This window comes from Pristis pectinata, chromosome 2 (genome assembly GCF_009764475.1).
Source record: "Pristis pectinata isolate sPriPec2 chromosome 2, sPriPec2.1.pri, whole genome shotgun sequence".
NCBI lineage: Eukaryota > Metazoa > Chordata > Chondrichthyes > Rhinopristiformes > Pristidae > Pristis > Pristis pectinata.
Genome location: NC_067406.1, coordinates 118,321,082 through 118,393,170, shown reverse-complemented (window position 1 = coordinate 118,393,170; position 72,089 = coordinate 118,321,082).

Here is a 72,089-nt window from a genome sequence, read left to right as displayed (position 1 = left end):
GGGAGAAGAGAGAATGACCAGGATGGGAGAGTTCCTTTACTATCTTAGCTGCTTTCACGAGGCAGCAGAAAGTGTAGACAGAGTCAATGGAGGGGAGGCTAGTTTGGTGATAAACTTGGCTGCATTCACATCTCTCAGCAATTTCTTGTGGTCTTGGGCAGAGCAGTTGCCATACTAAGCTGTGATGGCAACAAAGATAGGATGCTTTTGTGAGGATCATTAGGGACCTGCCAAATTTCATTAGCTTTCTGAAGATGTAGAGGCATTGGTGTGTTTTCTTGGCCATGGCATCTACGTGACTGGACCAGGACAAGTTATTGGTGTTATTTACACCTAGGAACTTGAAGCTCTCAACCATCTCCACTTCAGCGCCATAGATTACAGACGGAGGTTATTAGTCTGGAAGTGGAAGGATGAAAGTCAAGTCTGCTGGGACAAGCTCAAACATAACAACACAAGAAATGGGAATGGGAATAGCTATGTGAACCAAAAAGCCTTTACCACCTTCCAAAAAGTTCATGGTTGAATATGTATATCAGCTCCAGCTTCCCTCTCAATCCTCATGTCCCCTGATTTGTGTAGTGCACAAGAAAATCTAATGGTCATTGATTTGACAAAAATCAGCAGCTGAGCATCCAGAGCCTTCTGGGATTGTAAACTCCAAAAATTCACAACATCCCCAGTGAAAATATCTCTCCTCATATCAGAACTGAGACCATGACTTCTTGTTCTGGACACTCCAGCCAGGAGAAACAGTTTCTTATCAGGATCTCTAAGAATTAGGTGTACTTCATTGGGATTATCTTCATTCTCCCACACTTCATAAAATAAAGATTCATTCAATTCAATCTCTCCTTAAAGTACAACCATCTCAATCCCAAAACTCAATCTAGTGAATCTTTGTTACACCCAATCTAAGATAAGGAGACTCAAACTTTACATTGGTAGATACAGATGTGGCCTTACCAAAGACCTTACAGTAGCTAAATATGCTCACACTTACATATCAATTCCTTATTATATAAGATTATCATTCCCTTTACCTTTCTAATTGATTGCTAATATCTATCATTTGAGTACTCCCAAATCCCCCTGTATACAAACATTTATGAGACTCTTACCTTTAATAATACCATAGTGGGCTGAATCTCAAATAACCATAAGTTGGAGTGTAGGAAGGAGATATAGAGCCTGGTGGCATGGTGTCATGACAACAACCTTTCCCTCAATGTCAGCAAAACAAAAGAGCTGGTCATTGACTATGGGAAGGGGGGTGGTGCACATGCTCCTGTTTTCATCAATAGTGCTGAGGTTGAGATGGTTGAGAGTTTCAAGTTCCGAGGAGTAAATATCACCAATAACCTGTCCTGGTCCAACACATAGATGCCATGGCCGAGAAAGTGCACCAATGCCTCTACTTCCTCAGGAGGCTAAAGAAATTTGGCATGTCCCCTTTGACCCTCATCAATTTTTATCGATGCAGCATAGAAAGCATCCATCCACAGCTTGGTATGGCAACTGCTCTGCCCGTGACCACAAGAAACTGCAGAGAGTTGTGGACACAGCTCAGCACATCACGCCAACAAGCCTGCCCTCCATGGACTTTGTCTATATTTCTTGTTGCCTCAGTAAGGCAGTGAACATAATCAAAGACCCTACCGACCCCAAACATTCTCCCTTCTCCCCTCTCCCATTGGGCAGAAGATACAAAAGCCTGAAGGTGTGTACCACCAGGTTCAAGGACAGCTTCCATACCTCTGTTATAAGACTATTGAATGATCCCCTAGTACGATCAGGATGGACTCCTGACCTCACAATCTGCCATGTTATGGCCTCGCACCTTATTGTCAGGCTCCACTGGAGTTTCTCTGTAACTGTAACACTTTATTCTGCATTCTGTTATTGTTTTCCCCTGTATTACCTCAATGCACTGATGTGATTAAATGATCTATATGGATGGCATGCAAAACAAAGTTTTTCACTGCATGCTTGGTACATGTGACAATAATAAACCAATTTACCAATTTACTCTTTATTTCTTAACAATGTGGATAATTTAACTCACTCCCATTTTGTCCTGCATCTACCACATTCTTGTCCGATTAATAGTCACAAATTATCTCTTTGCAGCCTCTTTCCATCCTCCTCACAGCTTGGCGTGAGTTAGGACACAGGCAGCAGCACCTTGGATAATATCCAGCTCATTAAGGATAGAATGAAGAATATCGGACAGATCTGTGTTAGAATAGTCAAACCTAGTGGTTCCAAAAACATGGATGAGAAGTTAGCTAATTAAGATCCAGTAACTGGCATATAGAGTTGAAAGGATAAAAATCGTTGCCCATTGTGAGATTCCAAGATCAGATGTGCATTATCTTAAAATTGGATCCAGGCCACTTAAGGATGAAATCACGAAGCGTATGCTAATTTTTAAAAGATGTGTTAGAAATCTCTCTTTTGAATGGTCAACTTAAATATTTAAGCTGGAGATCAATATGTATATTTAGTTATATAAAACATGGACAGAAGCTGAATTGCATATTAGTCATGATCACAATTAATGATGGAACAGATCTAAGGGACTGCAAATCCTACTTTATTTCCTGTCTTGGTAACTTCTACAGCAATAAAAAAATCCTTATATAGTACTTGGTCACAGCTGGTAAACTTCCATCTATTAATAAAACAATTTGATTATGCTTGTAGTCAGCAGACGACCAACTTCTGTCTGAGATATGAATACCTGAGATTCCCACTGTTACAATAATGGAAAACAAAAATTCCAAAAGTTGCAGAGCTGTAATGTACAAAGGAGTAATTGAAGAAAATGAGAAAATGTTGTAATGTGCCCTTCTTTGGTGAATACATCGTGTTGTTGGTAACAAATAAATTTTTCACTGTTGCCAAGCAATTCAAGTACTGCAGACAAGAGTCTTTAACCAGTCTGGTAGATTCAGTGCATGGGGAATACTAAAAGTCCAATGGACTCAAGATTAGTGCATTCTTTCAAGCAGAAACAAATACTAAAATGCAGACTATTATTATTTTAATAGCTAAAGAAAGATCTATATTCCATTAAAAATTATCTGCACTGTTTTACAACCTCCACAGATGCAAAGATTTTTTTCAGATTTAAACTGTTACATTTTACTTGGGAATTATTAACTGTAAGTTGCTGCTTATGGTATTGGTATCTGAATGTATAACATTTGTATATACATTTTTATGTATAAACATAAAACCTACTCCCATTTTGATATGCGTCTGATATGTTATTTCAATGGAGGAGATAATTCTTTATTTTAAACAGATTAATGGGAGTAATTTTAACATTTAAGTCAAGTAGGAAATACAAATTCAAATAAATTTTGTCCAAAGCTAATATCTTATGAATTGGTACACTTCCAATTTTAACTGAGGCAGGACTGGGGAAGTGGAGATGGATCCAGAAGTCAATCCATCCTTCAATACACATTTTAATACTAAATGAGGCTATTTTTCCATCTTTAATATCACTGACCTTCAGGAAAACTGACAACTTAAGGGAAATGAGGACAAAAGGATGGAATGGTGTGGGGCCATTAGCGGGGCTTCGAAGCTAAAATCAAACTGCTGGATGATCTTAGCGGGTCAGGCTGTCCTTAGCCCTTTACTCCCTATACACTCATGGCTGTGTGGCCAAATTCTGCTCTAACTCCATTTACAAGTTTGCAGATGACACCACCATAGTGGGCTGGATCTCAAAGAATGAATAGATGGAGTACAGGAAGGAGATAGAGAGCCTAGTTGTATGGTGTCAAGACAACAACCTCTCCCTCAATGTCAACAAAACCAAAGAGCTGGTCATCGACTTCAGGAAGTGAGGCAGAGTACATGCCCTTTTCTGTATCAATGGTGCTGAGGTGGAGACGGTTGAGAGCCTCAAGTTCCTAGTTCTAAATATCACCAATAGTTTGTCCTGCTGCATGAGGCCGCATTTGGAATATTGTGTTCAGTTTTGGTCACACTGCTATAGGAAAGATGCCATTAAGCTGGAAAGGAGATTTATATGGCCGGGACTTGAGAGACTGAATTATGGAGAGAGGTTGAGCAGGTTGGGACTTTATTCATTAGGGCGTAGGAGAATCTTATAGAGGTGTACAAAATCATAAGGCCCATAGATAGGGTGAATGCACACAGTCTGTTTCCAGGGTTAGGGAAGCAAGAACTTGAGGACATAAGTTTTAAGGCGAGAGGGGAGAGATTTAATAGGAATCTGAAAGGCAACTTTTTCACCCAGAGGGTGGCCAGTGTATGGAATGAACTCTCAGAGGAAGTGGTTGAGGCAGGTATATTAACAACATTTAAAAGGCACTTGGATAGAAAAGATTTCGAGACATATGGGGCAAACGAGTGCAGATGGGAATAGATTAGATGGGAATCTTGGTTGACATGGACCAGTTGGACTGAAGAGCCTGTTTCTGTGCTGTATCACTCTATGACTCTTTGGTCCAACCACATGGACACCATGGCCAAGAAAATACACCAGCACCTCTACTTCCTCAGAAGGCTAATGAAACTCAGCATGCCCCCAAGGATTCGCACCAATTTTTACAGATGCACTATAGGAAGGATCCTATCTGGATGCATCACATCTTGGTATGGCAACTAGTCTGCCCAAGACTGCAAGAAGTTTTACAGAGAGTGAAAGCAGCCCAGTCCGTCATGAAAACCAGCCTCCCCTCCATTGACTCTATACTTCCCGCTGCCTCGGGAAAGCAGCCAATATAATCAAGGACCAGTCATTCTCTCTTTTCCCCCTCCCATTGGGCAGAAGATACAAAAGCTTGAGAACATGTACCACCGCGTTCAAAATAGCTTCTATGCTGCTGATATAAGACTCTTGAATGGATATTTTAAATGCTAAAGATGAACTCTTGATCTCTCAATCTACCTCATCATCTTCCTTGTACTTTGTTTCCCTGCACTGCACTTTCTCTGTAAGCAACACTATATTCTGCATTCAGTTTTTCTCTTTGGTACTCCCTCTATGTACCTATGTAAGGAATGATCTGTCTGGATGGCACACAACAAAAGCTTTTCACGGTATCTCGGTACCTATAACAATAATAAAGCAATTACCAATCTGCAGAGGGAAATGAACAGTTGATAATTCGGATCAAGCTCCTTCATCTGGACTGAAAGAGTCAATGGGAGATAGCCAGTATAAAATCATGAGAGGGAGGGTTGAGGTAAAAGCTGACAAGCAATAGGTGGATCCAGGTGAGGAGGGGTTGATTGGCAGATGGAGTCAGGTTGAGGAGGAAAGGATGGAAATAGCAACAGAGGGTAGGAGGTGATGTGGAGGCAACAAAGGTCTGCAGGTTATGGAATCTGATAGGAAAGGAAGCTGGACCATGGAACCAAATAGAGGAGGTGGGGTGGGCAAATGGGAACAGAAGGGAGAGGGGGCCCAGTGGGGCTAGTGTGCAGATGATGAGCACATGAAGTAAATGCAGAAGGGGAAACTGGGTGATCGTGGGCAGAGGGGTCGGGTGTGTGTAGGAGGACCTGGGTAGATTAGGAGAGAGAAAGGGGCAGAGGGGGAGCAGGTTACCTGAAAGTGGAGAATTCAATGTTCAATGTTCATGCTGTCAGGTTGTAGACTATCCAGGTGCTGTTCTTCTAGTTTGCATTTGTCCTTCACCCTGGCAGTGGAGGAGGTTGAGGACAGACAGATCGGTGTGGGAATGGGGAGGAGAATATCTTGGGCTACCAAAGTACATTGCTAACCTTCTCAGCCATCAAAACCACCTCCTCCAACAACCCCATTCCCACACCAATGATCCAATGACCTCTCTGTCCTCCATGGCCCCTAATCTGTTTTCAACATTATATTTCAAAAATAAGGGATAGTTTTCTTAGTACTCTGCCACACCTCTCCTTCTGATGTTCTTGCTGTTACCAATAATTGATGTGCACCTACAATTGCTATGGATATTTCTTAGTGCTTTTAGGTAAAACTCAGCAACACTTGACCTTTGTATACAGCAGCAAAGAAATCTTTTCAGGGTACCAATTTAAAGTGGGTCAGTAAATTTCCATCTAAATATAGGGCATTCCTTGAGATACAAGATTTCTGGCAACTCTTCTTTCACCCCACTAACATCCTCTGCCGATCCCCTGCCACAAACAGGAAACATGATAGTGATACCATATGGGCAGCAAACTTTGCTTGTTGTGCTGAGCCTGTTTTGCATCTGTTGCCAGTCTCATGGGGAGATTCTCCACCCAAGAAACTAATAAGTACTATTTATACAAATTATTTTTACAGAGTTTAACTGAGCGCAGAATTCTGTTTCTATGTGGGAAAGGTATGCAGTGCATAGTACTTCTTCAGAATGGAAATGCATCAAGAATTACAACAGCTTCCAGTGGCCAAAGTTTTCTCTGATGGAAAGAGCAGTACCAAAAAGGGAAGGCTTAATAGTGGGATGGTGTAAGCCTTTCTGTTTATGCCAGCTTCATCCTTAAGCTCTCTGGTGGTTGCCCTTCACTGTTAGTTTTCAGAGAAAGAACATTTATTGGAGCTACTTCTTGTAAAGCTGCCTTGCCTTAAGTTGTCAGGCATAATTCCCCACTCACTCTTGTATGCTTCCTTTACAGGAACCAGAATTGACAAGGTTTATTAATCTAAAATAATCAAAATGAAACATAGAAAGAAATTAGGAGACAACTCTTTAGGAGAAGATTCTTTAAATCCATCCACTAGCGTAGCTAAGAAACATTTGGAAAAGAAGATGGTGCACAATTGTTGTAGTAATAGATTTTTTATTTACGTCAGTTGTTAGAAGGTCATTAGAGATAGTGTAGGCCCCCTAAAAAACAGATTCAAATTGCTTGTCAGATTAACAGAACTGCTAAATGATATTTCACATCAGTTCAGCTCATGTCACAGCTGTAGGATGTGTTGCACTAAGTAACATAATGTCATCCTGAATGAACAGTGAATCTTAAAATAGGTAGGGCTCCAGCTTTAGTGATAGTGCAAGAAGTGCTTAAGAGAAGGGAGCTGTTGAAATTACTGAAATTATGAGCAAGTTATTGCTCATAACAGCTCAATTTAGGGAAAGCTCAGTTAATTCCCATTGGACAAAATGGAATCAGGAAACCACAAGTCTATCACTCTAACATCATCATTGGAGAAGTTTCTGAAGGGATCCAAAGAAATTCAAATTAGCCAGGTCACAGGAGTGAAAAAAGACACTCAGCTTCCTTGGAAAAGTGCCATGGAATCTTTTGTGTTGATCTGAAAGGATCAGTTGTGGCTTCAGTTTAATGTCACATCTGAAAAATTGGACATGCAATAGTGCAGCCCTCCCCCTGTTCTGCACTAAAGAGCCAGTCTGGGTTGTACATTCATGTCTGTAACACCTGAATCCATTAACTCAAGGATAACATATTACTGACGTTGAGTCTCATTGAATAATCCATCTTTACTCCTCAGACTGTACACATTTCCTCCTATTTTGGTATTGTCTGCAAATGATTATCCAAGTACTGACAAACACAGAGAACAAAAGTGTTTTACAGTCTATTGGGCACCGCTGTATACACCATACAATTCTGAGACCAATCTTAACTATTCTGTTTCCATTCTAATGACCAGTTTTTAACTTTCATTCTCTTCAAAATTCTACATGCTAAATCAAACAGTCTATTGTCTGGCACTATATCAAAGGTGTTTCAAAAGCCCATGTGTGTTAACACCACTGCATTCCCCTGTTCTATCATGCATGTCATCTTCTTAAAGAATTCAGCTTTATCGAACACAACCTTTTTACGTTTTTTAGGATTTGGGTTTCACTTGCAAGATCAACATTTGTTGCCCATTCCTAATGACCTTGGAGAAGGTGGTGGTGAGCTACTGCCTTGAACTGCTGTAGTTTCTATATCAGTTCCTTGTTCTTTGCCTTTCTTTAGTTTAGCTTCTCTCCTATAAAACAATACATCGACTCCAAAATCCCTTCTTTGTAACTTCAATAACTACAAATTAAATCATCTTTCCACTTTCCACATCACAAACTAAACAATCCTCTCCCCTCAGCAGTCCAAAATGACATTAAACAATTTATTAAAATAAATGTAGATATTTAAAATAATTCTTTCTTCATACTTCCTCCTTATTTCTTACATTCCCATTTATTGTCATTATACTTAAAATGTGAAAACTGCATCACTCAGTGCCATGATTATGTGTGCTGTACAGTACAATTTCATTAAAAATGTAGGAAATTCAGGGATTCACTGCAAGTTCCTCGAAGTCTGTGCTTTTCCTTCTGATGTACATCTGATGTGCCAACTCACAGAACATGCAGAGGGCGGAGAGTCTGGTTCTGGGAATCCACCTAAACTGAAGAACTTACCCCTTGCAATAGCTGTCCCTCAGGCTTGCCAATCAACTCCACATAATAAACCCCACCATCCTCGTTCTCAAGCGAGATTCTCCCCACACCCTCCATCCAGCCACCTGTTATCCAGACCACCCTTCCCTTTGATCCCCAGTCTGACCACCTCTAATGCACCTCCACAAGCAATCTCTAATCCAATTATCTCCAAACAGAATCTCCCAACTCTTTAAACCAACCACACCCCTCCCTGATCGCTGGCTGATCATTCCTTGTCCCCAAACATGAGCCCGATATTCGTTTTTATCAAAATTGACGTTAACATAGAAAAAACCAGCATTTATTGCTGTGGTGGGAGTTAAGCTTGTGTCTGTGGATGTGGGACCAGATACTAGTCTGGTAACTCAATTGGAGCACCACTGCTATACCTTACCTGCCCCTTGGGGTCCTGATCCTTCATGACTGATGTTCTTCTCACACCCACCTAACCAGGCCTCTTCTTCACCATTTAAACTGCGTTTTCATCCCCATCCTGAGTTATTCAAACCAACATCCCTGCACACTCACCCATCCCAACCTCTGCCTCGAGCTTAAACCCTGACTGCACAAAGGGAAGGCCTTTCAAATTCAAAGTATGCAAGCCCTATTCTATGGCACAGTGTGCCTCATCCACTGTTGAAGTTTGCAGTATTGGGCCCTCAGGCAAAACATTCTGCATATCACCAATTAGTGTGAGTTTTCAGTGTGCCTTACAACTTCCAGCCCTTCTTCTGTGATTTTAGTTTTGTTCTAACCTCTTTGATTATTCATTGCAAAACATAGTGCAGAAAGTGGAGATTTGGAGCTCAAGGTTGGAGATGCTGCTCCAATGGTTGGATGGGAAGGCAATAAAGTTGAGACTGGAAATAGCAAAGCAAGGTTAGAGGTTAGGCATCAGCAGGGAAGGAGAACAATATTTCAGAGGTGAAAATGTGTGGTGATGCTAATGACAAGAATTTACCTCACATTCATCTAGGTTACCAAGTGTGTGTGCCACCCGATTCTGCCTGAACGAACTGCGGGAGGTTGCGGGGATGTGGCCATCTTTTAATGGGAGTCACGTAAGATTATTGTGGGCTCTCAAGTTTTAAATGTCAATGTTCCAAGTTAACCGAAACTTGGTCTCAGATAGTTTATGTTACAAACAGAAATTATTGTGGTGTCAATGGCAATGATCAAGAGATAGAACAGAACCACTCGACACACAGATAGGACATATGCCATGCATTTACACAATGTTGGCAAGGTGAAATGTGCAGATAAGGTAAAGGATAAGGGCAAAGATAAAACTCATTGAAGCGAATTAGGAGAAACGCTAAGATGCTGGAAAAGTTGATGACATAATTATGTAACTGCGTGAGGTAAACAAACAATAGTGGAACATGGAGGAGCAATAGTTAAAGAGTGAACAATGCAGTAACTGAGAACAGAAAGGATTGATTTTCCATTGGCATTTGCAGTGTTGTCTCCGTGCTCTGGAAACTGGCTAGTGATGGTTCAGCTTATGTATTGTAGCAGAACTGAGCATCGAGTTGAATGCTATTGACTCAGGACTTGTTAGAAGGAAGAAAGGTTAAAAATTAAGCACACATTGAAAAGGACAGATGCTCTTTTCCCGAGGGATTACAAAAAAAGTTTTGAAGCAATTGGGAATGATTTCTGTGAAAAGGGATAAAGAAAGATCGTTGAGTGCTGAGCAGTTCATTGAGGACAACATCAAAGAACGGGTACAGGATAAACCTGGAAGGAAGAGAGCTAAGGGGTAAAGCTGTCAAATAATAAGGATGGGGTAAAACTGTGAATAAACCTGGAACTAGTGTGATGGTGAGGAGGTGATTTAGATAAGTGGCATGAATAATCAATGCATTAAAAGGTTGAAGAACTGCACAGACTCCTTAAGCATGATATGGGTGGCAGTGACACAGCTAGTAGGACCACTGCCTCACTGCAACAGAGACCAGGGTTCAATCCTGACCTTGGGTCCTGTCAGTGTGGAGTTTGCACGTTCTCCTGGTGACTACGTGGGCTTCCCTTGAGCGCTCCGGTTTCCTCCAACATCCCAAAGACATGCGTATCAGTGGGTTAATTGGCCACTGTAAACTGCCCTTAGTTTATAGATGAATGGTAGAATCTGGGGGAGACAATAGAATGTAGGGAGAATGGGCTAAATGTAGGATTAGTGTTGCTGGGTGAAGGTCAGCATGGACCTGATGGGCCAAAGGGTCTGTTTCCCTGCAGCATCTCTCTATGAATTTTCAGATATTCAATGGCCTATAAGAACAAGGAAGAGCGGAGCAGACAATCTGCTACTGAGAATACAGTATTTGTGAATCGTCTTTGTAGGGTTATCTTCTAGCAATGAGAAGATTTTGATGTTTGAATTCATATTTTAGATGTGGCAGTGAATGCCCAAGGCTGTCATATATCAAGTTCCCTTAGGCTTTCACACTTCAAATTTGAGGATGCAGAAATGGAAGCTCTACCTGGGGCATTTTGGGCATGGAATGCCAGGGATGACATTCCATGCAGAGGGGCAAAACAAAAGAACTCTTAAGTGATGTAGCTGCAGTATACTTCAACCTCAGAAACAACAGTAGAGGAACAAGTGAGGACATTCGGAGGTGAGTGGTGAGAGTGGATGAGGAAACATCACTTCCTGAGATTTCAGAAATGCAGCTTTGTGTGACATGAAGGATGGGGGGGGGGGGGGTTGTGTCAGTGGGTGCAGGGGTTGATACGGGAAGTAATACTGAATGAAGAAGATAAGGCAGATGCATACAGGCATGGGGTTCAGGGTTAATGTTGCAAAAAAGGGGGAAAATAAAGAGAAATTCTTGGCTAACAACCTGGACAGTCAGCTGGAAATAGGAAGATAAACTAAAAGGACAGCCGAGGAAAGAAGTAATTGTGCAAGAGGGTGAAATACTTGGATGAGGAAAAGATGCCAGAGCAGTAAAAAGAGATATCAAGATAGGACATGGTGAATACCAGCTTCCACTATGGCTGAGGTAGTCTGAGTTCAGGAACACAGCAGAATATGCAGCAACTGAGGGAAAAGCACCACCACCCATGGGCCAGGTGACAAATATGGCTGTTTATAGATTTTTCAGCCAAGGCCTGGCTGTGGAAAGGTAACAATCTGATTAAATGTAAATGGTGGGTCTTTAATCTGTTCTTACATCATAAATTTATCCTCGTAATCCAGTTGTTCGATCATACAAGTGAGATATTGTGGTTGTTATTAGCCACTGATATTGTTTTGCAAAGATGGACAAGGATATTATATTAATCAGACCTTCAATGCTTCACATACATTTTTATAAAGCATAGCCTTGGCACTATTTAATATATATATATAAAGACAAATGAAGTGCCTAATTAAGTAACCCCACTGTGTCAGCTGGAGTTTACAATGCTTCGAGGAAAACTCACGCAATGCAGCTGGAGCCAATATTCAGGTTCTGGCTTTTGTTTCATTTAATTCACTGAAAATTGCACTTCATGTTTCCTAAGTGCTTTTCTACAAACATAATCCACAAAAGTAGATGCAATTTGTTAAAAAATAATCAAGAACAATAAATATTGTTATAAATTGAGAGGTAGCAAGTTACATTCATGCCACAAAAATGCCAGACCATGACCATGTCCAAAAGGCGGTCTAACCACTGACACCTGACATTCAATGTCATTATCATTGCCAAGTCCCTGACTATCAACACTGACCAACAACTCAACTGAATGAGCCACATAAATACTGCGACTGTAAGAGTGGGTCAAAAGTTGCAAATCTTGTGGTGAATGACTCATCTCCTGATACCACAGAGCCTTTCCACCATTTACAAGGCAGAAGTCAGAAATGTGATGGTATACACTTCACTTTCCTGGATGAATACAACTCCAACAACACTCAGTAAGCTCCATACCATCCAGGAAAACACAGCATACTTGATTGGTACCTAAATCCCAACCTAAAGATTAATTCGCCCCCCAACCACCAGTCCACAGTGTGCACTATCTACAAATTGAGTTGCAGCTATTCACCTAGATTACTCTAACAGCAACTCCCAAACATGCAGCCTTCACCACCATGAAGGAAAAGGGCAGTAGGCACAATGGAACACCACCTCCTGAAAGTTCCCCAAGTCAGGGCACCATCTCACTTGGAAGTACATTGGCATTCTTTCATTGATACTGGGTTCACATCCTGAAACACCCTAGTGTACAACATTGTAGAAGTGCCTTCAACAGACACACAAGAGCAATTCACAATAGTAATGCACCACTACCTTCTCGAGAGCAAATAGGAATGAGCAATAAGGCTGGCCTTGCCAGTGATGCTTACATCCTAAAAATGAATAAATAAAATATTAGGAAAGTGCAGAGTAAAGCTGCATAAAAGATGACAGCATCATTGATATTAATTGTTAAATTGTTACCATACATAATTAATAATCATCAAATAAAAATGGGTCCCACAGTTATCTGAACCATAATTTTTAAACATTTATTGAAAATACTATAACAATTATTCCCTTTTGAATATACATTCATAAAGAAAGGGAATTAAATGTGGAAGAAAATTATCAATAAAAAATTATGAACCAACAGAGGAAGGTTCCTTCCAGCAAAGGTAATATGCTGATGAGGAGCTTAATTTATTACTGATCAAAAGTTGTGGTTCTGTTGGATTATTATCCACCTGCTTTGAATAACGATCCAACAGAACGAGAACTTTCAATCATCTAAAACAAAAGCTTAACAATAGAGCAAATTCTGAAAATCTTTCTTTACAATACTTAATTTGGAAAGAAAAGTAATTGAATTTTCCTAAGTGGATGAGGGAAAGGAAGAGTGTAATTTCACATTGTTGCTGTTTAGGAATTACCACTGGATACAATAATTGCACCATCATTATGGAACAGTCCCAAAGGATTCAATGTGGGAGAGATTCATCTTTGATCACTCATGCTAAACATATGTTGGAGCACCAATCACTGGGTTCTTCACCTGCTTACATTCTGACCAAATGTGTGGAGGCGAGTACAGCTGAAGGTTGATATCCTCTCATGCATTTAGTTCAAATGACCAAAGATGAATTTCTCTGCCTGTGTTTTTAAAAACTAGCCTGTTGTTTTGCCAGTATCATAAGGCAGGTGCTCATTTATATTATTGGACCAGAATTATACACTGTGATTTATGACTTTACGTGTAAATTCAGGTTGTAGAATGCAACACAAACAAAATGTTTGTTATTTATGTGAACATAATAAAAGACAAAAAACAACTAGCTATTGCAGCAATAACTAAAGGGAAAATTATCTAACATGTCAAACTAAAGAAATAATATTGCATTTTTGTTACACATTTCATGATCCTGTGCTTGTCTTGAACATATTTTCTCACGAAGAGGATGAGATAGTTGAAGTTACCCTATCAGGTCTACGATTAATACACCATTACAATAAACATGCACACTGTACTTCTTGTACAGGATGAACTTTATCCTCCTGAGTTTGCTGAATGTGAATCTTATGCTTTCAATTTAACACACTTCTGTGGCAAAGGATTGACTTCTAGCACATAATTTATATGTTACTATATTCCATTTATTGTATTTAATTGGAAAGATTATCCTTTTATTGAGAGAAATTGCCATATCTTCTGAGTAAATTGCCTTTATTTGCTGCACTGCAGAAAAGCTATTGTGAGTCATACTCCCCATCTTATTTCCAAGTTATTAGTTGATACAATGTTGTGAATAAATAGTCTATTAATAGTTTTGGATCAATAAGATAATGTAAACCACTTAGCTTTGTAAGAGTTACTCCAATTGTGAATTATTTTGATGAAAGTAGAAACAGGCACAAATGAGTGTTTTCCTGGTAAGACTCACCTGCTTGAGGAGCTTGTTTAAATGCATAAATTTGGTTCGAATTGTGGATTACCATTATAAATTTGTCTGGAAGTCAATAAGCCACATGCAACTTAATTGGCTACTGTAAATTATTACTCAGTGTAGATAAATGGCAAGAGAATCAAGGGAAGTTAATTGGCATGTTAGGAAAGAATAAATTGTAGAAATGGGGGAAAATATGGAGAATAGGAATGGGACTGCTGGGAGCCAGCACAGATCCAATGGGCCAAATGGCCTCCTTTTTTGTGATAATAAGAAAACATATAAGTTAAGCATCCAAACACTGCTTAGGCACAATTTTCATGGAACTGTGCATGTAGGTTCCACTTCCACTCCAAGGTGGGATTCTGCTGGCTGATACAGTGGCACATTTCAGGATGGCACTGGGGCTGAATGAGAGGGCACCTGGTTTCTTAGATATGGCAACAGAGGCCCTTGTGTAGGACGAGGATTGTTCTACAGTTTATGCACATGTGAAAGAATTCCATTTCGCCCTCCTGCTGCTAATTGTCTTCATGCCTCCTTCTCTTGCACACTGAGGAAACTGGCAAAATGTCCATGTTTAAGTGTTCCTTTTTTTCTCAAGGGAGCCACTAAGGTACAGCATTTACTCCTTTTAGAAGAAGCCCTCAGATAATTTCCAGGATAAATGTCAATATAATATTAATTAAGTTTTGATGACGTGCTGCAAAATGAGCTTCAAAAGTCCTCTTTCAGACTTGGACAAGAGTTAACTGATATACTGGTAGGCAGTGCTCAAAATCTTCTGTAACAACTTGTTTACTGTGGTCATGAATAGGAGATGGTGTTAGTTCAAACGGTACACCAAAATGTTCTGGAGCTTCCTTAATAATTGGTAGCCGGCAACATGACTGATGATCAGTCCTTTAATGACTATTTGGGCATTCAGCGCACAAGCTCAATTTACCTCAATGGCTTTGTACACTAGATGTGGACTAAATCAGCTTAAAGCCATATTTTCTCCATCTTGAAGACACTTCAGTATCTAAAATATCTGGGGAAATATCTGTTGCTAAATGTATTTGTAATGTTGGGTTTGACACTGCTCCCATAACTCATCCTTCCCCTATCCCACTCCTTAGAAACAGAGAGAGAAAGAGTAAAATACTGGCAATTTCACAATGGCTGCTTTCAGAATGACAGTAATAGGATCCTGAGAACAAACCACCTGCAGACAAGACTCAGGATGCAAATCAAACAGAAAAATCTGCAGTAATCAGAGGGATAATGACAAATAATCAATGGATCTCCCACAGTGTGGCATGTTGGTCATAGCTTTATACAGACGAGCATTTTATAGTATATTGTTCTGTTATTAAAAGTGCAGGTGTGTGTAATGAAAGGAAAAGTATGAATCCCTTTAAGACCATAATAATGTAAAGCATCTGTTGATTAGAGCAAATTAGATATTGTTTGTTGCAGGAAAATTTCTGTCAATTACAAGTGATTAGTTTTTATTCTATTTTCTTGAAAACTTTACATTGAAGTGCGAAACCAATTTTAATATGGAAGTGGATTAATCCTAAGTATGCTGGATAAAATGTGCCAAGCACAAGATCTTTATATCACATTAGTCCATCTGTTGTGGTATTGTACATGGTGAGTCTGAGGATTAAGTAGAACAACTTGGGTTGAGACAAAAGTGAAGCATATAAATCTTAGATAGTTTATCATTTTCTTTCCATCATGGAACAAATGGGTTTAAAAGCCAGCTTCATTGGTACATAATAGCACCACAATACAATTTTAATTTTAACCATGCTACTCAGGGGAACAGCTTGGGTGTGCTGGCACACTCCTCCAGATTTTTAACAACCCGTAGCAATTGGAAGTGCTGCAATACTTATATTAAATTGCTCAACTGAGTTGGTAGCACAGATCCTGATAATGACATCAGAACTCCAATTATAACTCAATAGTTAGGTGGTAGCTGCAATAACCTTTCCAATAGGTAAAGATATTGGAAAAGAGGATCCATTGATGAAAGAGATCCAAATATTTTTCACCCAGGGAAGTTACACTGCTCCTGTTAGCTGCACAAAATTTATGGCTCTCCTGTTGTGAACTCATCCTGACCCTGATCACAAGATCCCTGGATTGGCCCCAGAAGCCAATCCCACCATCTGTTGTCTGTACAAGACCTCCAAGTTGTGTAATTTTCTGTACCTACCCGCTGAATTATCACCCAGCTCACAAGATTATTTTAAAATTATAGAACATAGAACAGTACTGCACAGTACGGGCCCTTCGGCCCACAATGTTGTGCACACCTACATAAACACCTATGCCCTGATCAATCTAACCCTTCCCTCTTACACATCCCATAACCTTCCATTTTTCTCACATCCATGTGCCTATCTAAGGGTCTTTTAAATTTCCCTATTGTATCAGCCTCTACCACCACCCCCAGCAGTGCGTTCCCAGCACCCACCACTCACTGTGTAAAAAACCTACCTCTGACATCGCCCCTAAACTTTCCTCCTCTGACCTTAAACTGACATCTCTGGTATTGGCCATTGTTACCCTGGGGAAAAGGTGCTGGCTGTCCACTCTGTCTATGCCCCTCATGATCTTATATCTCTATCAAGTTGCCTCTCATCCTGCGTCGCTCAAAAGAGAAAAGCCCTAGCTCGCTCAACCTTTCCTCATAAGACATGTTCTCTAATCCAGGCAGCATCCCAGTAAATCTCCTCTGCACCCTCTCTAAAGCTTCCACATCCTTCCTCTAATGAGGCGACCAGAACTGAATAGAATACTCTAAGTGTGGTCTAACCAGAGTTTTAAAGAACTGCAACATTACCTCATGGCTCTTGAACTCAAGCCCCGACTAATGAAGGTCAGCACACCATATGCCTTCTTAGCCACCCTATCAACATGCACAGGAACTTTGAGGGATCTATGGAGTTGGACCCCAAGATCCCTCTGCTCCTCTACACTGTCATTAGCGTTGTACTCTACCTTCAAGTTCATTCTTCCAAAGTTCTTCATTTCACAGTTTTCCAGATTAAACTCCATTTGCCACTTCTCCGCCCAACTCTGCATCCTGTTTATAACCCATTGTAACCTGCGACAACCTTCTACACAATCCACAACACCTCCAACCTTCGTGTCATCTGCAAACTTACTAACCCATCCCTCCACTTCCTCATCCAAGTCATTTATAAAAATCACAAACAGCAGGGGTCCCAGAACAGATCTCTGTGGAACACCACTAGTCACAGACCTCCAGGCGAAATGCTCTCCATCTACCACCCTCTGCCTTCTGTGGGCAAGCGAATTCCAAATCCACGCAACCATGTCTCCATGGATCCCATATCTCATGACTTTCTGTATGGAGCCTACAGATGGAACCGTGTCAAACGCCTTACTAAAATCCAAATACACCACATCCATCGCTCCACCTTCATCAATTTGTTTTGTCACTTCCTCAGATGACCCAATTAGGCATGTGAGGCATGACCTGCCCCTGACAAAGCCATGCTGTTATCCCTAATAAGACTATCTTCTCTTCTTTTACTCTTTATATTGATATCTCCATTTATTGGTTACCAACTGCTACCTTTAATTGCAGGCTGCCATTAAAAAATAGCATACTCCATCCTGTTCTGCTCCTTCACAGTTTTAGTGAAAGTCCTCTTGGGCCTCTTCAGGCATTTAAAGCCTACAGCCAGATGCTTCCACAAGTTCCATCCAGTTTTCTGCTGATCAGCTAATCCCTCAGTCATAAGAGCAAATTTAAATCCAGCATCAGCAACATATGTTGATAATCATCTTGTGCTTGTGTCTTTCCCACCTGGCTGTCTATCTGTCCTTCACTGTTTTCTGCCTGTCTTTCTCCCAAGAATAAACACAGAGGTTTTGCTTAAAGGAAATACACATCAAAAACATTCAAATGTTTTAATGACATCAGAAAGTAGAAAAACAATCTGATACTATCTTTGTCTTAGAGTACAAAATATATTTCTTTAAAACTTCAAATACAATAGTCATTTCACCTTTGTTCTGTCAATCTATTAAGACATTTCTGAAATTAATTTGGGGGCTGATGGAAAATTACAAACTGTAAATTCTGACACAGTTTAAATGGCTAAGTCAGAAAAGTTTCATTTGTGTTGTATAAAAGGCCAATACTTATGTTTTACGTTGCTTTCAGGTTTATAAAGGCAAAATATTCACTTGCTCAATTTGCTTCCAAGATTTTTCTTTGTCAGAGGTCTCAGTTTAAGATAAATAAGTTGTTGCCAATATTGATTTGACTCCAATAAGAAAAGGCATTTGGAGCCAAACAAAAGCAGTAGTGAGGGGATGGAAAATGGAGCTTATCTGATTGGCTGCTGTTTGTGTCAATCTGGAACACACACACGAATTTACAGCGAAGTGGTTAGCAAAGCTCAACCATTAATTCAAACCATAGCCAAACATTCCAGGCACCTCAAAAAAAAAATTACAGTAAAGGGTATTGGATTTGCTGAATTTTCTCTTAGGGAATGAGGCAGAGCAGGTAACTGAAGTGGCGGTCAGGGAGCACTTTGGCTCTAGTGACCATAATTCTATTAGTTTTAAGATAGTGATGGAAAAGGACAGGGCAGGTCCACAGGTCAGGGTCCTAATTTGGAGCAGGGCTAATTTTGGGGGAATTGGGCAGGATCTAGCAGAGGTCAATTGGGTGAGCCTGTTTAAAGGGAAAGGAATAAATAGCAAGTGGGATGCTTTTAAGAGTGTGGTATCATGAATCCAGGAGCAGCATGTTCCTGTTAGGGTGATGGGTAAACTTAGCAAATTTCAGGAACCTTGGCTGGTGAAAGATATTGAGCCTCTGGTCAAGAAAAAGAAGGAAGCATACATTGGAGTTTGGAGGTCAGGATGAGTGAATCCCTTGATGTCTACAGAAAGATTAAGAATACTCTTAAGAGGGAAATCAGAAGGGCAAAGAGAGGGTATGAAATGGATCTGGCAGGTAAGAAAATCTCAAGAGGTTCTATAGCTAGATTAAGAGTAAAATGGTGGCTCGGGAGAGAGTAGCTCCCCTTAGAAATCAGCAGGGCCCCCTGTGTCTCAAGACATAGGAGATGGGTGGGATTTTTAGCAAATATTTCTCCTCGGTGTTTACTGAGGAGAAAATCATGGTTGCAGAAGAGATAAGGGAAACAAGTGGAGATGTTTTGGAGAACATTCATATTACCAGGGAGGAGGTATTTGCAGCCTTACAGTGCATTAAGGTGGATAAATCCTCAGGGTTTGACCAAGTGCATCCTTGGACTTTGTGGGAGGCTAGAGGAGAAATTGCAGAGGCCCTTGCGGAAATATTTGCTTCATCATTAGCCACTGGTGAAGTTCCTGAAGACTGGAAAGCAGCTAATGTTGTTCCGTTGTTTAAGAAGGGTAGCAAGGACAAGCCAGGGAACTACAGGCCGGTCAGCCTGGTATCAGTAGTGGGGAATTTACTGGAGGGAATTGTGAGGGACAGGATCTACCAGCATTTGAATGGACAGAGTCTGATTAGGAGGAGTCAGCATGGCTTTGTGCGCGGGAAGTCATGCTTGATGAACCTTTTAGAGTTTTTTGAAGAGGTAACCAAAAAGGTAGATGAGGGTAGGGTAGTAGATGTTGTCTATTTGGACCTTAGTAAGACCTTCAACAAGGTCCTGCCTGGTAGGCTGGTCTGGAAGGTTAGGTCCCATGAAATCCAGGGACAGCTAGTCAGGTGGATTCAAAATTGACTCGGAGGTAGGAAGCAAAGGGTAGTGGTTGAAGGTTGTTTTTCGGGATGGAGGCAGGTGACTAGCACTGTGCCACAGGGGTTGGTGTTGGGATCCTTGTTATTTATATAAATGATTTGGATGCAAATGCACAAGGCTTGATCAGTAAGTTTGTGGATGATATGAAATTAGGATACGATAGTGAAGAAGGTCATTGTAGATTACGGGGGGATCTTGATCAGTTAGGGAAGTGGGCTGAGGAGTGGCAAATAGATTTCAATACAGATAAGCGTGAGTTGACGCATTTTGGAAAGTCAAACCAGCGTAGGAATTATACTTTGAATAGTAGGGCACTATGGTGTGCAATGGAACTGAGGGACCTAGGAATACAAGTGCACAGCTAACTGAAAACAGCTTCACAGGTGGACAGGTGGTGAAAAATGTGTTTAGCATGCTGGTCTTCATCAGTCAGGGCATTAAGCATAGGAGCTGGGACATTATGTTGCAGTTGTATAAGTCGTTGGTGAGGCCACACTTGGAGTACTGTGTACAGTTTTGGTCACCCTGTTAAAAGATTTACAAGGATGTTGCCAGGACTAGAGGGTCTGAGGTAAAGGGAGCGGTTGGCCAAGCTAGGTCTTTATTCCTTGGAGCACAGGAGAATGAGGGATGACCTTATAGAGGTTTATAAGGCATAGATAAGGTGGATGATAGCAGTCTTTTCCCCAGGGTAGGGGAGCCTAACACATCATTCTCTGACACTTCTGCCATCTCCAGCGGGACCCCACCACCAAGCATATCTTCCCCTCCCCACCCTTTTCTGTCTTTCGCAGGGACCGCTCTCTCCATGACTCCCTAGTTCACTCCTCCCTCCCCACCCATCCCGCTCCCACCCCAGGCACTTCTGCTGCCCCTGCCATAGGTGCAACACCTGCCCCTACACCACCTCCATCACCTCCATCCAGTGACCCAAACAGTCCTTTCAGATGAGACAGAGATTTGCCTGCCCCTCCCTTAATCTCATCTACTGCATTCGGTGCCCTAAGTGTGACCTCCTCTACGTTGGTGAGACCAAACGCTGACTAGGTGACCGTTTCGCAGAACACCTGCACTCTGCCCGTAACCGCGATCTGCATTTCCCTGTTGCCAGTCACTTTAACTCCCCCTCCCACTCCATCACAGATATGTCAGTCGTTGGCCTCCTCAACTGCCAGGAGAAGTCCAAGTGCAAACTGGAGGAACAGCACCTCATTCTCCGTCTTGGAACCTTGCAGCCTGAAGGCATGAACATTGAATTCTCCCACTTTAAGTAATCCCCACAACGACCATCCCCCCAACAACCACCCCTCCCCCCCACCAACCATGTCTCTTCCCTTTCCTAGCTTATCTCTTCTTTCTATCCTTTTTTTCCTCCTTAACTTTGACCCATCCCCCAGTGGATTTGATCTCCCCTCCTCCCCTGCATCTATCACTATATCTTACCTGCATCCACCTATCACCACCTTGTGCCCACCCCACCTCCTCTCTTTTGTCCACCTATCACTGCTCTGCTTTTCCCTCCTATATATTGGGCTTCCCCTTTTCCTATCTTCAGTCCTGAAGAAGGGTCCCGACCCCAAACGTTGACCGTCTGCTTTTCCTCACAGATGCTGCCTGGCTGCTGAGTTCCTCCAGCATCATTGTGTTTTTCATCTAGATATTCCAGCATCTGTAGTCCTTTGTTTCTCTAGAGGGCATAGTTTTAGAATGAGAGGGGTGTGGCGACTCACTGTTTAGTCGGGCGAACCGGCTCGGCAGTCGGGTCGCGCGGCGTCGGAGCGACGAGGCCCAAGATGGAGGCGGGCCTCGTCTTTCCGAGCGACGGGGAGAACCAGCGCGCGGGAAAGTCTTGATGACGTAATACTTACGTCATTGCCGGTTTATTGGGCGGGAACAGTCTCCCTTAAAGGGCCCGCGCAAGGCGGGAAAATAAACCAGTTCTTGTTCGGCAATCCTCTGACTAGCATCTAGTTTTATTCCATGATAGCAACCGCTACATTGGTGACCCCGACAGTCCAAACGGCTTTTCGACCCGCGCAATGGACGACAGCGCAGCAGCCAACGCAGTGGCCCTCAAGCTGCCCACCTTTTGGACACTTCGGCCCAGCGTCTGGTTTGACCAGGCCGAAGCGCAATTCCACCTTCGGCAGATCACCTCCAACTCCACGAAGTACTACCATGTGGTTAGCTCTCTGGACTAAGAGACAGCTGCCCAGGTTGGAGACTTCATCCAGTCACCTCCGGAGGAAGATAAGTACCCGGCTTTCAAAGACCTTTTGATCAGGACCTTCGGCCTCTCCCGTCGTGAGCGCGCCGCCCGCCTGCTTCATCTGGATGGCCTGGGGGACAGATCCCCATCCGCCCTAATGAATGAGATGCTGGCATTGGCCGAGGGACACAAGCCATGCCTGATGTTCGAACAGGCCTTCCTCGAACAACTCCCCGATGACATCTACTTGTTGTTAGCTGACGCCGACTTCAGCAACCCCCGTGAGGTGGCCGCCCGGGCAGATGTCCTGTGGAGGGCCAAGCGCGAGAGCGGTTCGTCCGTCAGTCAAATCACCAGGCCGCAAGCCCAATGCCCACCTTGCCCGGCCCCAACAACCGAGCAGCCACGCTCCAGGAACGCAGACGACGACACGGGTGACCAGCTGTGCTTCTACCATCAGAGGTGGGGTGCGGAGGCCCGTCAATGCCGCCCACCCTGCAAGTTTCAGGGAAACGCCAGGGCCAGCCGCCGCTGATGGCTACGGCGGCTGGCCACCGACGGAGCCTCCTCTTCGTTCAGGACAAGAAATCTGGACGGCGTTTCCTCGTTGATACTGGAGCGGAGGTCAGTATTTTGCCCCCGACCGGCCGCGACACTCATGCCAGGCCACCAGGTCCTCTACTCAATTCCGCCAACGGTACAACGATACGGTCTTTCGGCACCCATACACTTCAATTACAATTTGGTGGCAGCCGTTTTACCTGGACCTTTACCCTTGCCACCGTCGCCCGACCACTCCTAGGAGCCGATTTCCTTCGGGCCCACAACCTGTTAGTCGACCTGCGAAGGAAGCGGTTAGTCCACTCTAGCACTCTCCAGACCTATCCCCTGGGAGAAATCACCCCACCAGCCCCGTGCCTGGACTCCATTTCCCTTTCTGGCGACGATTTCGCCAAGCTCCTAGCCGAATTCCCATCGATTTTGGCACCTTCGTTTACAAATTCTAGGCCCAAACACTGGGTACGACACCACATCATTACTACAGGGCCACCCCTTCATGCCCGAGCACGACAATTACCTCCAGACAAGCTCCGCCTGGCAAAGGAAGAGTTCCGTCCATGGAGGAGCTGGGGATTGTTCGCAGGTCAGACAGCCCCTGGGCCTCCCCCCTGCACATGGTCCCCAAAGCCACTGGAGGGTGGAGGCCCTGCGGCGACTACCGCAGGCTGAATGACGCCACCACCCCGGACCGCTATCCCATCCCTCACATCCAGGACTTCGCAGCGAACTTACACGGGGCCCGCATCTTTTCCAAAGTGGACCTCGTTAGGGGATACCACCAAATCCCGGTCCATCCGGATGACGTCCCCAAAACTGCGATTATCACCCCATTCGGCCTGTTCGAATTCCTTCGGATGCCGTTCGGCCTTAAGAACGCCGCGCAGACCTTCCAGCGGCTGATGGACGTGGTAGGCCGAGACCTGGACTTCGTGTTCATTTACTTAGACGACATACTGATCGCCAGGGGTGACCGCCAGGAACACCTTTCCCACCTCCGCCAGCTGTATTCCCGCCTCCGCGATTTCGGCCTCACGATCAACCCGTCCAAGTGCCAATTCGGACTTGAATCTATCGATTTCCTCGGCCACAAAATCACCAGCGACGGGGCAACACCTCTACCCGCCAAGGTGGACGCTATCCGCCATTTTGCCCGCCCCGACACAGTCAAAGGCCTACAGGAATTCCTTGGGATGGTCAACTTTTACCATCGGTTCATCCCTGCAGCAGCCCGTATCATGTACCCTCTGTTCTCGCTGCTGGCTGGTAAGGGCAAGGACATCACCTGGACTGACGAGGCTGCGGCTGCTTTCGTTAAGGCCAAAGACGCCCTGGTAGACGCCACGATGCTTGTACACCCTAGGACTGACGTCCCGACTGCCCTCACGGTTGACGCGTCCAACACCGCGGTGGGTGGGGTACTGGAACAGCTACTCGAAGGCCGCTGGCAACCCTTGGCATTTTTCAGCAAGCACCTTAGACCGCCCGAACTGAAGTACAGCGCTTTTGATCGGGAACTTCTAGCGCTGTATCTGGCGGTCCGGCATTTCCGATACTTTCTAGCAGGCAGGCCTTTCACCGCTTTCAGCGATCATAAGCCTCTGTCCTTTGCCTTCTCCAAAGTCTCCGATCCCTGGTCAGCTCGTCAGCAGAGACATTTATCCTACATTTCCGAATTCACAACTGACATCCAACATGTCTCCAGAAAGGATAATGTCGTTGCTGATGCACTTTCCAGACCAACCATCCACAACCTATCCTTGGGTGTCGACTACACGGCCCTAGCTGACACACAGCAAGCCGACGACGAACTGCCCAGCTACAGAACCGCAGTCTCGGGTCTGCAGCTCCGAGATTTCTTGGTTGGTCCAGGTCAGCGGACCCTACTTTGCGACGTTGCGACTGGTCAGCCCCGTCCTATAGTCCCTGCAGCCTGGCGGAGACGCGTTTTTGACTCGGTACATGGGTTGGCGCACCCGTCCATCAGATCTACTGTCCGACTGGTCGCCAGCAAGTTTGTCTGGCATGGCCTGCGCAAACAGGTCAGTGAGTGGGCCAGGACTTGTCCGCACTGCCAGACGTCAAAAATCCAGCGACACACCAAGGTCCCACCATAGCAGTTCGAGCCTACCCGTAGGAGGTTCGACCACATAAACGTCGACCTCGTGGGCCCTCTGCCAGTTTCAAGAGGAGCCCGGTACCTCCTTACCATCGTGGACCGGTTCACGAGGTGGCCTGAGGCAACCCCCCTGACTGACATCACAACTGATTCCTGCGCCCGGGCGCTGCTCACAACTTGGATCTCACGTTTTGGTGTTCCGGCCCACATCACTTCAGACAGAGGCACCCAATTCACTTCCAGTCTCTGGGCTGCATTAGCGAACCTGCTAGGGACGCAGCTGCACACCACCACGGCCTACCATCCTCAATCAAACGGGTTGGTGGAATGTTTTCACCGCCATCTGAAATCGGCCTTGATGGCCCGCCTGAAGGGTCCTAACTGGGTTGACGAGCTGCCTTGGGTCCTGCTCGGCATATGCACTGCCCCCAAAGAAGACCTCCGCACTTCGTCAGCTGAGCTTGTGTACGGGGCGCCACTAGTTGTCCCCGGGGATTTCATACCTGCCCTTCGGCACCAAGGGGAACAACCCCCAGCAGTCCTGCAAAGACTGCGCGAGAAGCTTGGCAACTTGGCCCCGATTCCCACCTCACGGCACGGTCAAGCCCCATCCTGCCAGCCCAAGGAACTACGGGACTGTAAGTTTGTTTTTGTTCACAGGGGCACACCTCAGGCGCCATTGCAACGACCATATGAGGGACCGTTCCGAGTCATACGGAATAACGGATCCACCTTTATTTTGGACATTGGAGGCAGGGAACAGGTTTTCACAGTGGACCGCCTCAAACCGGCCCATTTGGATCTGCAACAACCTGTCAAGGTTGCAACGCCGCGACACAGAGGCCGGCCCCCTAAGCGGCAGCTGGCACAGCCCGCGGACCTTGGGGACTGTATCGCCGGTTCTGGGGGGGGTTGTGTGGCGACTCACCGTTTAGTCGGGCGAACCGGCTTGGCAGTCGGGTCGCGCGGCGTCGGAGTGACGAGGCCCAAGATGGCGGCGGGCCTCGTCTTTCTGAGTGACGGGGAGAACCCGCGCACGGTAAAGTCTTGATGACGTAATACTTACGTCATTGCCGGTTTCATTGGGCGGGAACAGTCTCCCTTAAAGGGCCCGCGCAAGGCGGGAAAATAAACCAGTTCTTGTTCGGCAATCCTCCGACTAGCGTCTTGTTTTATTCCGTGGTAGCAACCGCTACAGGGGAAAGATTTAAAAAGGACTGGAGGGGCAACTTTTCACACAGAGGATGGTGAGTATATGGAACGAATTGCCAGAGGAAGTGGTTGAGGCAGGTACAATAGTATCATTTAAGAAGCACTGGATAGGTACATGGAGGGGCGGAGCTTGGAGGGATATGGGCCAAATGCAGGAATTTGGGACTTGATGGGCGGGAAGTGGAACTTGGGCATGATTTGGCTTTATATTTCAAGACATGGGTGTAAAATAGTGATTGCATGTTCTTATATATTTACCAATCTCTGCTTCAATCATTACTCTGGTCATGTATTCCAAAAACTTAGAGAGTTAATTCATGGGAGAGCAGAGACAAATATCACATGTAATTGAGGAAGGCAAAGGTATCCATAGAGTAGCTGAGATATGTTTGGAATAGATGAAATATATGGAAAATGAAATATCTAATCTGTTGCTCTTTGCTGTACCCACTATCTATCAGCCACTGCACTAGATGGAGTGATGGCTTTGGGGGGTCAGTGGAAATCCCCTCTATAATTAGTTGCCAAATGTTTTAAGGCAGACTGACCAACATCCCAAACATCTCTAGTTCCATTAGCCTTAACTTAAAGGCTGCCACATCATATTCCTTGGCAATTTGGGGATCTGGTGCACAAGCCATCCTCTCCATCTCACCAGTCTGCAGTTCACGTGCCTGGTGACTCACTGTGTGAACATCCAGATGTTAGGGTTCTTTTGTAATGTCCACAACAAGCTATGATCTGATCCAGTGGAATTGACCATCAGACTGGAGTTCCGCATTATTTCTTTCATCCTCTTTGGAATGGAGGTAAGCACTTATTTCTTGGCAATCTAAAATAAGAGAGGCACAAAGGCATAGTCACAGTGAATTAAAAGAGATTTGGCTTGCAAGTATGAGGTACACATTTAAGATAAGTAAATTGGTTTATTATTGTCACATGTACCAAGGTACAGTGAAAAACTTGTCTTGTATACCGTTCATATAGATCAATTCATTACAACAGTACATTGAAATAGTACAAGGTAAAACAATAACAGAATGAAGAATGAAGTGTTACAGTTACAGAGAAAGTACAGTGCAGGCAGACAATAAGGTGCAAGGTCATAATGAGTAGATTGTGAGGTCAAGAGTCCATCTTATTGTACTAGGGAACCATTCAATAGTCTTAAACAGTGGGATAGAAGCTGTCCTTGAGCCTGGTGGTATGTGCTTTCAGGCTTTTACATCTTCTACCTGATGGGAGGGGGGAGGAGAGAGAATGTCTGCGGTGGGTGGGCTCTTTGATTATGCTGGCTGCTTTACCGAGGCAGCGAGAAGTGTAGACAGAGTCCATGGAAGGGAGGCTGGTTTCCATGATGTGCTGAGCTGTGTCCATTATTCTCTGTAGTTTCTTGTGGTCATGGACAGAGCAGTTGCCATACCAAGCCATGATGCATCTGGATAGGATGCTTTCTATGCTGCAAAAGTTGGTGAGGGTCAAAGGGGACATGCCAAATTTCTTTAGCCTCCTGAGGAAGCAGAGGCACTAATGAGCTTTCTTGGCCATGGTGTCAACGTGGTTGGACCAGGATAGGCTATTGGTGATGTTCACTCCTAGGAATTTGAAGTTCTCTACCTTCTCGACCTTAGGACTGTTTATGTAACAAGAGCACCATCTCCCTTTCTGAAGTCAATGACCAGCTCTTTGCTTTACTGACATTGAGGGAAACGTTGTTGTCATGACACCATGTCACTACGCTCTCTATCTACTTCCTGTATTCTGATTCATCGTTATTTAAGATACGGCTCACTACGGTGGTATCATCTGCAAACTTGTAGATGGAGTTAGAGCAGAATCTGGCCAGGCAGTTGTGAGTGTATAGGGAGTAGAGTAGGGGGCTGAGGACGCAGCCTTGTGGGGATAATCATGCCTGAGGTGTTGCTGCCGATCCGTACTGATTGTGGCCTGTTGTTCAGGAAATCAAGGATCCAATTTCAGAGAGAGGTGTTGAGCCCCAAGTCTAGGAGTTTGGAGATGAGTTTGCTTGGAATTATAGAGTATTGAAGTTGGAGCTGTAGTCAATAAACAATAGTCTAACATAGGTGTCTTCACTTTCCATATGCTCCAGAGGTGAGTGTAGGGCCAAAGGGATGGCATCTACCATCAACCTGTTTGGTGATAGGTGATTTGCAGTGGGTCGAGTTTGTCTGGGAGGCTGGAGTTAATGCCTGCCATGACCAGCCTCTTGAAGCACAAGATCGTTGCATGTTACAAAGCAGAAAAGGGGGAAGTGTGATATAAGAAAAAAAAGTTAAATATGAGCAAGCCATCATCCTGCTCCCATGCTGTCCACTGACTCTATGGGATTCTATCACCTTTCGCCAATACCTTCATCTCCACAGTAGACTCCACTCTCAAGCCTTTTGCTACAGTCTATGGTTGCTCGCAACCTTCTCCTTCAAGGAAATGATGTGTGAGTAATGTGCCTGTAATGCCTGAATACCTAGAAGTGTGTGCAAGGTGCAAGATGCAAGGCACATTTGAGAATCTAAGTAATAGTCTGTTTGTGAATGAAATTATGCAACTTTTGATGGATGAATTTGTTGCTATTTTTACTGGCCTAGATCAGATCTGTGAGGTCACAAAACTTTTTCTGGCAAAGGCATTGTGTATCCACAGTGCATCATTTTGGGTAGTCCCTCTCACTACCATTTCACTTCAGCCATTGATGTCTTCCTGGATCCTCATATAGGATCTCTCTCCAAGTGTTCATCAAGATTTCAAGGCCCCAATGAAGCAGTGTGTCCACTCCTATACCTGTGTTCCCAATGTCATTGTCAGTGCTGCACTATCACTTCCGGCGGTCATTGGATTCAGTGTTCACCTCTCTTTTAAAACATTAGCCCAAGCTAGTTTCAGCTTGACCTCCTAAAGTCATTTGTGATTAACAATTTCGAATGGGTCATGTATCATAATTGAAGCTCCCTCAGTGCTTGAGTTCTTACATTCATGAAAATAATGCAACAGCCCTCGGGTAAATTGGCATAGATTTGCTATTTAGTGCCATCCCAGCAAATGTTTTCCAGAAAGATTGAACTGTAGGACAACATGTTGTATGAAATTTATGTTTTGGTCCACTTTACTATAGTATTTCGTTGACATGTAAAAATTAGATTAAATATTTTAACAGTACAATTAGATCCATTTTTAAGCGTATTCTAACTCAATATTAAGAGAAAAATCATACACTAGAGTATCAGTGACAAGCTAAGTCATTGCTTCAAAGGTAGACAAGAAAAACTTAATTTGTCTTATTCAGAGTTCACAGCAGAAATGTGCTTGCATATTAGTGTGATTACAGTACTATGGATTTATCATTTAGGGCTGAAATAGCAGCAGAGATAAAGGAAATTATATTAGGATGAATGGAGAATGATAAATGTTTCCATAAGTAGGCCAGGCTGATAAAAGACCCGTGACATCATCTCTCAGGAATTATCAGACACCACCACTTGTGGAAATATTTATCACATTCTCAACCCACCCAATCTACTTCTCTTTATACCACATGTGTGGTCGAAAAATTCATGTTATGATTAGAATGAGTCATTTTTGTCCATTTTATACAAAGACTTTGGGAATAGAAGCAGTACCTTAATAACTCTGTGATGACATGTGAGGAGCATTTGTCCTTTCTACATGCCACGATGAAAGAGTGAAGTTTAAAATCCAGGACAGTTACCACCAAAGCAATTTATTTTCCCTTTGTTCTTATATACCATTGCCTTCTTTCCTAAGGTAATTCAACCTAGGACAAATGCCCTGGATGGGAGTTGGCATAGTCTTCTCCTTCTAGTGCCTATTCATATTTCCAGTTGTGTCTGGTAATCAGTGGTCAGGACAGGAGATGGCTGTCTGGAGCACTGAGGCAAGTGACAGCACACTATTACCACTTCGGCTCACAAGAAACTGAAGTTGGAACCACCCTGGTCCATATAGCTCAGTGTAAAATGACATGATACATTTAGTACTCAGTAATTAACACATTTGTTTCATGTATGATTTACAATTTCTAGCTCGAGTCTAATGATTCTGTTTTTCAAAAGAAATAGTGTCCAGTCTAATTGTTCTGTTTTTCAAAAGAAATAGTGTCACTTCATCTCTGGTGAAAAAAGCAGCCCATGGTGTTGGAATGGAATCAACTCAGCTGAAGACTTGCAACCACATTGAAAATGTTCTGATAATCAGCAACGAGGCAGGGAGATGTCCTACAAATATGTTAAAATATAAATAATGCTCATTGCTTTAATGTCACCTCCTCCTAGCCCTAGAAATTGTTTATAGGTTGTCTCCTGAGTTGGTTCCAGATATAATGGAGAGATTATAATGGATAACAAAGAAATGGCAGAGGAACTAAATGAGTATTTTGCATCAGTCTTCACTGTGGAGGACATCAGCAATATACCAGATAGTCAGGGGTCTCAGGGGATAGAAGTGAATTCAGTTAAGATTACTAGACAGAAGGTGCTCAGAAATCTAAATGGACTAAAGACAGATAAGTCTCCCGGACTGGATGAAGTGCACCCCCAGGTTCTGAAGGAGGTGGCTTCAGAGATTGTGGAGGCATTGGTGATAACTTTCCAGGAATGAATAGACTCCGGCATGGTTCCGGAGGACTGTAAGGTTGCAAATGTAGTTCCTCTGTATAAGAAGGGTGGGAGGCAGCATAAAGGAAATTACAGACCTATTAATCTGATATCAGTGGTGGGAAAGTTATTGGAATTGATCCTCAAGGATGAGGTTATGGAATACCTAGAGGTGCAAGGCAAGATAGGCCCAAGCCAGCATGGTTTCATGAGAGGAAGATCCTGCCTGACCAACCTATTGGAGTTTTTTGAGGAAATCTCAATTGTAGGGTGGTTAAGGGAAAGGCTGTGGATGTTGTGTATTTGGACTTTCAAAAGGCCTTCAGCAAGGTGCCACACAAGAGGCTGATTAATAAGATGAGAGCTCATGGAATTACAGGTAGGCTATTGGAATGGGTGGAGCATTGGCTGGTAGAGAGAAAGCAAAGGGTGGGAATAAAGCGACCCTGTTCTGGTTGGCTACCGGTTACTAGTGGTGTTCCGCAAGGGTTGGTGATGGGGTCACTTCTTTTTACTTTGCACATTAATGATTTGGATGATGGAGTAAATGGTTTTGTAGCTAAGTTTGCAGACGACACCAAGATAGGTGGAGGAGTAGGGAGTATTGAAGAAATAGGAAGGTTGCAGAAAGACTTAGATAGTTTAGGAGAATGGGCAAAGAAATGGCAGATGAGATTCAATGTTGAGAAATGTGCCATTGTACACTTTGGAAAAAGAAATAAACAGGCAGATTATTATCTAGATGGGGAGAAAATTCAAAGTACAGAAGTACAAGGGGACTTGGGGGTACTCGTGCAGGATACCCTGAAGGTTAACCACCAGGTCAGATCGGCGGTAAAGAAAGTGAATGCTAGCATTCATTTTGAGAGGTATAAAGTATAAAAGTAAGGAAGTGTTGATGAAGCTCTGTGGGGCACTGGTGAGGCCTCATTTGGAGTACTGTGCGCAGTTTTGGGCCCCTTATCTTAGGAAGGATGTACTGATGTTGGAGAGGGTTTAGAAAAGATTTATGAGGATGATTCCCTGAATGATAGGGCTTACCCATGATGAGCGTTTGTCAGCTCTTGGACTGTATTCATTGGAGTACAGAAGAATGAGAGGGGACCTCATGGAAACATTTAGAATGTTGAAAGGACTGGACAGAGTAGATGTGGTTAAGCTGTTTCCCTTGGTGGGTGAGTCCAGGACTAGAGGGCACAATCTTATAATTAGAGGGTACCGGTTTAAAACAGAAATGAGGAGAAATTTCTTTAGCCAGAGGGTAGTGAAATTATAGAATTCTTTGCCACGTACAGCTGTGGAGGCCCAATCATTGGGGACGTTTAAGGAGGAGATTGATAGGTATCTAATTAGTCAAGTTATCAAGGGATATGGGGATAAGGTCGGAAATTGGGGCTAGATAGGAACAGTATTAGTTTAGCTCATGGAGCAGACTCGATGGGCTGAATGGCCTACTTCTGCTCCTTTGTCTTGTGATCTTGTGATAACATCTATCTTGGGATTTATCCATTTTCATGCACAATTTGTGCCCGTACATGATCTACAAGCCTCAATTCAAAATGTATAACACTGTACCTTACTCAAGTGTTCCTTTCCTTGGATCTTCTTGGAGACTTTCTTCAGTCTCCCATTATTCCCACAAGGCTTTTAAAATCCAAATGTAGCATCACCAATCCTCTATTTTTTGATTTCATAGTAAAAACTAAATTCAGGTTGAGCTTTTAATATCATAATTAAGAGTTCATATAGGGATATGTATCTCAGGGTTAAATTTAGTTCTATCCTTTAAATAAAAGTTTCAGGGTTCTTGTTTTAAAAGGACATTGTATATTTATGTTTTTAGTCAGTGCAAATCTTTTTTGATATAACATTGTGTCCCTAAGGAAGCAAAAATTGAAGTTCTTTCATATGACTTTTAGCAAAACCATTAACTGAACACAGTGTACATTTTGCACTAGAATGTTTTGTTATTAACACAGATGTTATCATACGTCCATCCTGAGGCTCCATTCAGTACATATGGCATATACTGCCAATCTGGAAAACTTTCTTAACTAGCTTTGTTTTAGCCATTTCCTCTCATTTCATGAATGGAATAAAACAAAGTAACTCACCATCTCACCACACAGCTTTTTTCCTGCAACCAATTCTTTAAGTCCTCTTGCCATTCCCAACACTACTTCTTCCCTTCCCCAGCCTTTGGCCATTTGCTTCTTGTTGCTATCAAAGCAATAATTTATACCTTTCAAAGATTCATTACTATGCACTTAAATTTCAGATAACAGCGATAGTGAGAACAAAGGTCATTTAAGTGCACTTGCAGAATGCTTCATTTAACTAGTATCATTCTAAACATTTTTACCAGCATTAAATCAGGACCTTTTTTACCTCTTAACAGAGGCTGTTGAAAGTAAAAAAAAATGGTCTGTTAACACAGATGTTATAGATATGAACCAGATGTATGGTACTTATGAAGAGTTACATCCTTTATTATTAGCATTACTTTTTGCTGTTTAGTGATGGCATTTCCTGTTGGTGATACCATGCTCCAAGAATTTCAGCCAGTAGCTTAAAAAGATCTTGCAAATATTTTACCACAATTATAACTGTATTTTGTAAAGCAGTCCTGGTTTGCAAAATTCAAAACACAAGAACATAAAAATAGAAGCAGGAGTAGACCATGCAGATGATCAAACTTGTTACATCTTTTAGTAAGATCATGATTGATCTTCCACCTCAAGTAGAATTCCAGCTGATCCCCATCTCTTTAATTCATTGGAACTATTGATCTCAGTCCTGAATATACGTATTATTCACACCCCTCTGGGTTAGTGATTTCAAAAGATTCATAACCCTCTGAATAATGAAATTTCCCATCTCAATCCTTAATGACTGACACGTGTTCCTGAGACCATGACTCCATCTACCATCCCTAGACTCTCCAGCCTGTCTCATTATGTCAATCACTCTCAGAATTTTAATAGGCCCAAACTGTTGATATGCAGCGTTGTTTTTCTCAGTATTGTGCTTCTGAAGATATTTTTTTCCAGAGTGTAGACGATAGTGCCACTCTTAAAGGAAAGGATCTATGACAATGAGTCATTCTTCCCCTTCTCTCTGAGGGTCCCTAGGCACATAGGTACTGCCTCTAATGTCTGTCCTACAGCTCCAATTCATGCAGCACATCCAGTCAGTCACCACCGAAGCACTCATGGCAACGTGCAATAAAATGGAGAATTTTCAGCAGACTTTGCCCAAAGTCACAGTGTGATCTTGCAGCAACTTCTTGAATAACACCCATTTTTTAAATTGTTGCCTGTAGTTCATAAATGTCAAATGGGCGTGAAGAACAGCAGTGAATGATATCACTGCATGAGTCCTGAATATATGATGTGCAGTAGCCATGTGATCTTGTTGAACAGCCACTGTGTTGCAATTTACACTCAAAAAACAAAATTCAATTGCATAGCCCTTAAAAACAGTGCTATGTAATCCAATTTCTAGGTTTAAGGTTCTTCGGATTTTATTTTTCTTTGCTCCGGAGATTCTTTTAATCTGATCTGGAATTTAATCCAGTTAATTTAAGGTTTCTAGTTGATTTCTTAATAGTTAAGTGATATATTTCTATTCAAGATAATCAAACAACAACTGTCACTGCTCACAATCTGGCTTCATACAGAACTTTCTTCACTCTGTTCAATCATTGTTTGCATATGTATTATTGTGGGCACACTTTCTTCTCATCTCTCTCAGTAAATTGCCATGGCTTTGAACTATACAGAAGGACTATCTAGTCTCTGATTATTATCATTCTCCAAATAATTGTGATCAGGCCAGTACTTAGCACTATTTATTCAGGACACACTCCTGTGCCTATTTATGAAGGTGCATTCCTGCCATTTGTTGTGAATCATTGTGTCTGCACTTGGTGCAGCTGCCTTAGCTTTTGTACCCTTATCCCACACATCATGCTTATATGACTGTGAACTATTCCAGGTGTCTTTGTGCCCCTATTCAGCAATGCTCCACATCTAGACTTTGATCCTGTAACCCAGGGGCCACAGAGCCCTAAATAGTGGTGGTCATGTTAAAAAGCACTTAACCAAAATAACATTTCTTCAGCTGTGTTGGCAGTTCAGATCTGAGGATGTGCAGAGAGTTGTTCGTAGGTATCCAGCAAATACTTAAAAAAATTAAACTTTCCTGGCAATTGCTCTATATTTAGTCAACATACTTTATCAATACACATTGTATAATCTAAAGTTATCTCACATGTTGAGTTCTAGAGGGGCAAATAATCAACCAAAAGAGAAGCATTAAATCAATGAATATGTAATTGGGGAATTATGTTACCAATAGTCAATGGTTTAGGAGTGAAATTAACAAAAACCTGGGAATGGTATCTCACTTTTAGAACTGCTTTAAGGTTTTGGGAGAGAGCTTCATAGCAGGGGAAAGAGCTAAGAATACATGAGTGTTCACTAGGCATTTTTTTTCTAATCAGCTTGTCTGAGAAGATTGGAAAGGGAGTGGAAGAAAACAGTTGTCATTGTCAAGACAGAACCTATCACAAAGGAACAAAAAGGGAGGAGGTTGTGCTCGGGGAGTATCCAGAGCTAGCTGCCAAATTGGAAAATAGGACCTAAGTTCTGCATTAATACCAAGCCATTGACAGGGATACCAACAACAGCTTGCATTTATACAGCGCATTTAACATGCCCAATTTGCTCATTCCTGGCACACATAGCCAAACGCTTTGTAAGCTATAGTTTTAAGATATGCTTAAAAACAATGATTCACAATGAGGTGTTAAGGGAATAAATTCCAGAGCTTATGTCTGAAGCAGGCAAGAGTATTGCCACCAATTATGAAATATTAAAAATCGAGAAGTACAATAGGACAGAATTGGAAAGCACAGAGATCTCGGAGGTTACATGGAGGAGGTTACGGAGAAAAGAATGGTGAGGACATATAAAATTGAGAATTTTAAATCAGCGGTATAGTCAGACAGGATCCAGTGAAGCTCAACCAGCACAGAGGTATTTGTGAATGGGATTTTATAAGGTTAAGGCAATTGTAGGAATGTTTCGATGAGTTAAAGTTTATGAAGGATGGAGGGAGAATTATAACAGACACAGAAAATCAATGTGGAAAGGGAATTCTATTCATGGGATCACACCATGGGTCCTGGAACAAGAAGTAGCTGGGATGGCCTACATCTGAACTGGTTATGTTCCAAAAGGAAAGAATGTAAAGGACAATGGAAAGCTGTTTAGGCTAATAAATGAAAGGAGCTTGGTAGAAATGATTATATAATTAATTATAATGATTAAAAAACAGGGAAAAAGATGAGAATAAAGTTCAGAGTGTAGCCATCAAAGTATAGAATAGGATATAGAGACAATAAAACTATGATCAAAAATAAAGCTAATGATAAGTAAGAACATAATAAATTAAAAAATATAGCATTGTAAGGGGCATCAGTAACAGTCTTGCCATGTGACAAGGAAGATATAACTGCCCAAAAAAAGGGTTCTGTATATAAAAGCACATTAGTAACGAAATTACTAAACAATAACCACAATTTCAGCTTAAAGGGTACAATATGGTGGCCTTTATAGAGATCTAACCACAAGTTGAACATGACTGGGAGCTAAATAAATGTATAACAAAATTAACTGAACTTCTAATTGCTAAGCCTCCAAATAAACAGTGGGAAGTATTTTAAGAATTTTTTTCTATCAGCACATATCATAAAAGGGAAGATGTCCTCCTGTGTAAGCAACTGATGTTTGACAAAGTAGGTAATTATGATTCACATGCTAAGAAATAGCCATTTCCAATAGACTAATCCAGTCACGTCCCCAATTCCTGTCACTCAGTTACATTAACATCACTGAATCCATCTCCTTCAACAACCTGAATGCAAAAATACAGAGGTTGCAAGAGCATTTCAGAGGTTAGGTATTTTGTGGTGAGAGATTCAGCTTCTAACTCCAAGCTTTTCCGTTGTTTGTAAGACATAAATCAATTTTTTATTTTGCTTATTTGGTTAACTGCAACTCCAACAATACTATAGAAGCATGAAATCATTTGGGACAAAGTAATAATGGCACCCACATTGCCACCCCACCTACCATCCTAAATGTTCACTCCCTCCAGCACTGATGAACCTTGGGTGCAATGTGTACCATCTCCAAAATGTGCTGCAGTTACTCACCTAGGCTACCTCCAAAATCTCGCCTAGGCTACCTTACCCACCGCCTTCAAACCTGCAACTCCTGCCACCAAGAAGGAGCGGGCAGAAGGAGCAAGTAGATACCACCAGAATCCCTTCTAGGTCAAACATGATCCTGACTTGGAAATCTATTGCTAGTTCTTCATCATCAGATTAAAATCCTGGCTCCATTACAGCATCATGGGAACACCTTTACGCAAGGAATGCGATAGTTGACTACATCTTCTCAAGGACAATTAGGAATGAGTACTTTGCGCTTGCCTGACAGTGACACTTAAATCCCATAAATGAATAAAGAACTCCTCCCTCCATCATCATATCTGCAGAGTGTAGTGTTTACAAGTTAAATTGCATCTACTCACCAAGGTTTCTATGACAGCACTTCTTAAATCCAGAACCTCTATTGTCTTGAAGGCCAAGGGGAGAAGGTGCATAGGAACTCCACCACTTGCAAGTTCCCTTCCAAGATATCAGGTCATAATTCTTGAACATTCCATTTAACAGCACAGTAGAAATGCTCTCAATGCAATGTTTCTGGCAGTTCAAGTAGGTGGATCCTACCACTTTCCAAAGGGCAAGTGGGGATGGAAAATAAATGCTGAGCTTGAGAGAGACACATATATCCCAATGAAGAATACAAAACTAATGAGAATTGAACTAAAAATAAACTTTTGCATAACTGGAAAAGAAAGCAAATATCCTGAGTGGGAGACCTATAAAAATCAATAAAGGAATACAAAAAAGCATCCAGGTATATGTAAAGAGAATTTGAAAGCTAACAGTAAAAGCTTTGGTAAAATTCAGAGAAAAAGAGGCAAAGAATAAAATATCAGACAAATATCTACAAATGTAACCATGCATAATAACAGGTGCTAAAGTGGCACTGCACGTCAAACCCATGTCTGTCATCCCAGTTGCATTTGTATTAGATATTTTCCCATGCACTTCAAACTTCTGCAGCCACGTTACATCTTATCACGAGTGGTGGTGGACAATGAAATAGTTTGGATGAGGCTCCACATCCTCAACAATGGTGGGGCCTAGCATGTGAGTACTAAAGCCAAAGCTGAAGCATTTGAAACCATGTTTAAGCCAGTAGTGCTGAGTGGATTATTGATCTTGGCTTTGTCCTGAAATTCTCATCATCATAGAAATCAATCTTCAGCCAATTCAATTCACTCCACATGATATCAAGAAACAGCTAAAGCACTGATATAACAGAGGCTATGGGACAGACAACGTCCCAGCAGTTGTACTGAAGATCTATAGTCCAGAACCAGCCCCTCCTCTAGCCAGATTGATTCAGCATTGCTACAACACTGGCACCTACCACAACTTTTTTTTATTAAAATGGAAATCAGATATTTACTCCACTTGATAGTTAACATTATGATTTTCTCTCCACTTTCTTTTCACAGTGAATCTCCCAGGTGGTGAAATCTAATGCCACTTCTGCCCTGCTCAGGGAAGTTTTAGCTGGGGCGCCTATAAACTAAGGCTGGCATCCTTGCATATCAAGATGCTTGGAAGATTGACCAGCCTGCCGGATGGCCTGGAACTCAGTAGACCTGGTGAAATACAAACTGGCTTCTGTGAGTAGGTTACTATTGAGTAAGTGACATTTGATAGCAATGTCAATGACAGCTTCCATCACTTTGCTGAGGACCACGTATAGACTGATTGAGTGGTAATTAGCCAGTTTGGATGCAACCTGCTTTTTGTGAAAGGCACATAACTGGGCAAGTTTCTGCATTGTCAGATAGATGCCAGTGTTGTTACTGTATTGGAACAGCTTAGCAAGAGATGCAGCTAGTTCTGGAGCACGGGTCTTCAGTACAACAGCAGAAATGTTATTTGGTCCTATAGCTTTTTCTGTATGCAGAGCTCCCAGATGTTTCTTGGAATGAAAGGAATTGGCTGGAGACTGGCTTCTCTAATGTTGAGGAACACAGGAAGAACCACAGTATATCATATATTTGTGACTTCTGACTGACCACTGCTGTGAGTGCTTCAACCCTTTCTTTAGCACTCACATGCTGAGGCCTGCCCTACTTGTAGATGGGATGCTCTTTGAGCCTGCTCGTCCTGATAACTGGTTAATTATCCATCACTGTTCATGATTAGATGTGGCAGAACTGCAGATCTTTGATCCAATCTTTTGGTTGCGAGACATTTAGTTCTGTCTATTATATGCTGTTTCTGTTGTTTAGCATGCAAGTAATCCAGTACTGCAGCTTCACTAGGCTGACAAATATAATTTTTCGGTGCTGCTCCAAGACCTCTGCACTCCGCGTTGAACCAGGATTGATTCTTTGGCTTGATATCAATGGTATTGTGAGGAATATGCCAGGCCATAGAATGTGGTGATGCACATTTCTGCTGCTGCTAACGGTCCACAGTGCCTCACAGATGCCCAGTTTTGAGCTGCCAGATCTGTTCATAGATTTATACTTTGGTATGTTTGTGGTGCCACACAACCCGATGTAGGGTGTCCTCAATGTGAAGATGGGAGTTTGCTTCCATGAGGACAAATGCTTATGTGTTTTGTTTTGAAAGAATGTAAATGCTAAAGGCATTCACGAGCATTCAATACCAATCACAGTGTTGACAACTGGTAAACCTGGAAAGCTTCACTGGCTTTTCAGGACAATATTGGAGGCAAAGCCTCCCAATTACACTCGGAGGCATTGCACTGCACTGGACCTCACCAAACAGCTGGGATAGGGATTTTCAGCAGAAAACTGCAGAAGATTGCTCCAATAGAGAGAGAGGCTCTGAGGATACATGATAGGTAACTTGTCAGGCAGCAGAAGATCCAGCCTTGAATTTCAAGGTCAGCAAGACTGAACTCCATAATTGCCACACAGTGCATTTAAAAATCTCATGTAAAAAGCTCACCAAAAGACTTAGAATATTGGACTATGATGAAAGGACTGGAGGAATCTAAAATTTATGTTGGTATCAGAATTTTGCTTTTGTATAAATTTGTATAATTGCTTTTGTATAATTTTGTTTCATAATTAATGTTGCCTACTAATAGAAAATCATAAAAAATGGAGGGAAAATCATAATGTTAACTCACAAGTAGTGTAAACATCTGATTTCCATTTTAATTAAAAAAATTGAATCTGTGATTAAGTAGATAAGGAAATGCAAACTGAGAAATTGAATACAAGTGTACTGATGCTTGCTCTTCACAGGAGAGAGAAAACAGAAACAGAAAACAGAAAATGTAAAAAAAAGGTTTTTCCGGGGGGAGAGATGGAGCAAAGATAGCATTGTTTTAGTGAAATGCTTTTGGGAGCTGGATATATGCCACAGATTATCTTTCTGTTTGAAGTAGCAAAGACTTGTTCCTACATCTGACCAAGGCAAAGAACATGAAGCAAGAAATATCCATGTGGAATTTTCCACTCGCTACTTTGAAAGTAGACAACCAGCTATATTAATTGTTAACTGTATACAAAAAGTCTAAAATCCAGGATAGGGTGCACTTGAGGGCATTGTTGTTTGAGCAATGTGCCAGATAATTTATTGCTTCTATATTAATATCAATAATTTACAACAGAGAGAAGGACAGACACAGAGCACAAGTTAAAATATGAGGAAAGACACTTTAAAAGAAATTGAGGAGTGGTTGTATTTTGTAACTTGGTTAGTAAGGTAGAAGTTTGTGTCAAAAGGTCTAAATAAATAAAAAAAACTGAGGAGGTAATAACACTATTTTAAAGTGAGTCAAAACAGGTCACAGGACTCAAAACAGAAAGTTCCCAAGTGTTACACAATTGTGAACAGAAGTTGAGCTGATATTGCAAAATAATTGCACTTCTCTGAAAGTGAGAGAGAATGCCTTAAGAGGTCACTCAGTGACCCACTCAGGAACAACTCATTTTAACCCATTCGTGTACATGAATTTGGCTACAGATGATGGTTGAAGCCCTCCAAAATAAGTGCATCAGGAAGCTGGTTCCCCATTGCAAACTGAATTGGATCTTGTTAAGTGGTTGGTTTGCCACACCGACCCCCACCTCAGGAAAGACAGGTTGTCTTTCAATACATGATTATCACTGAGTTGGAGTATTATTTTAACAAAGAATAGAGTGGCATCTAAGGGTGTTCAATTAATTTCATGTAAATGCATTAAAATATTTTGTATTTATATCGACTTTCTTTCTTGCTGGTGTGTTCACTATAGTTTTGCTTAAAATTTGCTTATATGCCTGGGAGGTTTTCTAAATTACATCAAAATGTGTGGCGCTTTGATTGCCTGAAATGGGAGCTTAGATTAGCAGCAATATGCACATGCACCAATATGTGAGGAAGCTCAGCTTGTCATGACATGTGGTGGGAGAAGTCAGCAGAATAGAATAAAAAGGCTTGCTTTTTATTTAGTTTCACCTGGCAGGAGTCGGGACTTGGAGCGGGAGATTTGAAAAGAGGTGAGTCTCTGTGCTTGTAAGTTTCACCTTGCAGGAGTCGGGAGTTGGAGAGAGATTTGGAATGGGAGATTTGAAAAGGTGTAAGTCTCTGTGCTTGTAAGTTTCACCTTGCAGGAGTCGGGAGTTGGAGAGAGATTTGGAATGGGAGATTTGAAAAGGTGTAAGTCTCTATGCTTGTGAGTTTCACCTTGCAGGAGTCCAAAAGAAGCATATTTGCAAGTTTTTAATAGTTGCTTAGCTCATTGGCTAGTTAATAGCAGCCAATAAAAAGAAGCAAGAGTCAAGTATAGCAGCCATTTTGAAGCAGCTATTTTGAGAGGGGCTGCTGTCTAGTCAAAGTACTGCTGGTTGTCTAAGTGTGAGCTTTGGTGAATACCAGGCTTCAGTGAGGAAGGCGAGCAACACTAAGTTAAGGTGAGAGTAGGTTCTTATTCTTTTTTTCTGTCTCTTTATTTTCTTTCAAAGTTTTTTAGTCATGGCAGGTGGGCTCAGACCTGTGTCATGCTCCTCCTGCACAATGTGGGAACTCAGAGAGGCTGCCAGTGTCCCTGATGACTACATGTGCAGGAAGTGTGTCTAGCTGCAGTTCCCGACAGACCGCATGACGGCACTGGAGTTGTGCATGGATTCACTTTGGAGCATCCACGATGCTAAGAATGTTGTGGATAGCATGTTTAGTGAGTTGGTCACACTGCAGTTTAAAGGCCTAGGGAAAGATAGGGAATGGGTGACCAACAGGCAGAGCAGTAGAAGGAAGGTAATGCAGGAGTCCTCTGCGGACATCTTCCTCCAAAACAGATATACCACTTTGGATACTGTTGGGGGACATGGTTCATCGGGGAAGGCAGCAGTAGCCAGGATCATGGCACCGTGAGTGGCTCTGCTGCACAGGAGGGCAGGAAAAAGTGGCAGAGCGATAGTGGTAGGGGATTCCATGGAAGAGGAATAGACAAGAGCTTCTGTGGCCACAAATGGGACTCCCAGCTGGTGTGTTGCCTCCCAGGTGCAAAGGTCAGGGATGTCTCGGAGCAGCTGCAGGGCATTCTGGAAGGGGAGGGTGAATAGCCAGTTGTCATGTAGGTACCAACGATAGAGGAAAAAAGTGGGATGAGGTCCTACAAACTGAATTTAGGGAGCTAGGAGATAGATTAAAAAGTAGGACCTCAAAGATAATAATCTCAGGATTACCACCTGTGCCATGTGCTAGACAGAGTAGGAATAGCAGCATAGTTAGGACGAATATGTGGCTTGACCAGTGGTGCAGGAGGGAGGGTTTCAGATTTCTGGGGCACTGGAACTGGTTCTGGGGGAGGTGGGACCAGTACAATGGCCTACACCTGGGCAGGACTGGGATCAATGTTTGAGGGGGATTGTTTGCTAGTGCTGTTGAGAAGTGTTTAAACTAATATGGCAGGGGATGGGAAGTTGGGATAAATAGGTGTTTCTCTGGTTGGCAATCAGTGGTGAGCAGGGTACTGCAAGGTTCAGTGCTGGGCCTGCAACTGTTCACAATATACATTAACAATTTGGAAGAGGGGACCGAGTGTAGCGTATATAAGTTTGCTGATGACACTAAATTGAGTGGAAATGCTAATTGTGCGGAGGATAAGGAGAATCTGCAGAGAGATATGGATAGGTCAAGTGAATGAGCAAGGGTCTGGCAGATGGAGTACAAAGTTGGTAAATGCGAGGTCATCTACTTTGGAAGGAAACATAGAAGATCAGATTATTATTTAAAGAAGATTGCAATATACTGTTGTGCAGAGGGACTTGGGAGTGCTTGTGCGTGAATCGCAAAAGGTTGGTTTGCAGGTACGACAGGTTATCAAGAAGGCAAATGGAATGTTGGCCTTCATTGCTAGAGGGATTGAATTTAAGAGCAGGGAGGTTATGCTGCAACTATACAGGGTACTGGTGAGGCCGCAACTGGAGTACTGCGTGCAGTTCTGGTCTCCTTACTTCAGGAAAGATATACTGGCTTTGGAGGCGGTGCAGAGGAGGTTCACCAGGTTGATTCCGGAGATGAGGGGATTAGCCTCTGAGAAGAAATTGAGTTGCCTGGGACTATACTCACTGGAATTCAGAGGAATGAGAGGGATCTTATAGAAACATATAAAATTATGAAAGGGATAGATAAGATAGAGGCAGGAAGGTTGTTTCCACTGGGTGAGACTAGAACTAAGACACATAGCCTCAAGATTCAGGGAAAGAGATTTAGGATGGAGATGAGGTGAATCTGTGGAATTCTCTGCCCAGGGAATCAGTAGAGGCTACCTCATTAAGTATATTTAAGACAGTTAGATAGATTTTTGCATAGTAGGGGAATTAAGGGTTATGGGGAAAAGGCAGGTTGGTGGATCTTATTGAATGGCTGAGCAGCATCAACATAACTTGCCAATCAGATCAACCAGGGATATTTGCAAGTCACACAAGCTTCCACTTTATTAATGCACAGCTCATGTCCAACCACAAAAAGATATAGAACATAGAACATCATAGCATAGTACAGGCCCTTCGGCCCACAATGTTGTACTGACATTTTATCCTGCTCTAATATCTATCTAACCCTTCCCTCCCACATAGGCCTCCATTTCTCTATCATTCATGTGACTATCTAAGAGTCTCTTAAATGTTCCTAATGTATCTGCCCCCTGCCCCCACAACCTCTGCCGGCAGTGCGTTCCACGCACCCACCACTCCCTGTGTGTAAAAAAAAAAAAAAAAAAAATTACCTCTGCCATCCCCCTTATACCTTCCTCCAACCTCCTTAAAATTATACCCCCTCGTGTCAGCCATTTTCGCCCTGGGAAGAAGTCTCTGACTGTCCACTCAATCTATGCCTCTTAGCATCTTGTACACCTCTATCAAGTCACCTCTCATCCTCCTTCTCTCCAAAGAGGAAAAGCCCCAACTCATTCAACCTATCCTCATAAGACATGCTCTCCAATCCAGGCAGCATCCTGGTAAATCTCCTCTGCACCCTCTCTGAAGCTTCCACATCCTTCCTATAATGAGGCAACCAGAACTGAACACAATATTCCAAGTGTGGTCTAACCAGAGTTCTATTGAGCTACAACATTACCTCACAGCTTTTGAACTCAATACCCCAACTAATAACGGCCGACACACCATATGCCTTCTTAACAACCCTATTGACCTGCACAGCAACCTTGAGGGATCTATGAACGTGGACCCTAAGATCCCTCTGTTCCTGCACACTGCTAAGAGTCCTGCTATATCTCTTCAGGTTTATCCAATTTTGTCCTGTGGCAGTGAGGGGAAAAGAGTGGTCAGTGCATCTGCATGTACCTGTACCACAGGTGTACTGGTGCAACTCACACTGCCTAGCACCTGAAACACAGCTTCATATACTCTGTTACCACTGGCCTTCCCATTGTTCTAAGACCCCAAACACTCCTTCCAGGTGAAGCAGCACTTCACTTCTTCTTCCAATTTAGTATACAGTATTTGGGGCTCATCTCATGGACCCTATATATTGGAAAAAACAAACAAAGAATGAGTAATTACTTCTCAGAACACTTCCATTCAATTTACACAGGTGACACTGGGCTTCCAGCTGCCTATCACTTTATTTCTCCATTCTCCACTCCCAACTTCATCTCCCTCATCGAAACAAAACTTAACATAAGCTCAAGGTACAGCACCCCCTTCTCTGACTTAGCCTTCAGGACTCAACATTGAAATTCAACAATTTCAGGTAATCAGCCATTTCAGCCTTATCTTACTCATTTTCTTCTCTCTCTTTTGATTAGTTTCTTCTATTTACTTTCTATTATTATTCATCAGCCTTCACAACTCACTATCAGCTGGCACCAAATCTACTGCAGGATAAATGAATCAAAGTCAGTACCCTCTCCCATGCCATCATCTCCAAGATCAAGGCTCTAATTACACTCAGTCAGCTCAATGAGCGACGCTTCGCTGCCACAAACTCAACACTATACTCCCAAATGAGACACTCTATTTTGAGCTCTGCTATGGCAAAAGATTAACAGGTAGACAAAGGAAACAATTATGTTTCCAAAGGCTCCTTGAGAAAGTAAAACATCCCCATCAACTCATGGGAATCCCTGGTCCATGACCGCTCAAACCAGAGAAGCACATGTGGGATGGAACTGAGAAAGACTGTTTTTGTTGGAGCTTCGGAGGCTGAGGGGTGACCTGATAGAAGTTTATAAAATTATCAGAGGCATAAGAGTAGAGAGTCAGAGTCTTTTCCCAGGGTGGAAATGTCAAACACTAGAAGGCTTAGGTTTAAGGCGAGAGGGGGAGTTCAAAGGAGATGCACAAGGCAAGTTTATATAAAAAGAGAGTATTTATGGGAGGTGTTAGAAGCTGATATGATAGCAATGCTTAAGAGGCATTTAGACAGGCACATAAACAGGGAAGGAATAGAGGGATACAGACCATGTGCAGGCAAATGCAATTAGTTAGATTGGAATCATGGTTAGTGCAGACATGGTGGGCCGAAGGGCCTGTTCCTGCACTGTTCTATGTTCTAACCTCGAGTTCATTTGTTGGTAACATGCAGAAGCCTAGTGTAAATGGTGAAGGAGCACACCACTGCCAAAACTTGCCCGAGCTGTCAAGCATCTCTTTCCCTGTGGTACAGTCTGTAAGTACCACGTCAGCGTCATCAGATACCGCAGAATCTATGTAGTAGAGCGCAAACAAGTAATTTTTAGTCCCTGAAAAGACTTAAGCTTCAGAACTGGACCACAATAACCTGCAGCATCACCTGCAGCAGTCTACAAACCTGTACAGAGAGGGTCAGCAAAAAGGGGAGCAGTAGAGGGAAGCGGCGGTGAGATGTCAATAGAGAAATAGTTAAAGCACTGCTTGCACCATTTCCCAGTTTTTCTATGACTCTTTGGCTGAAGTTACAGCATACATTGTCGCAACGGTTCAGCACTTTGTGTTGTCCAAAACTTGGGTTCCAACCACGGCACCAAATGATTTTACCTTTTATATTTTTTCCACATTCCCTACCGTTTCAGCTACTTGTTTACTTTTCTTCTCCAGTGTTCATTCTAATTATAGTGGTAAAATGATACCAATGAGAGGATCTGTTAGACTAGTTAAGAATAACATGTCTCTGTACCACAAATGTAATTTGATTGATCCCCTACAGTCCTGTACAATCCTGGTTGATTGCTAGCTTATTCCTACTGCAGCAGAAACCTAATTGTAAAACAGTTACCTGCCCCTCTCCATAGCCCCCAGTTTTAGTGATTTCAACAAACTTAAGAAATTCATTACCAAACCACCAAGAAGACCACAATCCACCCCAGAATATTGGTAATAAAACAACAGAGGCAACCTGAGAGAGAAACATAATGTTACAAATGTTATTGAAAAGATAAATTTGGAACCTTTTCAAATTAATCTTAGGGGATACATGTTTAAACTAATGAGATGCAAATTTAAGAATCATGTCAAAAAAGTTATTGAGGCAAACAATCAACCCTCTGTGAAGTAGCAAAAGCAAAAATGTTGCAGTGATTTAAGGAATTTTTGGGTGTTATGATGACTGGATACAAATGCTGTGGTGACTTCTAACCACCAAAAACAGATGGGTCAATAGCAAATCATGAGGTTAAAATACAAAAAAGGAATGCTGACTTTACACCCACTTCCAGTTTTAACGGACAAAGATTTAGGTATAACCAAGTAAACTTCATCTCAAGAGATGTTTCTCTGATTATAATATAACAAAAGAACACTCCCCCAAATATTTTGACAATTTAAATTTATCTTTATCAGCTCATATTCCTCAGGAAACAAAGCTGTAAGCAAAGACATGGTCAATCAGAATCTTTAAAGTATCACAAAGTGAATAAATTCCCTAGTTCTCAATTTTTGTTCAAGTTTCTTCTGTGATCAGACTGCTGAGAGCTCTTGCAGTGAAGTTCAGAGCTATATATACAGAGAACATCAGGAAGGTTGATGCCATCTGCTTCCGAATGAACCTCAGGCAAGGAAAACAATCACCATCCATGTCAACAAGTCATCAGCTGGTAGGTAGTAGCACTTTACACCTTACAGATGCTGATAGACAGAGGCTCAGCCTTCTTGATCTCTCTGAAGAGTGTGCTTCCAGGTTTTGATTAATATTCCATATGGTTACAATTACCCCATCCTACCAGACCCAGTGAACTTGTATTACCAGTTGCTGTGAAATTATCACAGCCCTCAAGTATTTTTGCCTCTAACTCTATCCAAGACACTAAATTTTGAGCAGTTTCAGTTGGCTGGGCATAAATGCATAAGGGAGGCAATAGATGGTTTTTATCTCAGGGCTAAGAGCTATACACACTAACAACAGTCAGGATGAATATGCATTCAGTTTTGCTACTCTGCAATCAATTGCACACACTTGGTAAGGACCAGATTATTAGCCAGGTGCACTCATCAATCACAATGAATATCATTCTATCAAGGAAAGAAAAGTGCATGCATTCATGTGCCAGATTCCCTTTATCTTGCCAAATTCTTTAAGTCTTGAATGATGGCTGAGACAATGGAAATAAAAATACCTAATGACATGAGTGAGGAATTCCACCATAGTCCCACTGTAGATCCTCAAGAGTGATTTCATACCAGCTCATGTCCACCAGTTATCATATGCAATGGAATTGTCAATCCACAAATGTTTGAGCTAGACATTGCCACCTCTCTTCTGTTGCAATGAGTTTGTATGGAGCATCTTCTACTAACTCACAAACTTGCTGCTGCACATGTGAATCTCTTTTTTATTGATGACAATGTAGTTCAGCATCTGTGTCCACCTGAACAAAGGATGGAGAGAACTGCACCCCTCCAGCTTGGACACTAAGGTAAAAACCCAACCAACCAGCAAGTGGATGGTAGAATATACTGTGCATTGTCAGAAAGAATCACATCATATTTATATTCTTCATATTTTCCTTGTAACATAGAAAGAGGATATTTGGCCCTTTGAGTCTATGCCAGTTTTCGGGGAAATCTCCTCAATCCTATTCCCCCATTTATCTCCCTGCAACCTATTCTCTCTTACATGCACAATTCTCCTATCCCCCACCCTCACTCTTATTATTAACCTACCAGCATGTCTTTGAGTCTTTTTGATGTGGGAAGAAACCAGAGCACCCAGAGGAAATGCATGGACTCACAGGAAGAAAGTGCGAACTCCACACAGACAGCACTGAACATCAAGATTGAAAACATGTCATTGAAGTTGTGAGGCAGCAGTTATACCTCAGGAAAATCAATAGACAGCTATTCTACCCTAACCCTTGAAAGGAGATGAAAAATATGCAAATTAGAACTGCAATGTAATGTCATTCTTGCTGAATTTAAGCCTTATAACTTAAATGCATTGATTCTGTCATCTGTCAAATGGGAAGTCAAAGATTCTCCTCTGAAGGTTATGGAAATAGAGATGCCAGTGATCTCCACTGCCTCTTTCTCTCCAGGTCAGTTGCACAATCTCCAGCCCTCACCCTCACTCCTGCATTTTGTGATCCCTCTCCTGTAACATTGAAATGTACAGTCCTGCAAATGATTGGAATGGCGTGTGTTGAGCTAACAGATACAGTACCTTTCCTGAGAATAATTACCAGTCAGATTCATTTGTGTCAGTTTTTCTGAATACGAGAGTATGTGCTGATTGCAATGTTGGAAAGCACATTCTTTCACAGTCCCTGAACTATCAGATTCAGTCTCATAAAAGAATGTGCTGCAGAGCTCAGTGCATAGTTCTGCACAGGAGGAACTCTGGGAAGATTATTTTTATCAGAGTTTAATTAACACAAAAAAGAGAACTCCATAAAAGTATGTGGCTAGCTGTTGATGAAGAACCTTTTACATAGCTAGACTATTAGTAACCTGAGTTACATAATGCTGGTAGCTCAAATTAAAGGTGATACCCCAGAGCTGACAGTCTAAATATCTGAATCTGAATCTTTAATTCTGTCAATGCTGTTATGCATTTCATCACTGTCTTCAGGATGGCTGAGCCCTGAGAGCGCCTCACACCTGATGACCAAGTTCTTCCCAGTTATTGAGAGGGAGCGCTGTTCCCACTGTCCCAGTCTCTGCTTCACCTTCCCAATCTGCTCCTGCCAATTTTTGTTGCATGCCCCAGCTCCTCCAAACCAGATCCCCAGCACCTTCAGGTAGTCAGGCCTGATGGTGAAGGGGATGTTGGATCGGTTGGGCCAGATGCCGAAGAGCATGGCCTCGCTCTTTGTGCGGTTAACTCTGGCCCCTGATGCCAACTCAAACTGGTTGTAGATGTTGATCAATCTGTGAATTGACCTTGGGTCCAAGCAGAAGACGGCGACATTGTCCATGTACAGGGAGGTTTTCACCTGGATGCCCTCACTGCCTGGCAACGTCACCCCTCTGATGCTCTCGTCCTCCCTGATGGATTCAGCAAAGGGTTCTATGCAGCATACGAACATGACAGGAGAGAGAGGGCAGCCCTGCCTGACTCCAGACTTAATGGGGAAGCTGTCTGTTTCCCACCCATTGATTTGGACTGCGCTACTGATGTCTGTGTAGAGCAGTTGGATCCAATTCCTGATTCCCTCCCCAAAGCTCATTTTGGAGAGCACGTCCAACATGTACATGAGTGATATCCTGTTGAAGGCCTTCTCCTGGTCCAAGCTGACCAGGCAGGTGTCCACCCCTCTGTCCTGCACGTAGGCAATAGTGTCCTTGAGCAGCACGAGGCTGTCAAAGATCTTCCTGCCAGGTACAGCACAGGTTTGGTCCGGGTGGATCAACTGTCCCAGAGCAGACTTGACCCTGTTGGCGATGGCCTTGGACAGGATCTTATAATTCATATTCAACAGTGAGATGGGTCTCCAATTTCTGATGTCCACCCTCTCCCTCTTCTGCTTGTAGATGAGGGTGATGATGCCCTTCCTCATGGATTCTGACATGCTGCCAGACAGAAGCATAGCGTTGTACACTTCCAGCAGGTCCGGGCCCAGCCAGTCCCACAGAGCCAAGTACAACTCCACCGGTAAGCCGTCGCTTCCGGGAGTTTTATTTGAATCAAAGGAACGGACGGAGCCAGTCAGCTCCTCCAGGGTCAGTGGTTGGTCCAGACTCTCCCGCTTGCTGTCATCTAAGACCTCCATGATAGAGGACAGGAAGTTCTGGGAGGCGGTGCTGTCTGTGGCCTTTTTGTCATACAGACTGGCATAGAAGGATCTGCAGATCCTTAATATGTCCATCTGCGAGGATGTTACTGAGCCATCCTCTTCCTTAAGGCTGTGAATCACAGAGCTCCCCCTGTGCACTTTTTGGAAGAAGAAATGTGAGCACGTCTCATCCTGCTCCACGGAGCAAACCCTGGATCAGAAGATAATCTTGGAGGATTCGGAGGCGTGGAGCTGAGCTTGCCGGCTCTTTGCCTCTCGGAGTTTCTCCCTCACATCCACCCCCCTTGACTGCAGGAGAAGTTGCTGCAGGTCTGTCTGGAGTTGGCACAGTTCCCTCTGACTCTGTCTTGCTTTCTGGACCCTTCTGCGGATAAAGAACCCCTTGATGTCCTCCTTTGTCGCTTCCCACCAGTGCACAGGGGAGTCAAAGAGGGGTTTCAAGGTTCTCCAACCTGCGTAATCCCTCTTTAGTTCCTCAATGCTCTCTGGGATCAACATCTTGACATTCAACTTCCATGTCCCCCTGCCTGCCTTCTGGTCCTCCTGTAGGTGACAGGAGGCCCGAAGGAGACGGTGGTCAGAGAAGAACACCGGTGTGACGTCGATGGATCTGACTGTGATTGGCTCCAACACAAAGAGGAAGTCGATCCGGGACCAGGCTGAGCCGTCTGATCTCGACCAGGTGTGTTACGGCTGTGCTCCGCCTGCAGGGGTGCTGAAGGCATTGCACAACTTGGCATCCTTTACCGTTTCTATCAGGAGTCTGGAGGTGCTGTCCAGTCTGCTGCTGACATTGCCGGATCGTCCAGCCGCATCGATGATGCAGTTGAAGTCACCAGCCAGAACAACCAGCCAGGATATCGCCAGCAGCGGTGGGAGCTGCTGGAGGACGGCCAGCCGTTCGCTTCGCACAGGCGAGGCATACACATTAAGTAACCAGTGCTGAGTGCTCCGGTACATCACATCTGCCACGAGGAGCCACCCCCCACCACCTCTCTAACCTCGGTGATTGAGAAGTTGCCCCACCCCGCATCAGAATCCCCAGGCCGGAAGCGCGACAATCATTGCCCCCCGTCCACACCGACAGTCCATGGGACCACCACTGCGACCACCTCCAATAGTTGCGGAGGTGCGGCAGCCCACATTCTTGCAAGAAAGTCACATCCGCCTTTACTTTGGCGAGGAACTGCAAGGTATTAACACATTGCGCAGTGCTCTTCACACTGCGCACGTTTAGCGATGCCAGTTTTATCTCCATGGCTCTTTTGGAGTTCAGTACCACTCACACAGTCCATTTTCATTTGTCCTGGGCCCTCATGCCCACAGCTTTGGTGAACTACCTCACCGATTCCGGGCTCAGCTATTGGAAGTGGTCTCCCCCTGGGTGTGGGGTCCCTTGTGGCGAGGCTGGAGGTGCCTCTAGGGGGGGATCCACTTAGTCATCAGGTGTGTGGCGCTCTCAGGGTTGCTGTAGTGGGCGCAGGTGTGGCCTGTTCCTCACTCCTCTGGCTCGAAAGTCACCCGTGCCATCTTCCAGTTCATCTGGGGATCCAAGATGGAGTGGGTCCGACGAGACGCCATGCACAAGTCCCTGGACAATGGGGGCAAAAGCGTCCCCAATGTCCCCCTCATCCTGATGACCACCTTCATCTGTGGCTGCATCAGGCTGTGCGTGGAACCAAAGTACGTAGGCACCAAATGTCACTACGTGCCGAGGTTCTACCTGTCCCTGATGTTGCAAAGGATGGGCCTGGCCCCGTTGCCGTGCAAGGCCCAGTCAGCTGGATATTGCCGCACTACCTGTCCTTTGTGGAAAAGTTCTTTCAGACCAACACCTTTGACCACAAGTCCATCAGGCAGTGGTCAGCATGGAACATCCTGCAGACACTGCAGGAGAAGGATTCAATGGATACTGTGGGGTGGTTCCCTGTGCAGACTCTCCAGACCATCTGGCAGAATGCCTCATCGCCAGAACTCACCAACAAGCACCAAGACCTCGCTTGGCTGGTGGTGAGAGGGGCCCTCCCAGTCAGATCCTTCCTACATGGTCGGAACATCACTCCCAGCGCACGCTGCCCCCGGGAGGACCGCACTGGGGACAAGATGGTCACCCACCTCTTTGCGGTCTGTGGGTTTGTGAGGAGGGTGTGGCGAAAGATGCAAGGGTCCTTATCACGGTTCATCCCCAGCAGCTGTGTAACAGAGGATTCTCTGATCTACTGGCTGTTCCCGGGGACACACACAGAGACGGGCATCCACTGCTGCTGGAAGGTCATCAACTTGGTGAAAGACGCCCTTTGGTCTGCCCAAAACGTGTTGGTCCCCAGCGCTGCGAGATGTCCGTAGGGGAATGCTGCCGACTGGCACATTCCAGGCTGCAGGAGTACGTGCTGAGGGATGCACTGAAGCTGGGTGCAGCCAATGCAAGGACTCGGTCAGGAAGGACTATAGTTTAGGGTTTTTCTGCTACTGGAGAGGGAGGGGCGGGGTCAGGTGGGAAAGCCCCTTAAATATTGTAAATATGGGATTGGGGTATCACCCCCAGGGAGCCACAAGAGTAGCATCGGTGCTGTGTTTTTTTATATATAAAAAGGTAACACTAATGATTGATCTGTACAAGAATGTAAAGGCTTGCACTGTTTTATTATTGTATATATTTTGTCTTTTATGATGAATAAAGTTTATTTTGGATAAAAAAATGTCTTCAGGATGGCTGAGATGGGGAAGAGAGCCATTTGCCTCTTTGCAGACTGTGGATTTGCTAAGAGGGTGTGGAGAAGGATGTAAATATCCTTGTCTCGGTTTATCCCAAGCAGCTGTGTAACAGAGGACTCTCTGATCTATGGGCTGTTCACAGGGGCACACAGCAAGACAGACATCGAGTGTTGCTGGAAGGTTATCAATTCGGTGAAAGATGAGTTCTGCCTGAAACTTGTTGCTCTTCCAGCACAGCGAGATGTCCATAAGGGAATGCTGCCGACTGGCACATTCCAGACTGCAAGAGTATGTGCTGAGAGATACACTGAAGCTTGGTCCTGCCAATGCAAAGGCTCCGTGGGGAAGGACCACGGTCTATGTTCCTTCTGCTACCACACATGGAGGGGCTGGGTCAGGTGGGTAAGCCCCTCAAACATTGAAATGGTGTATCACTCCAGGAAGCCACATGAGTAGCAACGGTGCTATGGTTTTAAAAAAATAGTGTTAACACTTCTGAATGAATTGACTGTGAATGTAAAAGTTTTGCACTGCGTTTATTCTTTTGTATATTTTTTTTATTATGAATAAAGTTTACTTTTGAAATAAAAGTTTAATGTGGAAAATGCAGAGATAAAGCTCTATATCTTAAATGGAAAGAAACCGTGGCACTGGCTTTCCACACTACAGCTGGTCCATTCAACCATGTCGAAAGAAAGCAGTGTACAAATAGGATGTTTTGTCCTACCAGCCATGAAACATATCACTGGTTAGTGTAAATGTCCTGATTTTCAAGTATAGAGATTTAGGCAAATTGCCATACGTGTTAGGGTTGTCAAGGTTCTGATTTCATTGGAAATAGGTTTCCATTTAGCTGCTGACCTCCTGTAAAATTATGAAGTCTTCAGTGTCCTCCTCTCCTCGTACTTCAAGCATTCCTTTCTCTTTCTTATGATGTCTCCAGTTTCTCACTTGGTCCTTTAATTTCTTTCTCATTATTTGAGGATGTCACTCACTTGTTAAGGACCCTTCTGAAGAATCGCTACTACCAAGCTCATTTGCATACAAAGACAATGCCAGAGTAAAACCTGTAGTAGAGTGCAGGATCATGCATTACTTAAACAAGGTGTTAGCTGATCAGTGATTCATCGTGAAGCTAGATTAACCTTGGAACATTTGCTTCTTCAAACTTTCATTTAAATATATACAAATCTCTCTGCAATCCCACTAAAGTCAGCTTGAGATGGTGTAATCAATAGATGTTTAATGCCATTCCATCACAAAAAAACGTTAAGTAAAGGTGAAGTGAACTGTCAAACACAAATTCTGACAGTACTCCATGTGTAGTAAAGATCCATCTCAACTTTCTAATGCAATGTTCTCTGTCTCATTGAAACCAACATCTAACATCAACCCATTTTGCATGTGCCTCAATGAACACCAGGAAATGAACATTCCCACTTTGATGGAGGCCAAGATGGGTTCATTGGAATGATTACACCAGCCATTTCCATGGTCATAATGGTGTCTTAGGTATTCTTACTCTGCACAACTTGTAAACTATGCAAATTGGCATAACCTTCTCCAACTCCTTATCAATATTCAGCCAAATACAAAAAGCTCCTTGCAAGTGCCTTCACAGCGATGATTCTAGTGTGTTTGACATCTAAATTCCTTTCCCTGAGAAAAGGAATGTAGATGTCAAATACACTAGAGAACACTTGGAATGACTACTCGATGTCCCCATTTTAAACATATTTGGTCCATTAATAATTCAAACCTCTGAAAACAGAATGGGGTGTAAAGCTTCATTTGGACACTTTTCCAGATTAATCTAGCTTCCCGAACTTTGTTCATAATCCTGTTTCAGTACCACATTTCACTGAGTTGCCTCTCAGTGACTATGACCAGGAAATCCTTGACCAAATTTGCAGTGTAAAAATCAAACATTCACTACCATTAACTGAACGAATCAGTTTATCTGGACAGAGCAAAAAATACTATATTTTGCTTTGTTGAACAATATTCAAAATTACATTACACTGTGTTGGCACAACTGCCTCCCTTTGCGTCACTGTTAGTTCCCAAGTCTGTGAATATGGTTTGTATCAGTAATGGGGAATGGAGGGTTGTCCCAGTAGAAGATGAGGGAATTTCATCTCAATGAATCTATTGACAGTGTTTCTTTTTTCAGTTTGCTGCTAGTTTCCATCCATTTTGTTAGCATGTAAAGCAAATGGTATAGCTTGTTCCCACCTGTCATTTATGACCGGGGTGATGACAGCACCTATGTCGTAACCGGAAACAATGCATTTTAACTTTAGGGTTCTCATTATACAATGGTAAGAAAGAGAATTTCACTAATCAAACTGTAGCTAAATTGATCAAATGATTTCTGTGTACATCAGCCCAATTCCATTTCTCATTCTTGAACTGCCTACCATATAAATATTTCCCCATAATGGTACTGTCTGTCACCATGTTATTCTATTTCTCTAATGACATTCAATAATGCAGGTTTGTGACCTTCTAGACATATTGTCTGTGCATAGATGCTATACAAATTGTGTCAATTGTGCAGACTTCCTTTATGTGATTTCTTTTGAGACACTCTCTGTGATGGTATTGCTTTTGAGGCCGCACTCCTGTCTATGTTTTGAGCTTCACTTTATCAGTTATTACTATGTCACTTTTCTTCTGGTATGTGTACCATTTAGGCTCTTTAATAGAATAGTTGCATGAGGAATGACTGCTGATTCATCCACAGCAGTGACTTGGACAACTGGCAGTCACTTGATGTTGTCCCTGTTCTGGACCAAAGCTTTGGGAGTTATCGTTTTACTGAAGGCCACTAATACATCGGTAGCAGTGTAGGATGGAACTCCCCTTAATTTTTTGGCTGCTTTTTGGCTGTTTGTTTGTGACAGGGAATTCACAAACAATCCTACATTCCAAAGGAAAAGCAAGGTTATTTATAGCTAACAATTTTAAAGTGGATCCCTTCATCTCTTAGACAACACGCAAAGTTGTCTCTGAATGCATAATCCAAAGACTCTCCAAAGCTGCAACACCTGATTGGTCTTTGGTTGTGACCATGTTTCTCCCAGGTTTTGATTGCATTTTCTGAATCTATAGCTTTCTGATCTCCCACATGGCTGTGGGCTGAAATATTCTTCAAACTCTGAATTACCCTAACCTCTGCAAATGAAATATATTTAGCTTTTTGTGCTGTTAATGAGTGTGTAGTGCACTTCAGAACCAGTTTTCATTATGTGACTTTCTATGTTCCCCTACTGCAGAATTCAATGTCTGTGTATTTGCAGGAACGTATTCCAGCTCAAGAATATTATTAGTTTTGAAGAATATTTCCATGCTCACCGCATAGGATGTGAATAATTCATTCACCTTGTTAAACACTCCTCTTCTGCCCGTGAAGCCTGCTTATGTTTGAGCTGCCACCTGCCAAAAGAGTACTCAACTCTCCTTTCTGTTTGCACTTTTATTCCCAGGTTGTTCCATTATCTGCAAACGTACGCTGCCTTCCTTGCTTTAATTTTACTGCAAAAATTGGTTGGTGCAGCTTTAAGAATGAGTGCTGCTGTCTATCAGTGAAAAGCAGTCGCCTGGAGCTCTCCCTGCCTGCCTTTGATCTGATCCGAGGCACCCACACAAAAGGACTGACTCAGACTGGAGTCAGGAGATGCAGTGTTTGGGGCCCACTTTCTGCAATCCTTTTGCCAATTTTTTAAGCCACTGAGTTTTCACTGAATTCATGAGGTAGAAAAACTGTTTTTAAAGGTGCCATACTGATTTTTTTATCTGCCTCCTATTAATTTTTTTCTGACTGCTCATTGCCAATTGCAATGTATCTCATATTCTACTTGGATACTGTTGGAGTTGCACCTTATTGTCTACCTGCACTGCACTTTCCCTGTAACTGTAACACTATATTCTGCATTGTTTTTTTTCCCCTTTGTACTACCTTGATGTACTTATGCATGGAATGATCTGTCTGGATGGCATGCAAACAAAAGCTTTACATTGTATCTCAGTACATGTAACAATAGTAAACCAATTACCAGTTCAGGGATGTCTATTTACTATAATAAGATATCTTTTAGTCACATGTACATTGAAACACACAGTGAAATGCATCTTTAGCATAGAGTGCTTTGCGGGCAGCCCGTAAGTGTTGCCATGCTTCCAGTGCCAACATAGCAAGCCCACAACTTCCTAACCAGTACGTCTTTGGAATGTGGGAGGAAACCGGAGCACCTGAAGGAAGCCCACGCAGACACAGGGAGAACGTACAAACTACTTATAGACAGCGGCCGGAATTGAACCCGGGTCGCTGGCACTATAAAGCGTTACACTAACCGCTACACTACCGTGCCTGACACAGGACACAGGAACTTGAAAGGCAATAACATCACACATGATGACATCACTATGCCTTCAAACCACATGATTTATTTACATAACTATGAAGAAATACACCACAGTGGAAGCAGAAAAATCACTCAGAAAATTTATTGTGTCACTGTTGCGCCAGGAAAAAACACCTCTGCTTTTTCTAATACAACCATTATCTGATGGGACTGATGTCAAGGATTCAGAATTTCTCATTTGCTTAGAGCTATTGAGTTGCCAGAAGTCTGGGAAACCCAAAGACTTGTTATTAAAATGTAGGTTGGCCACCATAATGGGTTTGCAAGAGTGTTGACATCAGCTCTTGTTGCACTTTTGTTAAACTGTTAATGGGTGCGTTCAATATGAGTTCAGATCTTTTAATTTTTGCATTTCAAACTCTAATTTATTTTTGACAGTTAAGTTTCAGCACATTGATTTCATTTACTCAATAATTTAGTTATCACAGTTGCACAGAGCATTTTGTATTTTTCATTTTAGCGATGATTATCTTTGAAACATATCAATAAATGTGTGGTTCCTGTTGCATTTTGTGACATAATGTTAGTGTTTTCTCCAAGTTTTCCATTTGGAGAGGGTTCATGTTGATGTTGTTTATATAAACATCAATACAGAAAAATTACCCTCATGAATTTCTATAGGAAAACCAACAAGTCATGAATAATTTATATTTGTTCTTTTGGTTCCTAGCCTTAGCTGAACTTTTTGATGTGATCCCTGTCATAAACACACTCTCAGCTGGCTGCTTTACTCTGAAATAAAAGCGGGACAGTAGCATAGCGGTTAGCGTGACGCTATTACAGCACCAGCGGTTAGGGTTCAATTCCCGTCACTGTCTGTAAGGAGTTTGTACGTTCTACCCGTGTCTGCGTGGGTTTCCTCTGGGTGCTCTAGTTTCCTCCCACATTCAAAAGACATACGGGTGGGTTAACATGGGTTTAAATGGGTGGCACAGACTCATTGGACCAGAAGGGCCTGTTACCGTGCTATATAAATAAAATTTTTTTTAAAAATTGCTAGAAATACTCAGCAGGTCAGGCTGCATCTATGGGAAGAGAAACAAAGCTAATGTTTCACATCAAAGACACTTCATCAACTGTTTTACTCTGTTCTCTGCATTATTTTAAGAAATATTTCTTAAATATTTTACAATATTTCAAGAAACATTGTGAAATCATACAATGTTTGATTCTAACAATTCCCAGCAGGCAGGAACAAACAACTTCAAACCATGGTAGGTCATTCACCAGTTTTATAATTGACTCACTGCTGCCCATCACCCATTTGCCATGACTGACAAACCAAGCTCCACTCAATTTCAAATACTTTTTTACATTTACACCAGAGATCCAATTCAAACCAGAGCAGACTTTCAACACAATAATTTCTGTAATTAACCATACATATATCAGTTTGAGTCATGAAATTTAATTGTTTTATTGAAAGCAAATGGTGGAAAAAGCAAGAGTTTTCAAAAAGCTTCCAAAAGAGCAAGTTTTAGTGCTGCCACCATTCAAGAATAACAACAGACTTACAAATATGAACTAGTAATAGAAATCGCAGTAGTTCAACTGGTTATGCATTTAGTTTACAAACGAACTGACCACTGACTTCCTGAATACCAATACCTCATGTTCTCGACTGGTCTGAATACCCTGGCTCTCTACTTAATGCCCTAAATTACCATTCCCACACAAGGCACTTGTTTCTTACCAGCCATCACCCTTCCACCCCAGGCCCCCAAACTGATTCCTTCTCTCCTTGAATCTTTGCTCCTTGTTTTTCTATTCTTTCCACTGAAGTGAATAACCTTCCATTCCCCATCTTATATAACCCATCTGCCACCTCTTTACCAATTGGATGAACCAATCTACCTCCCTTTACTTTCCCACCAAGCTTTGTATCTCCAAGAAACAATGTACAAAGAGAGTGCGTACTTGACATTCAATCGTGCCTGAGGCATTGGGTAATACTAAAATTTCCAATGGTCACTGGTGTGCTGCACACAACCCAATAGTATATCCATTAGTGTGTACGGCAATTTCCAGGTCGGTGAAAGAATACTTAAAATTTAAGGCAGGGGTTCTTCTGCGATGTAGAAAGTTTAGTATCAAAACTAAACTCTCAGCTTATTTATGTTCATTAGTTGGAAGCAGAAAGGACATCACTAAAGAAAAAATTATCGTGATTATGCCCATTATTAAGACGTATGGGTGACAAGTTGTTCCAAAATAGCAACTGATTCACGTGTGAAAAACTCTAAAGCATTAAACGTGCTGATTGCCATCTAGAGAACAACACTAGCTTGTGTGTTTCCAAAAGCATGCATTGTAGCTAGTGACATCAATCAACATGCAAAGCGCTAGTAACCTGTTGATGAATATTTGCCAATCAAAAGGAAACCAATAAAAACAGCACATAATATTCCAGGTGTGGTAGTGTAAAAGCCCTGTACAAATGTAGCAAGTTTTCCTCATGTTTGTGCTGCAATCTCCTTGCAATAAAGTAGCCTTTCTTAATTTGCCTTTTTAATTTGCCCAATTTGCCTTTCTTAATTCTTTCTGCATATGAATATTTATTTCCCGCTTTTCAGGATAGAGCAAACCCAGATCCCTCTGTACTCCGATAATTACTGGTTTTATACTATATTCTGTTCTTAATTATTCTCATGAGTGAATAACCTCCCATTTCCCTTTATCGTGCTCCATCCTTCTTGTCCACTTGCTTAACGTCTGTATCCTTTTGCAGATTCTTTATATGCTCCTCATAGCTCAATTTCCCTCCCAGCAGCAACAAACTTGGATATGCTACAATCTTTCTTTTCAACAGTCATTAAAATAAATTGGGAATAGCTGAGTACCTAACATTGATCCACATGATACCCCAGTAGTTAAAGCCTGCCAAATTGAAAAAGATCCATGTTTTTCCAATCTTTATTAGAGTTCTGTTACCAATCCTCTATTTGTTCTAATATGTTACCCTGACCACATGAACCTTCATTTTATGCAACAACCTTCTGTAAGGCACCCTATCACATGCCTTTATTATATTCAGTGATTTTCCCCTTATCTACGCTGCTAGTTATATTCTTAAATGCTATATTAGATTTGGCGAACAGGCTTTTCATTCATATAGCAAAGTTGCCTTCCTAACTGCATTATGATTTTCAAAGTGCTCTGTTCCCATGTCCTTAATAATGTAGTTCAGAATTTTGTCAGGAATTGATGCATAGTCCCTAATTTTTCTCTCTCTCCTTTCTCAAATAGTAGTGCTACTCATATTATCTTCTAGTCTGATGGGATTTTTCCAGAATCTACAAAATTTGGAGGATCATCACTAATATATCCATTATCTCCCTAGGCACTTTTGATGAGAAACCTGGGATGCAGGCTATTGTTGAGAATATGTTGTCACTTAGTTCCTCTTATTAATCCAATACTTTCTTTTTTGTGATACTAATTAACTTAAATATCTTACTGTGATAACATTCCTATTTATTTTTGAGTGTGTTCTGCAAAATGTTTTACATAATGCTTCTGTCAGGGTAAGTTCTCCTGTTTTTGCCTTCAAGGAACTGGTACTTAATTGTGATATTCTCCTCCTTTTAATACAAGACTGTTTTGATATGCCCATTATTAGGATGTAAGGGTAACTGAAGTTGTAAAAGCTCTCAGGGCCATTTTAATATATATTCTTGCTAACTTAGTTTCATACTTCATCATCTTTTTATCATTTCTTTGTTTATCTACTGCTGTCCCTAAAACTCTTTTAATACTCAGGTTTATTCTTTGTTTTTGGCAACCTTATAAGCTTTGTTAACTTAACAAGAGGAGGAGGAAAGAAAATGAAAAGGAGGGGCATGATGGTGGAAAACAGACACCAAGCCTATTTCTACCTATGCTGTCACAGACTCAAATATAATTTAGCTAAAATTTCTTATACAGATCATTGCATCAATTATAGAACTCACTAACCCTCCCTTTCTTTCATATCATCAGTGTCCCTTTATCAAAATTACTGAATCTCACCACATATCTACTTTCAATGTGCTTTTTCTGCCTTTTTCTTGCTTTACTGCTGCTTTCCACAAAATTATAGAATGATTTCCCATAATTCCCCATACTGATGAAGTGGCATTCAAATATATAGTGCCTGATGATTATCTATCCCAAAATATGTTTATTACATTTCACTGATGGACAATTAATATGCTTCAGTATATGTTCACTTCTTGTGCATCGATACAACATCAATTTAATTGGGTAAAAGCTGATATGATAGGTAAACATTCAGGTCAGGTGATGCCCAGAGTCTATTCCTCATCTGTGTGAAGTCAGCCAATCTTAGGTAAGGCTTCAACTGAAATATTAAAATTGGGGTAATTGCCCCAAACCAGATGATGATAAAAAAAATCAGAGTCAATTGTGATACTCTCATAATCAAATCAGTTGCTGGAGTTCACCATCTACACCCAGTAATGACGAGTGGGTGCACCATATCTATGGAATGTCTGAATGGGAAATAATACATCTTTTTCAAGGGCTGTTATTGAGTAATCTTTTGAGATCTGTAACAACATTTCTTACAGAATAAATTCTATATACTTCAGAATGCCCAGGCAATTGATCATAGATAGTGTGTGTCTGAAGTATGCTGATGTTTAGATACTAACAAAACCTGACCTTTTAAGAATCGTGCTCTGGTATTCACTATTAGAATCCATATAATTGCAGCTGTAAATTCCTGACAGGAATTAGAGGTCAGTAAATTGCTTGTAAATTTCAGGCTCTAGGTCACAAAAAAACCATTGTGAAATCCCTGGAATTCTTTCTCTCTTTTTATGATTGTTTTACATTGGTAACAAAGTGTGACATCTGGAGAGTGACAGAGACATACCAGATAAAAGACTTTTAATGGCTCTGAAAAACTATGAGTACAGCAGCTTGGAGTAATACAAGGTCAGGAAAAGATTCTCTAATTTTATGACAAGGGCTGGAGACTCACACCATTAGAAGCACACCTCAGCTGTCAACAAGAGGGTAAAAGTCAAAACATGGAACAAGCTGCCCATTTAGTGGGGTATCAGTCATTGCCTCTATTGAACACATGCCTGTGGTCCTCCCTCTACCCCAAGAACCTTCAGTGGCTCTTTCATGACCCAAATTTGGATCCCCAAGTTAGTTCCATAAGTGTAGGTAGACAGGCTAATGTGCCTGCTTTCACTGAGCATACAGGGGCACAAACACATTGCCAACACAAAGAGAAAAGAACTCTAAGCCTGTGAGTCCCGCCCCTGTTTGACCCACACTGCCTTATGGACATCTTCATTAAGAGTTATTAAATTTATTTTTAATCTACCCAATTAGCAAAGTGACAGTGTCATACAACAAATGAAGGATGTACTCAGTGTGAAGACAGTGCTTATCTCCACATGGACCACCCAGTGATCCATCCTACCATCATGGTCATATAGATGGATGCTTTCATGACAGGGATATTGATGCAGATAAGGTCCAGTAGGTTATTTGCTCATGTTGACTTCCCAATCTCCTACCATAAATTCAGGCAACTAGATGTGTCTATTGGGGTTTGACCAACCTAGTCAGTTATACCAAACCATTTCTAGTAGCAAAAGTGCTACAGTACCTCACCAATGTACAAGTGGCTTCTTGCTACTTTAAGTTCTTTTTCTAAGAAGTTTTCAATACAGAGAAGAAAACATAATTCATCAGTTGAGGGTGGCTGGCTGGGGGAATTAGTAGGAACTTTGTTTGGGACGTTTGATTCAAAACTATTAAACTGGGGTTTGGAATCAGTACTGAGATACCCAGGCTAAATTGGATTTGGAATTGGAATTGAAATTGGTTTATTACTGTCACATGTACCAAAGTACAGTGAAAAACCTGTCTTGCATACCGTTCATACAGATCAATTCATTACACAGTGCATTGTAGTAGTACAAGGTAAAACAGTAATAGAATGCAGAATAAAGTGTAACAGCTACAAAGGAAGTGCAGTACAGGTAGACAATAAGGTTCAAGGTCATAACAAGTAGATTGTGAGGTCAAGAGTCCATCTGATCGTACTAGGGAACTGTTCAATAGTCTTATAGCAGCGGGATAGAAGCGGTCCTTGAGCCTGGTGGTATGTGCTTTCAGGCTTTTGTATCCTCTGCTCGATGGGAGATGGGAGAAGACAATATGTCCGGGGTGGGTGGGGTCTTTGATTATGCTGGTTGCTTTACTGAGGCAGTGAGAAGTATAGACAGAGTCCATGGAGGGGAGGCTGGTTTCAGTAATGTGCTGAGCTGCATCCACAACTCTCTGCAGTTTCTTGTGGTCATGGGCAGACCAGTTGCCGTACTAAGCTGTGATGCACCCAGATAGGATGCTTTCTATGGTGCATCGATAAAAACTGGTGAGGGTTGACGGGGAGACGTGCTGGTGAGCTTTCTTATCCATGGCGTCAATGTGGTTGGACTAGGACTAACTATTTTGGTGATGTTCACTTCTAGGAACATGAAGCTCTCAACCTTCTCGACCTCAGCACAGCTGATGTTGACAGGAGCATGTGCACCAACCCCTTTCTGAAGTCAACGACCTGGTCTTTTGTTTTGCTGACATTGAGGGATAGGTTGTTGTCAATGACACCATGTCACTAAGTTCTATCTCCTTCTTGTACTCCGACTCATTGTTATTTGAGATACAGCCCACTCTGATGGTATCATCTGCAAATGTAAATGGAATTGGAACAGAATCTGGCCACACAGTTATGAGTGCATCGAGAGTAGAATAGGGGCTGAGGATGCAACCTTGTGGGGCACCAGTGTTGAGAATAATTGTGGCAGAGGTGTTGCTGCCTATCCTTACTGATTGCGGTCTGTTGGTCAGGAAGTTGAGGATCCAGTTGCAAAGGGAGGTGTGGAGTCCCAGGTCTCAGAGTTTGGTGATGAGTTTGCTTGTAATTATAGTATTGAAGGCGGAGTTGTAGTCAATAAACAATAGTCTAACATAGGTGTCTTTACTGTCCAGATGCTCTAGCGATGAGTGTAGGGCCAGGGAGAGTGTCCACCGTGGACCTGTTTCAGTAGGAGGTGAATTGCAGTGGATCGAGTTTGTCTGGGAGGCTGGAATTAATGCATGTCATGACCAGCCTATCCAAGCACTTCATGATGGTGGATGTCCGAGCCACTGGGCAGTAGACATAAAGGCACGTTACCTTGTTTTTCTTGGGTACTGGGATGATAATGGTCTTCTTAAAGCAGGTAGGAACCTCAGATTGAAGCAGCGAGATGTTAAAAATATCTGCAAATACTCCCTCCAGCTGTTCTGCACAGGATTTAAGGACACGGCCAGGGACACCATCTAGGCCATATACTTTCAGTGGATTCATTCTCTGGAAGACTGATCTTACATCCACAATGGTGACTATGGGTTTAGGTGGGTTGGAGGCTGTCAGGGTGGGTGGTGACATACCAATCTCCTTCTGTTAAAAACGTGCATAGAATGCATTAAGCTCATCAGGAAGGGATGCACCATTGTCAGTAATGCTGCCTGACTTCATTTTGTAGCCCATTATAGCATGTAAGCCCTGCCACAACTGATGGCTGGTCTGGGACTTGACTGAATTGACTGCGTAGCACTGTGCTCCCACACAAGGTGACTGTTTAGGTGATAGAAGGGATGACATCCAGGAATGGTGATGGCTAGGCTATTAGCCGAAAGGATTGATATTGAATATACCCCTGTCGAACTGTGGCTTGGTAAGTTTATGGGCCTGCTCTTCCAACCTTTACATTAGTCCCCATACATTAAAGAGAAGGATTTTAACTGACAGCAGGGATGCACATGCTTTAAATGTGTTCAGTATAAGGCTTTGGCTGCAATGGAATAATTCGCCTGGTTTTAATCATTTTATCTTTTTAAATCATTTTATCTGATGTGGCCTAGGAAACAACTTAGTTGTATCTTTCAAGAGAAAAATGCATCCCATGTATGTTCTTGTCCATCTCATTGAAAGCCTATATATGTTTACTTCTGCTCTACATGTACAAAATAATCAACTTCCGGTGACCTGAGAAAAATGCAGCTTTAACACCTTGAGTTCTAAAATAGGCACATCAAATTAGGCACAAGTTTTGAGCTACAGATTAGAATGTGGTGCTCCAGGATGCATCCTGATGCAGGGCTTTAACCTGAAATGTTGACATTTCCTTCCTCCCTCTCCACCCCCCCCCCCCACCCCCACCCCCACCCCCACAGATGCTGCTCGACCTGCTGACATCCTCCAGCCGATTTTTTGTTGTTCTTTTTGTTCACTTGGATAGGTAGGGACTGATTAGGGGGAGATCATGTCTCAAGTATTTTTTGAGAAGGTAGCTAAGAAAATTTATGAAGGCAGAGTGGTAGACTTGGTTTACATGGACATTAGTAAGGCTTTTGACAAGGTCCTGCATGGTAGGCTGGTCCAGAATGTTAAGGCACAAGGGATCAGAGATGTGTTGGCAAACTGGATCCAAAATTAGGATAAGAGGCAGAGGATCGTGGTGGATGGGTATTTTTCTGACTGGACATCTGTAACAAGTAGATCAAAAGTTTAGTGGTGGAACCTTTGTTGTTTGTAATATACAAATTACTTGGATGAAAATTTGTGTGTTCTGATTAGTAAGTTTGCAGACTACACAGAAATTGGTGGAGTTGTAGACAGAAGAAAGTTGTCTAAGAATACAGTGGGACATAGATTAGCTGGAAAGTTGGGCTGAGCAGTGGCAGATGGAATTTAATCCACACAAGTGTGAGGTAATGGACTTTGGGAAGTCAAATTCTGTTAAAACTTATAGATTAAATGGTAGGGACATCAGGAACATTGATGTACAGAGAGACCTTGAGGTACAAGTCCATTGCTCGCTGAAAGTGGCAATGCAGATGGATAGGGTTGTGAAAAAGGCATTTGGTATGCATGCTTTCATAGGCTGAGGCATCAAGTATAAGAGTTGGGACATCATGTTGCAGTTGTACTGCACTTATTGTATTGTGCACAATTCTGGTTGTCACATTACAAGAATACAATAGCAATAGAGAGAGTGCAGATTCACCAGGATATTTCCTGGAATGGAAGGCTGTAGTAATGAAAGATTGGATAGGCTAGGTTCATTCTCACTGGAGACTGAGGGGTGACCTTATAAAGTTTTATCAAATTATGAGGGGCATAAACAGGATAGATAGTCAGAATCTTTTTCCCAGGACAGGGGAGTCTAGAACTAGAGGGCACAGGTTTAAGGTGCGAGGGGAGAAAATTTAAAAGGAGATCAGAGGGGTAAGTTTTTCCACATATATGGTGGTGAATATCTGGAACGAGCTGTCAGAGGAGATAGATGCAACTACAACATTAAAAGGCATGTGGATGGGTACTTGAATAGGAAAGGCATGGAGAGATACAAGCCATTGATGCCTTTGCATCTTAAAATTTATCTATCTCCTTCATAAAGATATTTAGCCATTTGGCCTCTGCAGCCTTCTATGATTGCAAATTCCACAAGTTCACCACCCTTTGAGGGAAGAAATTTCTCTTCATCTCAGTTCTAAATCTCTTGCCCTGTAACCCGAGATATGACTCTTCATTCTAGATACTCCAGCCAGGGGAAACATGCTCCCCACATTTAATTTGTCTAGCCCTGGTAGAATTTTATATGTTTCAAACAGACATATAGTTGATGATAAAACAGCATAAATAAACTTCTTATATTAGAATCCCTTTTATCTTCAATATTCAGTCATGAGGAAATTACATCATGTATTTTAATAGATATAGAGTTTGCTAAGCAGTACCTGTGGTTTAGAATAAATAGAAACATCAATTAAGTGTAAATTTTGTGTATTTTATAGGGAAATATGTTCATAAGTAGCTTAAACCCCATGTTAAATGTAATGATCCTAAACTTTGCCAGATCACATTGGAACATAAGAAACATGAGTAACAGTAGGATATATGGCTCCTTAAGCTTGCTCTGCCATTCAATAAGATCATGGCTGACCTGATCTTGGCCTATTCTGCATAATTCCTGGTTCCCCCATAGATCAAAATCTGTCAATCTCTAATTTCAACATATTCCATGATTCAGCCCCCACAGAGAGAAGTTCCTTCTCATCTCCATCTTCTATGGCTGACCCTTTACTCTGAAACTATGCCCCCTAATTCTAGATTCCTCCATAAGGGGAAACATTTTCTCTACCAGGTCAAGCCTTTTCAGAATCTTATTTGTTTCAATAAGATTACCTCATTCTTCTAAACTCTAATGAACATAGCCTTAACCTGCTCAGCCTTTCCTCGTAAGACCATACCTTCATCTCAGGAATCAACCAAGTAAACATTGTATGAACTACTTTCATGTATATTCTTACTTAAATAAGGAGACCAAAACTGTTCATAGCATTTCAGGTGTGATCTCACCAATTCAACTGAACAGCTGTCACAAAAATTACTTAATTTTATATTCATCCCCTTTGTAGTAAAGAACAACATTTAATTTGCTCTCCTCATCACTTGTTCAGACTGCATGCTAACTTTTTGTGATTCACGTCTTACAAAACCCAGATCCCTCTGTACAGCAGCAATCTGTTGTCTCTTTGCTTTTAAAGTTTTCTGTTTTTCCTACCAAAGTGATAACCTCACTTTTCTCACATTATTGGCAATTGGTTTATTGTCACATGTATTGAGATACAGTGAAAAGCTTTGTTTTGCATGTCATCATACAGATCATTTCATTACAACCGTACATTGAGGTAGTACAAGGGAAACGCAATAACAGAATATAGTGTTACAGTTACAGAGAAAGTGCAGTGCAGGTAGACAATAAGGTGCAAGGGCCATGATGAGGTAGATTATGAGGTCAAGAGTTCATTTTCATTGTACAAAAAGTCTCTTATAACAGGATAGAAGCTGTCGTTGAGCCTAGTGACGTGTGTTTTCAAGCTTTTGTATCTTCTCCCCAATGGAAGGCGGGAGAAGAGAGAATGTCTGGGATGGGGTTTAGGGGAGGTCTTTGATTATGCTGACTGCTTTCCCTGAGGCAGCGGGAAGCATAGACAGAGTCCATAGAAGGGAGACTGGCTTTCGTGATGGACTTGCCCACTCAGTTAACTTATATTTATCCCTTTGCAGATTCTTTGCATCGCCTTCTCAACTTACTTTCCCATCCATCTTTGTATCATCAGCAAATCTGAATACAACATCACATCATCAATAATAAAAATGGTGAATAGTTGAGGCCCCAGCATCGATCCCTGTGGCACTCCATTAGCTACAGCTTGCTAACTGAAAATGATCCAGTTACTTCAACTCTCGGACTTCTTTTGGTTAAATAATCCTCTATGCATGCTAAAACATTATCACTGATGCCAAGGGTTTTTATCTTGTGATGTAGTCTTTTATTTGGCATCCTATCAAATGCCTTCCAGAAACACTATCTACTGGTTCCCCTTTATTCACCATGCTAGTTACACTCTCAAAGAACATTACTGAATTTGTAACAATGATTTCTCTTTCAGTAAATCATGTTGACTCTACTTCATGATTCTCTAAATTTCCTGCTAAACCTTTATATCTGCCATTAGGATTTGTTATTAAGTCAACTGGACTACAGTTTCCTGCCTTCTGTTCCCCTTCTTTCTTGAATAGGGACATTACATTTGTGGTTTTTCAATATCCAGAGAATTTTGGAAGATCACATACAATGCATTCATCATCTCCGAATCCACTTCTCTTAAGATTTTTGGATGCAAGTTCAAGTTAATCGTTATAGACATATATACACACAAGGTATAAATGCCACCATGAAATTAGCTTTTTATGGCAGCAGCACTGTACGTTATAAACAATGAACATAAGTTAACAAACTTAAATTAACATAATTTACACGAAAAAATAAACATAATGACATTAGTGCAAGTTGAATGAGAGAAAAAGAAATATAGTCTGAGGTAGTGTTAGGGTTTTTCAGGTCTGTTCAAGAACCTAAGGGTAGCGGGGAAGAAGCTGTTATTGAACCTTGAGCTGTAGGTCTACAGGCTCCTGTATTTCTTACCCGATGGCAGCATTGAGAAGAGGGCATCGCCCAGATGATGGATGTCACCTTCCTGAGACATTGACCCTTGTAGAGAAACCATGAGATCCAAAGATCTTGTCAGGCTGTAGTCCTGCTAGTTTGCTTGGTACCTTTTATCTAGTGATATTGATTGTTCAAAGTTCTTCCCTTCCTTTTGTCCCCAGATGTTCACTGTATTTGTGTTGCTTTCAGTATCTTTCACTAAGAAGACAGAAACAAAATATTTGTTCAGGTTCTCTGCCATTCCATTATTTCTTGTTATTAATTTCCCAGTCTCATCCTCAAGGTACCCATGTCTACCATAGATCCTTCTTCCTATCTATAAACTCACTGCCTTTATATTGCTTGCTCTCTATTTTCTCCATCTTCTTTTTGGTCTAACATTTTCTGAATCTGCTGGCCTATCACAAAATTGTGTGCCTTTTCTTCCTATTTGATAAAATCTTTCACTTTATTAGTTAACCACAGATGAATCGTCTCTCTTGTAGATCTTCATGTCTGAATGAAAAATATCTTTGTTGAGAATGGTGAAATATCTCCTTAAGTTTTCAGTACTACTTACTCCACTTTATCTTCCAAGTTATTTTCCAAGTCCACTTCAGACAGATGTGCCTTCATAACTTTTTATTACTTTCATTTAAATTTAAGATACCAGTTTCAGACTCAAGTTACTCAGTCTCAAATTAAATATGAAATTCTATCACATTATGATCACTCTTCTCCACAGAAATTTTCTACAAGATCATTAATTAATCCTCTCCCATTACTGACGACTAGATCAAAAATAGCATGTTTCCAGATGGTTTCTAATTTTCTTTGAACAAGAGTACTTATTGATGAACATTGGTAATTTTGATCACTCTTATTGCCAAATCCTGGCCTATACATTTCTAGATTTCAGACCACTTACACAGATGGACCTTGTTAATAAAAATATTAAATTCTATTTGCCATAAAAATCTTTAGATTAGCTTTGGAAATCTTAATTATCCCTTTACTTGCATAATGGAGAACTGACAGATAGGTTGGAATTATGGGAATTTTTAAACCTGAGTTTTGTACAGGGGTTTTTTTGTATGCATGAAATCTATAACATAGACTATACGCTGATCTCCACCATGTTGTTGCTAGTAAATTGCAGAATATTCAACACCAGGTATTAAAACAGAAAATACTGGGGAGGCTCAGCAGGTTAGGCAGCATCTGTAAAAAGGGAAACATGCTTATTTAATTCATCATTGATAAAGGCAAGTGTTCCGATGATGGGTCAATGATCTGAAACATTGCTTCTCTCTTCACTGATGCTGCCTGATCTTTCTTTCTTATTATAAACAGAAGAAAGCCATTTGGCCATTCAGGTCCATGCCAGCTCCCAGCAAATTGAACTGAACAGTCCCACTCTTTTTTTAATATATCATGTAGTCCTCAGACATTCTCTCATGTACTCATCAACTCCCCTTTGATTCATTTGGCGACACTCAGGATAATTTATAGCAGCCAATTATCCTACTGACGCATTTTGGGGGTGTGGGAATAAACTGGAGCACCAAGGGATTAGAAGCCATTTTTGACCAGCAAAAGGGCAAAGGTAAAGACATTTGTATAAAAAGTTTGAGCCATTTGTTTGTCTCAATATTTTTTTTATTGGCAGAATTCTTATAGTGATCATGCATGATCAAGGTACAGAGGGTTATGGTTATTTTTATTTCATCCAATTTAAAAATGAAAGAATTGTGATGTAAAAAAATGGTGGTGCCCATCAGACAAAAAAAAATGCATATTTTGTATTATATAATTAATAGTGATGAGACCAAGTAATAATAACAATAAAGAATGAGACAGGTACAACAACAAAACAACAACTTTTAAAAGACAGTTGGACAGGTACATGGTTAGGAAAGGTTTAGAATAATGTGGGCCAAACACTGGCAAATGGGACTAGCTTGGACCAGATGGGCCGAAGGGTGCGTTTTCCTGCTGTATGACTATGGTTCTAATTTCACGTAACACTGGATGGTGCTTTAAAAGAAATTTGTTACTTAACATAAATATCATTAAGGGAGGTTGTTACAATCCCAACATTTCTATGAATGCATACTCCAATAAAGTGCCAAGTTTGTATTTGTATGTGGATATATGCTTTGATCCTTGGGTGGCGACTGAGTAGGTTTGACAACCTGTATCCACCA